The sequence below is a fragment of the Aphelocoma coerulescens genome, chromosome 1A, assembly GCF_041296385.1.
Source record: "Aphelocoma coerulescens isolate FSJ_1873_10779 chromosome 1A, UR_Acoe_1.0, whole genome shotgun sequence".
In the NCBI taxonomy this organism is placed as follows: domain Eukaryota; kingdom Metazoa; phylum Chordata; class Aves; order Passeriformes; family Corvidae; genus Aphelocoma; species Aphelocoma coerulescens.
This window is the reverse complement of record NC_091014.1, coordinates 36,355,946-36,428,034: the sequence shown is the minus strand read 5'-3', so window position 1 is coordinate 36,428,034 and position 72,089 is coordinate 36,355,946. Positions and strand designations below refer to the sequence as shown.

Below are 72,089 nucleotides of genomic sequence, written 5' to 3'. Positions count from 1 at the left end.
TGACATTCAAGAGGTTTTTCCTATGAAAATCAAAACATAAACTTTAATTTTGGATGTGTATTAGCTATTTGCGTAGGCAAGCCTGTTTCACTAGAAACTTAAACGACTTCATTTGCTAGCTTAGAACATTTTAAAATGGAAATAGCATAAATGTACCATAAATGAATGTTGCATAAATCCCCACTAATATATATAACAGGAATTTCTCACTGTTGCTATTCTTTTCTACCATGCTAATTCTCTTCCCCTTACTTAAGTAAAACTGTTCTTCCCTGCTGTATACAGGAAAATTAGAAGTTTCAACACATTTGGAAGGCAAAGTTCATTTGTAGTATTCATTACACAGTAAGTAGTCAAAGAAGTTTATTAACTTTATCAACATAAAGTTTTAAAAAGTAATTGCTTTTACTTGTGGAAAATCCTGCCATTTTGGACCTGCAATTGAGTGCAAGCAAAACATGTAGTCCAGTAGAGTGCCTAAGTTAAGTTTTGTGCACTCAGATTGTAACATAATCTTGGCCTGAAAAAGAAAGAAAAAATCCTGAAAACAACCCCTCAAAACAACCCCTAAAAACAACAAAGAGATTTTTATTTGAAAGCTGCTTCCCTTGTCAAATGAACAAAAATTGTAAACATTGACACTTTATTTTGTGCTTCCTGGCACAGCACATTTGATTTGCTGACAAGGCTGCTGAACAGTTCTGTAACATGCAAGAGATAATTTGGTCACCTCTACCAAAACAAATACAGATTGTCTCATGAGATGATCAAGTCTCAAAGCAAATGAGGTCAACCAAAGATATCACAGATCTGCCAAAATCCCAGTAATGAAGCTGCTGTAGAGACTGGAGAATATTTTGAACATAGCTGCCACCTGGTGTTTGGTAAACATCATGTCTGAAAACAACCTGAAATGCTCTTAAATCTGTATTCTCATTAAGAAGCAAACACACACTGATGTATTTTATATGGATAAAATGCATAATCAGAAGAGGTTATTACCAGCATCTGTCTAGAAGAAAAATGAACAGGGTGCTTTAATGTTGCTTCCAGTTCTATCTCTACTGACTACAAAAATTCTCAAGTAAATCTTTCACTTAACCATATCTACACATCTCCTGTCAGATAATGGCACTGTCGGTGAGAAACCTCCTGGGCAACAGCCTTATACAACTTCACAGTCTGACTGTAAACTACAGAGGGCCAAACCCAAAGGAAAGAACTAAGTTATATGAGATGGAGCTAGGTCAGAAAAGGACTAGTGATACGTAATACTGGGTACTGAGTAACAGGTCATTGTCTGAAATTACTGTGATGAGTAGTAATTTGTCCTAGCTAAAACATTTAAAACCCCCAAATCTTTACAGTGGAAGTGGCAATGACACTAACTACTAGTTCTGCATACTTGATATTGATGCTCACTGGTAAAACTCACAACAGTAAGCACATAAACTGAGATAAACCATGGTTTATCTTTACCTACCAAAAGGTAACTTCAAGTGGTGGCTAAAGCTTTAGTGTAGGCAACTGAACAAATTACTGTGCAATTCAGTGATATCAAACTGTATCTGTAACACAGCGAGGTTTTTATCTCCGCCTCTGCAAAGGAAGATTTAAATACAACTGTGTTTCCCAATGATAACTCAGGTTGAAGCCACAGTCTAAGGTCAGTCTCAGCAATAGAAATAGCATTTAAGTTTGCATCCTGGCAAGCACAAACCAGAACTATTTTTCTGCAATCGCATCTTCGTAGGGCTGCTAAAAATAAAGCAGAGTGTAGTGTTTGAGTTTTTCTTCAAGGCAATGGAGGTCAAATGCAACTGTCCTTAGGTGCCCCACTCCATTTCACTTCTAACATCTTTGAAAATGATACGCACTAGAACATCAGCACTTACTGTAAATTCTCTGTGTACACACATGCTCTCAGGAGCCTAATACTCTTCTAGGATCTTTGCAGAGAACACCAAAGGAGAAGAAAAAAAATACAAAAAGTTGAAAGAAAAACTGAGGAAAAAAGGCCACTAATGACAGAAATTACATCAATGGTCTAGCATGCTGAAGCTACTAACAGTGGAGCCAGGATCGTTGCTCCTGTATCCTAGGACATGAGAATACAGGATGTTTATTGGATGCAAACAAAAAAAGTACTTCAAGCTCCCACAAAAAAGTTGGATTCAAAAGGTAGATCTCCTTTTTTGGTCTGTTCAAGTCTGTTTCGGCAGACATATTCATGTTAGTCACAGCTCTTGCAGATTCTCTTTAATATTCCATTTGAGCTGGTCATCATTATTATTTTGACTGACAAATATGAAGATAATAATGTTGCATACACCAAAAATCATGCTTTCCATTCCTATTTTTGTTTCAGCATACACAATATACTGTGGCCCATGCAAGTCTTACTCTCAACGCACAGCTCTGAAAACAGCATTCTTCTTCAGCTGCTGATTTAAAGGAAATTGGCTACTGAATAAAGAAACCAAAGCACTTAGCTAAAAATTGACAGATTTCAATATTCTGCAGTGCTAGGAAGGATCTGTGTAAACAGCACAGTACAAGCTTTCCTCAGTCTATGTGCATACATAATACCATAAACTAAGTATGCTAAATTGCTGTTCTTAATGAAAACCCTAAATCTACATACTGAGTGATTCAGTTTACCAAGCCATATAAAAGCCAATCAACCATCAGTTTTTTTCAAATATGAAGAAAAGAGTGCTTTGTTCTCAAAGCATTGATAAAATCATGTAGATTTTTTAGGGGAGCACTTGCTAGTGACTTAAGAATTATGTGCAAGTTTTTGGTAGTTAGGGAGCTACAGAGGTGGCTTCTGTGAGAAGCTGCCAGAAGCTTTCCCCATGTGCAACAGAGCCAATGCCAGATGGCTCCAGGATGGACCTGCCACTGGCCAAGGCTGATCCCAACAGGTTGCTGATTTAAAAGGCGGGAAAAAAAACCTGCTTGGGCCAGGGGAACAGGAGCAGAGAGAGGAGTGAGAATATGTGAGGAACAGCCCTGCATACACCATGGTCAGTGAGGAAGAAGATGCGCCAGGCAGTGGAGCAGAGATCCTGCAGCCTGTGAAGGACCCCACACCAGAGCAGAGGGATGCCCAAAGAGGACTGCAATCCCATGGGAAGCCTGCACTGGACAGGCTTCTATGGCCCCATGGAAAGGAGTCCACGCCAGTGCAGGTTTGCTGGCAGGGCTTATGACCCCATGGGGGAACCACACTGGAGCATTTAGTGAAGAAATTTAGCCCATGAGAAGCTCTCACATTGAGAAGTTCATGCAAGACCATCTCTTGTGGGAGGGACACCAGGCTGGAGCTGGAGCAGGTGAAGTGACTGTAGTACAGTACAAATATTAAACAAAATCCTACAAAACAGTACTGGAATAATTTGCTGCTTCTGAACATAGTTTGTAGCATCGGTGCATTTATATGTGTTAAAACAGCTTTGGGGCTAGAAACTCTTACCTGTTTTAAAAACAAGTTATTTAAAATCCTGTTTTCATAAAGTGCTTTCACTGTGCTGATAACAGAGAGACATGCCAAAAGTCACTGTAACCTGACTTAAACAACTTGCATACCATTGTATTTCAACCTCTGCCTGAAATCAGGGTATGCTACTCACAGTTGTTCTTGAAGCCCACTGCTGGACAGAGACAAATAATAAAATAAAAAACTGCATATTTTATTTTTAGCTTTAAAGATGCATCTCTAAACAATCAGTAGAAAAAAAAAACAAACAGTAAAAAAAAGTAAACACCAGCATTTTGTAAAGTCACATTGAACTAATACAAGACTTAATACAAAGTTTTCATACACGACTCAAATGCAGTTTTTAAAAAAAAAAGTAGTCTGGTCTCCAAGACCACTTCCACTTGAAATAAATCATTAAGTATCCACAGATTTTAACTATAAAACAAGGATACATTCTTTCTTTTTTCCATTTATGGAATTGATTGCCACAAACTTCAATCATTTACCAGTGAAATTCTCATAGGCTCAGTTACAGAACTGAAGAGAACTCACGTAATTCCATGACTGAAGTCTTTCCATTTTCAGTACACACAAGTCAGCACTGGTCACATATCTTTAGACTGATCATCTTCTTCAAGTTTTCTGATTTCATTCTTTAAACAGTTGATGGTTTCACGACTTGCTTTCAGTCTTTCTTTAAGCTCAGCAATTTCAAAACTAGTCTTCTTTTTGGCAGCTTCGAGCTTCTCCCGTGTTTTCACTTCAAGATCTGCAACTGTGGTGGTGATAAAGAAAAATAAATGTTTCAAGTACCACAAAAAGTTGCAATGTTTTAAAAAATTGAAACAGTAATTTGGATAGCATGTGTCCTGAAAAAAAAAAAAATCTATTACTTTTAGCCTTAGAGATTCAATGGTTGTAATCAAAATGGTATCCTCATAAAATAATTTTAGACAGATTTTTTTAAAGATTAGGCAAGGAAAATAAAGCCTGACATGGTAACAGCAAATACATGGGAAATTACTATGAAAAAGAACTATGAATATGTGGTGCCCAGTGACAGCACATGAGGCCACAGGCACAAACTGAGATCTGGGTGGTTCCCTCTGAACATCAGGAAACTTTTACTGTGAAAGTGACCAGGTGGTGGCACAGGCTGCCCAGAGAGGTTGTGGAATCTCCATCCTTGGACACATTTAAAAGCCATCTGGACACAGTCCTGGGGAGTCAGCTCTAGGTGGCCCTGACAGGGCAGGGGGTGGACAAGATGCATCCACAGGTGCCTTCAAGCCTCCACCACTCTGTGGTTCTGCCTCGACATACTGTAACCATTTTCTATGTCTCACTGGAGTTTAATTCTACGTATTCAAAAGTTTTAGTGTTGCTGCTGTGCTTTTACAAACATCTGACATCAAGTATCCTCTTTTTTATTATTTTTTCATGCACAAGTTTTAGGATAAAGATGGTAAAATCAACAAATCTATGAAGACCACAGAGACCCCTCATATCCCATACATTATGTAATTGTGGCAGAGGCAAATATTATCAAAAAAAACACACTACAAGGTTCTACCTACTCTCTGGAGAAATATCCGAAAATTTTAAACTAAAAAAGTTTACATTTGGATGTTTTTATGAATCATATTATTAAACATTTTCTAAACAAAAACTGTAACATGCAACAGTAACAAAAATCCACCTCAAGACTGGCTGAACTGAGGCAGGAAATACAAGCAGCTCACACATCCACATAGCCAAGCAGATGTAAGGCAAATAGCAACCCCAACTTTGAAGAGCTTCAAACTCATAATCACTCTCCACTCTTAGCTATAGGTGTTTGCTGTCCAAAAAATACCTGACATTTGTTGTCAGGTGAACATAAGGTCAGGTGAGGTGGACTACGATGGAATAAAGTCTGTAATTATTAGGGCAGGAATTTGGCTCAATAAATACTAAATCTTCTACTCTCAGTAAGCAAGTAAGAGATGAAGTACAGAAGATCAGAACAGAAATAATCACTAAACACACTACAACTTAAGGATCTTAATTTAATTTCCTTAATTCCCTTAATATTTTTGCTTATATTTGGAGACAAACTGGATAAAAAGGACACAAAAAACATTACACTGTATTTAAGTATTAATATCTTTGCAAAAGTTCAAGTTAAATTTAATACAAAAATATCACTTTTTAGCAGCATCCAAATCCATTGTACTGCTACAGTCCAGGAAAAAAAACCCACTAAAAGCACATCCAACTATTGTTATTTCTAAAATTAAATATTTTAATTTTCTACTTACACTCTGTTTCATGTTTATAAGCACCTAGTGTTAGTTGACGAGATGTTGTTAACAGCTGCTGCATCATTGCAGTAGGATCTTGAAATATCTAATGAAGGAGAAAAATACATGGTATCACTAATACTCTTTAAAAATAAAGTGAGGATTACATTCAGAATGTTCATACCATTTCATCATAGAATTCAGAAACTACAGTTTTCTTCCCCAGGATGGCATTGGTATCCGACTGAAAAAGCTTCAGCAAGTGATATAAGGTTACCTATGCAAAGATAGAATTTTATTAGCTTGACAATTGTAGGGAAATAGAAATCTTGTTCCAGATATCAGAAAGTAGTACTTGTTCTACAAAGCAACTATATAGGATTTAAAAATGTTTTAGGAATGCAAATATAAGTGTCATATAGCTTCAGGAGAATTACTTAAATTTAATATTAACTGTTAAAACATACCAACTATCCAAAGGCCTCTTGAGACTTTAAAAATGCCTGGGAAAGTGGTTTAGTACTGGTATGTAAAAACTACTAATACCACCTTGTCTCAAACATTTCCAAACAGGTGATTTAATTAAAACTGACTTTCCCAATGAATCACTTAGAAAGTGCTTTCTGTGATGTTATCCTCCCTTCCTGAGAAAGAGAGGACCAGGGAGGCTGTGAATCGCTTTTCACTGGAATCTCTCTTTATGGAGTTACCCTTCCATCCCTGCACAGCACACGGCAGGGTGGGGAGAGGACTGGAAGCCCTCTATCCAGCCCTGAGGAGCCACTGATCACCTGGCCCAGGGCCTGGGAAGAGCACACACAGCCCACGTTTCTCCCCTTCTACGAACAGGCCCAGGAGTGGTGGTGGGACAGAGCAGCACCTTACTCCTCTTGGTACTTCCTAGAAAGGAAGAATGTGACAGGCTCCAAAACAGCCTTCCAAGAACAGCAGCAAAGAAAAAACACCCAACCAGTTTAGGACAGCTTGGTCAAGCTGTGAATGGAATTAATACAAGTCAGGATGCTACTGAGACCAAAAGCATAGGAAACCCTTTCTACAGATTGCCACGTATTCAAGAAAAACATAAAATTCAGTTTCCCTCTCATTTAGCAAAAAATGGATAAATAAAAGGATTGTTCATGTGGCAGAAGGAACACAATGCTTCCAGAAACATCCTTTTTCTCTATAATAATCAAGTTTCCTACCTAAACCTGGATAAACAAGCCTACAAGATATGTCTGAAACACAGGAATGGAAGAAAGAAATTAATTGAAGTGCTTTATGCAACTACAGAGTTGTCTTAAGTTGGTTTTCTTAGGCAGAGACTTTATGCTAGCATAGTACCTCTGCTGCTTTTTAACTGATTGTGATCTGACAGAAAAAAAAAAAAAAAAAGAAAATACTCAAATATCCTAGAACTTGGAAGCTACATGGAAGAGAAATCCTCAGGGTGTGCTCAACCTAGGTAAGGTGTAATATGTGGTCACATATTAGAAAATGTCAGAGAAGCGAAGCACAGGAAAAGCAGTCATGAATACCAGGAGTAAAGCACAGAAACAGGAAAATGTGACCAATCCTTAAATTAATTTTCTACAAAAACAGACTTTTATTACTTCCATGACCAATGAAACTTATTTTGACCAGCAATTTCCTAGAGCACAGGTGTAGGCCACCATAATTAATTATTTCAGTTTTGTTAAAAGTTCAGTGTACTTACAGGTCTTTCATTTGGATCAATGAAAAATATCTTAATGATTATTTCAAATTCACCCCAGCCTGTTTCGGTGATTTCATATGGTGGTTTGGTAACAACTGCAATAGGAAACACAGAAGAGTTAAACCCATGATAAAGGCAGAACAAAAGCCCAGTTCTAGGAACAAATGCCAAAATGCAAAACCCACCTCTTAAAGGATTACCGTAGCTTTCATGCAACTTGAATTGAATTTTTTTCACATATGCAGACATGTCCTACAACAGAAACATGGCTATTTCTGATTATTCAGCACACCAAGCTACTGTTCATTCATCTATCCTACATGCCTATCATTCCTTCTGACTTAAAAGAGTATTTCTTCTGACTTTAAACACAGAAGGAAAGCAAAACAGTAAATCCAAAAATTAGTTCTGGCACAGAGGTCTGTTAGTATTTTGTCCCCATGAATGCTCCCCAGTCTTCCCCTAACCTGGAAAGACCACTCCAAAAATACAGAAGTGAAAGCATGCCTTTCCCATGGTTTTCTTTTTAGGAAACCCACTAGCCTATGTGTTTCCTCTGCTTACAGCCAAAGACGCTCCTGCCTCTTCCTCGAATCCCGGATTTTCAAACCCCCACGTCCCGGTGCTGCTCGGCTGGAAAAGACCTCTAACATCCCGGAGTCCAACCCTTAACCCAAGGCCACCACTAAGCCATGTCCCCAGGTGCCACATCCACAGGCGTTCTGCACACTTGCAGGGATGGCGCTTCCCCAGTTTCCCGGGCCGCCTGTTCCAAAGCCCGCCCAGCCTTTCGGTGAAGCGGCTCTGCTGTACCTCGTTCCGGTACGGCTTCACGTACACCGTCCACTGGTGAGTGTGACCATCCTCCTCTCGCTTCTTCCCAAAGTACCGCGCGACGTTCCCGTACACGATCGGCTTCACGATGGTAACGCCCTTAAAGACAAGGAACACAAGCGGACACGGCGCGTTCAGAGAGGCGCTGCCGCGCCGCCCCCCGCGGCCCGAGCCCCGCCGGCGGCCGCCCTGGCCGCACCTTCACCCTGCCGCCGGAGTCAGGCCCGAACTCTGCCATTCTCTTGAACATATTGCCCGGGGGCGCCGCCCGCCGCCGCCGCCGCCCGCGCCCGCCCCGCCCGGCCCCGCCGCCGCTCCCGCCGCCGCCGCCGCCCCGCGCCCGCCATCCCCCGCGGCTTCCGGGGCGGGGCCGCGCCGCCGCCGCCGGCCGGAGCGGAACGGGCCCGGGGGAGGGGTCCCAGCCTGGGCCGCGGGAAAGGCAGGCCGCGGAACGGACCGCAAAGGGCGCCCAGTTCCAATCCCGCGCCCAGGACAGGGACACCTTCCACTAGACCACGGTGCTCAAAGCCTCATCTGGCCTGGCCTTGAACACTTCTAGGGATGGGGCATCCACAGCTTTTTTGGGCAGCCTGTTCCAATGCCTCACCACTCTCACAGTGAAGAATTTCTTCCCAATATCAGTTTTAAATCTATCCTCTTTCAGTTTTAAAGCCATTCCCCCTAGGCCTGTCACTACATGTCCCTCTCCAGCCCTCTTACAGGCCCCCTTAGGTAGTGGAAGTCTGCTCTGAGGTCTCCCCGGAGCCTTCTCTTCTCCAGGCTGACCCCAACTCTCTGAGGAGGAGAGGAATCTGAGCGGGTTGTTGATTTGTGGAGTTGCTCCCTGCCCCAGCTGCACCCTCTGGTCAGCCCAGCTCTGTCCCTCCCTGTGATGGACTGGAGAACTCGGTGGACTCCTCTGGGGAACTGCAGCCAGACCCTGCCTGCAAAACATTTTCCAGAGCATCCCCCTCCGGTGGCGCTCCTATGCCTGTGCTGGGACTCCTGGCTGACAAGAAGACAGTGAAGATCATGCCTAACCCACTCCCAGAAAGCAAAAATTGCCTGCCCTGTTCTTGCATGAACTAGATCTCATGTGAACAGCACTGCTCAGCTCCATAATGTTACAGCTCTTCTTAGTAAAACAAAGCAAGTTGGCAAGACTGGTAGCTGGGCCAGTCTTTTACAAGTGGTCAAGCTCTGTCTCCAAAGAAAAATTTCCTGAGGTTAACTTCTAATTAATAATTGGCTTCTATGGAAAACTCTTTATTCCAGTAACAAGATGAACAAGAAGAGGAATGGTGCAGTTCCTGCTCTAAAGAAACCTTTTCCCCCCACATGCTCATGACTCCTCTACAGATCCCTCTTTGGGAAGGGTGTGCTTGAACATTTCTGCTTTGGTTTTTAAAGACAGAGGTGCAACCAACCTTTGTTAATTTGTTAGAAAGAGAACAGTATTAAGAGCATCAAAAACTCCATCAGAAGCTATCCTACAAACCCTGTTAAGACCCCATCTGGAAAAGTGTGCACCTTTCTGTTAAAAGAATATATAATAAAATGGTTTGGGTTTGGAGGAACCTTAAAGACCATCTAGTTCTCGCCCTCCCCCCCTGCCATGGGCAGGGACACCTTCCATGAGATCAGGCTGCTCAGAGTCCCACGGAACCTGGCCTTAACCACTTCCAGGGGTGGGGCATCCAGAACTTCTCTGGGCAGCCCGTTCCAGTACCTTGCCACCCTCATAGTGACAAATTTCTTAATATCTAATAATAGTGCATTATCTCCTGTTATAGAAAAAATAACTGAAAGGCAAATATACAAGAAGAGGGCAAATTGGTGCAAACACCACGTGTCCTAAAGAAGGCCAGGGCCTCCTTAAACAAATTTGTCAAAATAAAGGCAGAGAAAGTATTAACTACCTGTTGCAAATGCCTTAAGGGGTTAAGTATGATGGGAAGGGAAATAACTAAAGAGTGAGCAGTATCAGCACAAAAATCAGATTAATATAATCTAGCCAAGAAGACACTCAGGCAGCAATTTCCTTTTGCAACTCCTGGAGCATGGGAGGAGCACGATAGAAGTCCTGTAAGAAGTGCAGGAGCAAACACCCCAGACAGACCCTATGAGGTTTTAAGATAAATCATGGAAGAAGTTAAAGAATGCAGTTGCCTGCCCCAGGACAAGATTGAGCTTCATATCCCAGGCAGCATTTTCCAGTCTTTCTTGCTATTTTCCTTCCTTTTGTGGCCTTGCAATGAAGTATGGAAGGCTAAAACACACCCACACCATTCCCAACCTGTTTTGCCTATAAGTATGGCCAATCAGAGAGAAGACAGACACAGGCTCATTGACAAAGAAATAAATTCCTTTTTAAAATCTCATACAAAGATTTGTTCACCAAAAGAATAGTTAATGGATTTATTATCTGAATATTCACAGGTTTGAATGTTGTTACCAAGATGGAAGCACATTTAGGAAAAGAAGTGGCAGAACTGGAAAAACTGGCACTGGACACGTGCTTTGTGCCAAGTGAAATAAAGAAAATAATCTCAAATGGAGAAGTCTTCAAGGCAGTCACTGAATTTCAGAGTCAGAGGCAGACTGTGGCTACAGAGGGAAAACCTTTGTTGGAACATGTGGAATGAGAAGAATCTGCATAACAAGATGACATGGGAGAGACTGGAAATGGATGGGATGGTTTGAACAAGACCATGTTAGGCAGGTTCCTGTCTGTAGTGAAGGGCTGGGAGCACCCCGAAGAACGCAAGTGCTGAAATCTGCTTCTACCAACCTATTTTGGGAGCTGCTGCACATGATCTGCCACCACGCTGTAACTGTTGAGCCCAGCCTCTGTCCAAGTGTGCAGTTTAGGTGAAGCTTTATCACATGCCACTGCTGTGAAAGGCAAGAGCCACGTACAGGGAGCTGCCTGCTCCTCAGGGCTGAGCCCTTCACCTGCCAGCTGTCCTCAGATGACACACAGATAGTGGCATACACAACAAATTAAGAACAATTTCCAGCTCCAGATTCTCAGCAAAATTACCATGTTCCTCAGCATCTTTACCCAGGTTAGGTCATTCCAAAATTTAATTCCAAAATTGTGAGGTTTTCTTTTTTTTTGTTGGTTTTTTTTTCTTAAGTTCAAAAGAGATGGTAACATTTTTATTCTTTGTAAGGGGACTACATACAATCTCACAGTAGCTGACCTTGTAGAACTGTCACATAAGACTTTCCTCATTCTTCCAGTCCTGGAAAGGACAAACTGAGTTGAAGAGGCCACCTGCTCCAAGGATCAAGTGCAGCTGGAGGTAGCACAAACCTGGCTCCAGCAAAGAATGGTACACCACCATCTCTCTTACTAACCCTGACTGTTTTAACAGACTACTAATTTAATTTGATGGTAATGTGGTTTTGGCAAGTTCCTCCTTTTTCCCTTAAATAAAGAGCTGCATTTTTAGAAACCTTCCCTTCTTCAGTAATGTACCCAAGCCCCTCACAGTTAAAAAACTGAGCTAGCTATTGCTGTAATTATAACTAAAAAAAAGGAATTTTAATGTAGAGGTTTAAGTTTTATTTCTAAATTCTTTTTGAGTAAAAGCTATAAAACTAGTTTTAAAATATGATAAATTACTAAACTAAATGGAACAGGCAAGGCATAACTTGGAATTAGGAGGGCACAGTAGGGATCCTGTAGGACAATGTAAGTTTTTTTTCTGAAGTATCATACTGTTACCACTGTGAAATTAACACCGGGAAAATTTTCCTGGACTCCTGCTGAGATAGAAGCCAGCCAGCAGATAGCTTTAATCTTATGGAGAATTTATACTTACATAGAGAAGCTCAGAATACAGCTTTTTAGAGCTGCTAATAAAACATTGGCTTTCTCAGACCCTTTTTATTCAAAGTAGTTTATGTACTAAAAAAAGAACCCACCAAACAATTTAGACATTATTTTCAAGTTTCTTCTGCAGGGTTCTGTTGGCCATTCTATACCATTCACCATTTTCATTACCCTTACACTACAGGTCTTTGAGAAAGTAGGGGCTATGAACCTACATCTTGCAAAGATTCCAGGCTAAATCACTTTCAGGAAAGAGAGAACTGCAGTTTTAATTACATATAGGCTCCAATTAACTTTTTGAGGTGGTAGCCCAAGTCCCTTACAACTTGAGCCATGAATAAGGATTCTGTTTGGCATGAATGGTCTCTGTTTCTGTCTCCTCCCACCAGTGAGGAGCTATAACACATCCAAGCAGAGCCATATATGTGTTAAGTGAAGCACAGGCTGCAGATTGTAAAAGGTGGCAAGAGTAGCTGCCTGTCAAAAGAAGTAAATGGCTGAAAGGGAAATGGGACACCAGTGAGCTTCAGAAATCAGTTTTAAGTATAAGAGTAACCATTCCGAAATGCAGTAACTCCATAGAGCTCACTGCTCCTTCACAGGCAAATGCAGCCTGTTCCACAGAGGAACCCCACCCATCTTCAGAGGGGTTTTAGAGATGCATTCCACTACAGGTAATATTTTATCTGCCTGCATGGACAGTATCTTTTTCCAGTGTTTCTAGCATTAAAGAAAGGTTTCTAAGCCCTTAAGTATTTCAGTACCAGTGTATCATACAGGGAAACACAGAGGAATTTAAGAGCAATGCATTCAAAAGGCATTCAGGCAATAAACAGGGACTTCTTCATGAGGTGTCAAGGCAAGGAAAAGAAAATACAGCTTGTTTATTTTGTGGAAAAGGGGGGGAAGAAGTGACTGCTATCTTCTTAAATTTAGGACAGTTGAGGATTATTACACCTAGTTTTTCTGATAATGCAGACATAATTAATGAGATTATTAATTAAGTGGAGTGGAGAGGTTTTTGGTGCCACTAGATGGCAGAAAGAACCCTTTTACACTCCTTGATCATATCTACACCATTTTGAACGTACTCTTCCTTGTGTGACAGGACACTAGAGGCCTATCTTCACCACCACAATGCAGGATAAAAGAAAAAAATCTACTCAATGACTGCCAGTGCTAAGTAGATTCAAGTAGTTTTGAAAAAACTGTTCACCAATATATAATTTTTTAAACCATCTGTTTACACTGTGTCCTTTCTGTAAAGCTGGGAAGCCTTGTTTGAGAAGAAATTAATTTTACTTCCCATTTACACCAAGGGCACAAGATTTACAAGACTTCCAGCAGTCTGATGGGAAGCAAAATGCTAAAAATTTTCTGCAAATTGTTCAGAAGAGATGCATAAACAGGTTCAGATAATTGAAAGGAATAGCAATCTTCTATCTGCAGCAAAGAGCCCAGTTTCTACAGGGCTGCAATTGTTTTTCACACTGTCTCTCCAGGAACAGAAAAAGAGTGGAGAAAAAAGCTGAAGAATTTTTGATCACTTCCTTGAACCCCACATACTTTATAGAACATGAATGAGCATCAACTCATAAATAAATTCCTCGCTGTGTCTGGAGTAATCCCTGCTGTTATTCAGAAAGTGGTGTCATGCTTTAAGTACTTTAGGATATGCTAAATCTATTGTCAGAGGTGTTGAGCGTGCAGACTACATTCCTTTAACAAATATGCTATGCTAACCAGGAGGTTATCTTCAGAAAAATGCTAACTTGGCAAAACTCCTTTCTCAGCTGACTACTTTATATCTGGGAGTGTGATACTGCAGGCCTTCCAGGGGACTAAATCCCAAGGCAAAACATAGGTACTGGCCGTAAGTGATTAAACCAGTTTTTCCTTGCCTGGTGTGTCATGATTTGTTACACTCCAGAATTTCAGGGTACAGAGACACTCAGGTGCCTGCACCTGAACTTCATGGAATATTTGTAAAAAAGGCATCTTCATGATCATAAACTACACACATATCTCTGTCTTCCTTTACTCAGTCTGCACTGGACAAAGTTACAGACTTTGTTCTGTTGATTTGGGTGTTTGATTTGCTTTCTGCTGCTCCTCTCTTTTGCAGCTTACCATTTTCCCTGGACAAGCTGCAGTATTATGGAACTGTCTGAATGATGAACCAGGGGAAAATGAAAAGGCAGAGAACAGCACTAATACTCCAAACCTGAGCATATCTTTCCAGCCCAAACAAGGGTTAAAGAAGACACTTTGACCTCCTTACTCAGTGTCTGCTTCCCTGAAGGTGCTAAAGATGTCTCACTTCCATAGAGACCAAATTTCCAAAACTAAAGCCTCTCTCTGATAAGTAACTCATGTATTGATAGAAAATAAAGGAAAATGCCAGCTTTGTGAGAGAAGAAACTTCAGTAGTGTTTTCAGTGAGGTTGGTGCAGAAAAGGTGCAGCAGCAAAGCGAAGACTTCCTCTTCCTGTAAAAACATCTGGAGAACTCATCTGTCACACTGCCTGGCATGCAAAACCCACAGCAGATGTGCACAAGAGCTCCACATCTTCCTCAAAGAAAAAGTTCCTACAGTCCAGTAATCTACCTTCAATTGCACTTAGCATAAGAACAGAAGGCTCACAAAACTGACTATTTTAGGCTCCTCTGCCAAACCTCAGAAATGCCTTCCACCTGCCTTTCCTCCCAAAAAACTGATAGTCAATAATAAGGGCCACTCAGTGAGGTTACTCAGCCACGTACAGCCATGTTCAGGTTTATCCTAGTGTGGGTGATTTTGGGTTTTTGGCATTTTTATCTTGTTTCCAACCCTCAGAGGACAAGACAGATGGGAAGAATTAGCTCTCTTTGCTGAGGTGGCAGAGAGGAAGCTCCTGCACCAGCTTCCACATTGCTAAGCAGTGGAGACTCTCCAGTCTTAAGAGAAACAAGCAAGGACAACAATCTGAAGCCTGGATTCCACCACGATCTCTCCCTCCAGCTCACCTAAGGCTTTGGGCCTTTCAATCTGCAACAGTTATGAAGAAAACTCAGAAAAAAAGTTAGAGGCAAGGTTCTTAACAAGCAGAATTGAGCAAGAAACTTTTCCTAATAAACATTATCAAATTATTTCCTTGTCTGCAACTCGAAGGGTATTTTACCTAGGGCACTCTCAAGGAAAGAAAACAAACCTCATACTTGTTATATTACCTTCCCCATTCTCCAGTACCATTTCAAAGCGTACCCAAAGCGTACCTCGATGGTCTTGCATCCTGGTTAGTTGACCTATGCTTGAACACCTCCACAACAAATTCATCCACATACTACTGAATCCTCACTGTGTTTACCTTAGAGTATACATCCTATGTTTTTGGGGACAAGATGTTTTACACTTGTCTCACATTTCAGCAATTGGAACTGTTGAACCCTAACCTGGAGGAAAATTGCAGGAAGATACTTTCAAAATCAAGAGTTCACAATGATTTTCCCCTCTGCTCTTAACCCAGAAGGAAGCCTGGAGTTCCCTGAACCCCACCAGCCATAGCCCAACCATTTCCATCTCTGACCCTTCATGTGGTCAATGAAACCGTGCTACAACAGTCATGTTGTTAAAAACTCAGGTTGTAAAAGTGAAATTCTGACACAGTACAGTAAACCCAGTGGCCAAGTTGGCTTTGCTATCCTGTTGCTTGCTATTTTGACAATTAATGTCTGAGCCCTTTAGAGTAAGTGAATGTTATTTCCATTATTGCAGGTTTAGAGCACAACCCAAAGAAATTCCGGTTAATTTTCTAATGAACATTTTGTTTCCTCTACAGAGACCTGTACAATTACCCACTGGGTTTAAATAAGTCATGAATGTTGTGTTCTTCCAAGCCAATTAGATTAAATTTTAGACTTATTTTTGAAACTGTAATTTTTTTCCCCAACGAAAACCAGCATTCTCACATAATCTTACACTGTCACATGGTAGAGGCTCATCACAGGCCAAATTTGGAGCCAACAGCACAGAAAATGATACCAGTAATCTAAGATGGTACAATGGATAGGATATAGCTTGTTTTGTGCCAGTGAATGAACTTTGACATGTATTATGAATTATGGAAGTTCACCACTAGAATGGCACAGTATAGCAATGCCAGTGGCTTTGTATGTAACACAGAGATGTGTTTTATGTAACACAATGTTCTGCTTTAGCAGCAAAAACATTTGCCCACGTAACTCCAGTATCAAAAGTAGTTTTAAATCAGGGGATGGATACTGTCATTGGTACCAAATCAATGTTCTGCATGAAATGAGCTGACAACAGCTCAATCTACCATACATCTGTCTTACAGCTGCTGCGTTTAACACTCACATGCTCTGCAACGATTAACATTTGCCAGATCTAGTCAAAGCAAGAAACCAGATTAAAAAGTTTTATCATCAGTGGTTTAATGCCTCCTATAGAGCCCACAGCTCCAAACATTACTACACTGATGTTTGAGTCTGAAAATGTAATTTTAAAAGACTGAAATTTATGCATATGCTAATTTTTTCCTTTAACACATTTCATGTGGGTCACTGTATTTTACAGAAGAATATGGTTATCTTAAAAAAAAAAAGTCTGCACTTCTCATTGGCTGTTAAACTTTGCAAAAAGTCTTTAAAGACCAGATAAGGACAAGAGCTAGTATAAACTATTTCTAGATTCAGAAATAATTACAGCACAGAATCTAGCTGTAGCTATCTTAGAATGTCCACCCTCCAAGTTTTAATATCTGAAAATTTGAAGAGTCTGGAAATAATGAGAATTGCAAAGAAATTAGACAAGCTAAAAATGAAGACAGACAAAAGTATTTTTTAATATAAAAATGGTCTTTATTTCTTCAATACAAGGTAAACTACTATTGCAGTAGACCAACACAAAAGTTGGACAGCAAATTGCTTAACAGTCTCCTAAAGGCTGAAAAAAAGAAACCTATGAAAGCTAAAAGTTGTGCAGTATTTCAAGTATAACATCTAAAAAATAAGAAATTATCCCTAAACTTACAGATTATTTAAGTACCTCTGCTGAAAATGTATTGAAATCCACATTTGCTAGGATACCATCTTACCTTGTGGAGAAATATAGGTCTCCAAAAACTCCAGTATTCAACAGACTCTTTGGCCTGCCAGCATCAGGAAACTGTTTACTATATATATAAAATCCTTTGGAGTCAGGCATTCTGACAGGCATCCATTTCCTTACATTTTGCATTGCAATTCTGCATTCCAACTTGGACAACCCCCCTCCTGTATTTCAAACCATTTCTTGAATATTTTACTCATATACCCTTGTGCAAAGCAGGAACCAGGAAATGGAACGGTACAGGAAGACAACACAACCTTTTGTTTAGAAAGTCAGCAGTGCTGGTAATCATCATAAAAATGTTACAGTTTACCAAACAGGAATGTATTTCACCTTTAAAATACTTGGCTTTTTTTTTTTTTTTTCCTTTATTATTTAAAAAAGGACAACTGTAAGGAATAAGTAAGGAATATGAATTTGCAATCACTTATATTTATAAAAGCACATACATTCCTCATTTTCTTACATCTGAAGATCAAGGGAATGTCTGTTTCATAATGTGATAATAATATGCACAGTTTAAAATATTTTCTATTACAAAATACTGTGTACAAGAGGGTGAGGCTGAAGTCAATTAGTTGAATATACTCCAAAGTGTTATTTCTGAAATAATGTAAAAATCACATTACATTGTATGAATAGATGGGAATTTTTACAACTTAAATGCTCCATTCCATTGAGATCAAAGGTATACTGCTTACTGTTTTCAAGAGACTTCTGTAAAACTAGTGTATTTAGAAGATTTAAGCACAGGCATAGGCATCAGCATCATCCCAGAACCCACTGCAATCACTGGAGCTATAGAAAGGGTTTGAGAATTAACAAAAGTATCGTATACAAATGGAATGAGGAGCTTTATTGTATTTTGTCCAACATGGGGGAAAATGAATCCCACAAGAACATCAAACTGATTAATTTCTATACCCCAAACTGCTCCTTAGTAAATTTATCCTCTAATGCTAAAAGGAATTCTAAAAATACATGGGATGTCAGACGTTAATGGGGTATGGGGAAGAAAGGGGAAGAAGGTGAAACAACTACAAAACCAAAAAACCCCCAACTCAAACACCCCCATCCACCCCAAGCCAGTCTGAAGTATTAATTGCAAGGCATCATAATTGCAAGAGACAGTATTTCTGCATAAACATCATGATTCATTAGCATGCTGCAATCATTATGTCCTAGACCTGTGCAGTCAATTACCAAAATAATTTGAATCTCAACTGAATCCACATTGCTTCTCTTCTATGTTAAAATTGCTATTTTGGAAAGAATTCAAGTTAATTTTTTTTTTATATGGACACTGAGCTGCACTTTCCTTCTCTAAAATCTTGAAGGGTTTCTATTTCAATGCAGAAGCAATTTAGTGTCTTAAATCTCTGAAGAATACCAGTCTTAAACGTGCATGTTTTATATTTAAATCTACATGACTGACAGTATCTTAACGAGCATTGTATTAGGAAATTTAAGGCTGTATCTCAGTTTACACAAGAATCAAAGACAACTTTAACAGGCTATGTATAAAATTCTATAAATAAAAATGGGAGCAAAGTCTGTTTAACCTGTACACAGAGAGCAAGTGGATAAGGAAAGAAAATCAGGAATTAAGTATTTCTATAAAGAATGCCATGTATTTTACTAGAAACACAGATGACAAGTATATACAACATTTAAATCTCCAATTATCCACATACAACTAGGAAAAAAAAACATTTACAAGGGTTGGGGTATGCAACTAAACAACCAGGTAAAAAAATACAGTTAGAAAAACTAAGCCTCACTGATTTCAAAGGAACAAAACCAAAAAGTACTCAGTCCATAAAGAAAAAAGCTAATGTCTACATTTAATAAAAATACCTTGTTTAACACAAAAAACAACATCTATCCAAGCTTATAAGCCACACTGTAAATAAAAGTTTGAAGTTCTGACAAACATTTTTCAAAATGTAATCAGAACAAAAATTATTGGCACAGAAAGCAAAAAGGGAATGAGGAAAAAAAAAGACTGTACAGTTTCCAAAATGCTATGTTCTTCTTCTTAAGTACTTTGACCTGCCAAAACATATAGTCCTGTAAAATTTTTACTTTAAAAAAACCACCCTCTACTTCTAAAAAATACATCACCAATAAAACAAATTCTCTTGGTAAAGCACCACCACCCCTAAGTCACTACTTGCTAGTTTTGTCTTTCAAGATAAAGGACACAGCCTTAAGATAATATTTTCAATATTACTTATAAACTCAATATTTGAAAGAAATTAAGTATTTCCTCACAGATTATTTCATCCTTTCATCAGCAAAAGGAAACGAAATGCAGCTGAATGAGTATTAAAGAGCAGTAGCCATCATGGCATTACCATCAATCACTATGTTTCCAACCTGCCATTTCCTGCATGTGCACAGGAAATTGCCAGGAACATTTAGTAAACCAAAACTCGGTAAAAATTCTCCTACAGATCCAGTTATACATGATGTACATTAGGCATATTCCTTTTTGGTGTCTATCAGGGTCTTTGGGTTTTTTTCTGTACATTTTTTTGTTTTATAAAAAAAATCTAACAAAGGAAACTCACAACAACAAGAGTATTATCTAAATTGCAACACAGTACATTTATCAGTTAAAACTAAGTATTTGGAGAACAGGCAGAAATAATGGGCTTCATACAGGGATCTCCTCTCTCAGGTCACAATGGTCATTCTGTTTAATTAACTTATGTTATTTACCTGCTGCTATTCCCTCCCTGCTATTTCCATTGCCAGCAATGGAAATAAGTGAGTGAAAAATTACACTCTATGTAAAAAGAGCAACAGTCTCCTTAAATCTATTTCAATGTGGACTAAAATATCAGTTCCTGCATAAAATGCTTGTAAAGTTACTTTTTTTATTTTAAAATTTAATATATCTATGCAATGGAACATTACTTACCTGCTGCTTTTTCAGTATTAGCTATTCCCCATTTAACTGCTACAGGCAGGTAATTTCTTCCTTAAACTTATTACACACAGTAGTAAACAATGTTTTTAAGTAAAGAAAAAGAAGTTACAACAGTACTGTTTGTAACCAATACCTATTCACAAAAAAAAGCAGGAAGTGACTCATGACTTGCTTGATACAACTTTCAGTTTTACAAAATTTTTAAAGGCAGTTTTCATCTTTAAACAGGATTAAACAAACACGTGAAATATCTTCTCAGTAGCAAATAGTTCAATAAACACCAGTGATCCCATGCATGAGGAACTGAGGTACACAATTTAAGAAAAAAATAAAAAGGGGCAAGTCCAACAGCATCAACCTGGCTGCAGGAAACCTGGTTGAATAGTAGGTGCCAAAAATATTAGAGCATTTCAGACTTATGCAAAACTTCTGCAGTTGCACAAGCTACTGGTCCCAACTCAGTAAAGCATAAAAATCACTCATGTATGCAAATACGATACTTAAAGCATACTTAATGTTTACATTCCTTGAAATTTATGAAATGTAAGCACATGGTTTTATATGCTGTGGAAAAACCAAACAGATATAAGTGCTCTCCTGAACAGGATAACATTTTAAGTCAGCTGTAAAATCTTCAAAATTGGTAAAAAAGAAATCAAGAGGCTTCTAAGAGTTGCCTCTTAAAGCCATCTGAGGTCTTGAAACTTAACTTAAAACATTAAGTGCAGCTATTTGAACGAGTGACAACTCCAAGAGCACGTCCATTACGTAATGCTTTACAAGAGACTAAAAGTGAGCCTTTGCGCAAGGCTGACAGAAGCTAAACTTTTGCAGCTTTTATGAAATTTCTATTTGCTTGCATTTCACACTTGATGAAATTTAAAACAAATTCTTTAATTTGATGCCTACTTTCACTGAGTGCTCCAATAATTTGTTTTTAGGTAAATTTACAAAACCTCATCTGACAAATTTAACCAGTGCCATTTTTTGCTAAGACATTTAAATATTGCCCATTGGTAAACAAGGACATACAAGTGTACCTTCTCTTTTATATGCATGTGTGAATAAACCCCGAAGTATTAGAAAATACCAAAAACATGAAGTAATAAAAATGGTAACATCTTGTTTCTTCTGGCACATTTCTAATATACAACTATGTACAGACTGCTACGGCCTTGGGGGTGGAAAGGGAACACACACAAGCACTTTTACTATAAAACTGTAAACAACTGCAGGATTTTGCGTGTTTTAAACCTAACCTTTCTACCCCTTATTATGGGCAGTTTAAGTTCATATGAACAGTGTAAGTTTATATTAACTGTAGTGTCAATAAGGATCAGGGCTGTACGAGAGAAAATTTTCAGTGTGCTAAAAATCACAGATCTGGGACTATCTCTCCTCAGAACAACTGACCACAGAGAACTGCAGTTTTTACAGTTTTATATATCAATTAGCAAATTCACAAGCCACCTAGGTAAACACCGCTAAAAAGCAAAATAGCATTAAAGGTTTTATGTAACCACCTGGTTTTGTATCAAAATTGAGTGGGAGAGCGCAACATTAGTATGTTTAACTCACTCGCTGAATGCAAGATTAGGTTGAGGCATATGCAAGAACTATTGCGATGTTTTTGAAGACAGCATCAATGTTTTCATTGTAACATTATCTTTAAATATTGCTGAACACATGACTTTCCCTGAGGTGTAAACATCAAATAACTTGAACAGCTTTACACATCAGCCCCATTAAACAGTTTATTACAACACTACATCTACTGTAATCAGTGGTGCTGTGTACAGACATTATATGAACAGTTTAACATGAACAAACTACTATAAAAACAAGCATTTACTTGACTTTTTTCAATTGCTTGCACATTATAATTGCCAAATGTATATAACCAGTAATAAAGTTGCAAAAGCTATAAGGTTTAAATCACACAGGTTTCCCTCAAATAAAACAGTTAAGCAACATAAAAAAGTAAAAGAGCTACTGGTTACCATGTATGCAGATTTGCTTTATTCAGATCTACTCCTGTTCATTTTATCCATGAATCCTTACAGGCTCAGTTCAATCACATGAAGCAAACTGCTGGACAAGCATCTTTCCTTGAAGAATGTATCTTGTCTTGCATGCTGTTCCTCTTCCTTCAGCTGTAATGTGTCAAAATTTGTGATGTAGATTTTGCTAGTCCCCATAACACATAGAAAATTGTTGGCTTATCTATACATACACAACTCGTGCATCTACTTCACCATGATGTAAACTAACACAAAATACCCAGAAGCAGTAGCTACTCATTTGAAGTTGTTTTCTAATACAGTAATTAAAAATAAGATTCATGTTGTTGTACAACAAAGTTGAAAGAATATAAACTTCACAGTTAAAAGTATTGATGATAAAGAAAGAACTACTGCTCCTGTGACTGATGGCAACATTTATATAGAACACTTCCTAAAGTACGCATTCTGCAAAAGTAACTGAACAAGAATTTAATTTTACCACAATACGATTTTTACATTTTTACCTGCCCACTTACAGCAGTTTTAAGCTGGTTTGACATTAAAGTAATTTATTGATTGTATAATGGAAGTGGATGGCTCACAGCTCAGTAACATTTAAAAGCACACAGAATCTGACACCAGTACTTCAAAATTTTCAGACTCGTGGCAAGGTGGATGGGGTTCACATCTAAAAATACACACTTGCAGTTTAAGCACAAGAACCCACATTTCAATTAATACAATGGAGATTTGCAGGTTTCCTCACCTACTTGCCCTAGAAAAGACCCCAAGCCCTACTTCCTACTCTCGTCTATTTTGGCAAACAAGGGAACCACACAATTCAGAGTTAATTACTGTAAGAGTTCACAAAATACTTGTGATGGTATAATTCCATACACTGGATTTCAGTTGAATTCTATTACAAAACAGTTAGCTATCTTAATTTCAATAATAATTCACAATTTCAACATTCAGTAATTTCAAAATAGTTTCAATCAAATTCTTAAAAAAGCCAACACATTAAATTATTCATTTGAAAACCAAGACATTTAGAGAAGCAATTTCGTGAACGGGCAACAGTACACAGCTGTCAAATATTCTTCTACTAGTACAATAATTTCAAAACTGGGAAAACTAAGTATTCAATTTTTCTTCTTCATTTCCTCAAAGTGACTGTTAATAATAACTTTAAAAAAAAATCCAAAGTATAACCAACTAGACTCTATACACTACAGTATGCACATAAACTAATCCAAATCAGTGAGTGAAATTTCTTCTCTTATACACAGACTTTGTTCTCAAGTCCTGAATGCATCAGCCAGTAACTACTTTTGGGGAATTTCCTTCCCCAGAGGCCCATATTTCCATAGGTGATATGTACTTTTGAAATTAATTAGTAGCAAAGTGACAAAGTGCTGCCTCCACCAGAAAAATATGTTTGGAGTTGTGAGCTAAGTTAGCACAAACAGACAGGAGAGAATCTCAGTTTTCCAGTGGAGAAAGTAAGTACCTGACAGCTGTGAGACTGCACGTCAGAATTTGCTGCTCTCATCATACAATTGCTGCAGCCAGAATTATGGATCTTTATTACGTCTACAGCAACAGTTAACAGATCCAAAGCACCCTATATGTGATTTATAATACTACTATAAGAAAGCTTCAGTTCCTGGGAATAATTTGTTGATTTATAAAGGTACTTATGGAACTACAGAAACTCCAAAGAACGCACAATAAAGTGAATTTAGGATTAATGTTTTTTGGTATAGGACTCTTAAGACAGTCAGCACCACACTGAGCCTTCATTTTTAAAAACGTGACCAACTAAAATCCAAAGTAGTGTACATTTCAGTTCAAAGTGTTCTGCCACTGTATCTTCGCAAAACTGGAAACCCTAGTGGTTCCAAAAAAAAAGATCTGTATGGATTATACCTGTGTGCTCAGCCCTTTTCAGTATTCTACAAGCAAGTAGAATATTGAAGAAACAAACAACTTAAAAAAAAAAATTAAAACTCTAGTCAGTATTTCTTGGCAATACTGCTTTCCATCTGCCTCAAGCTCATACATAAGCTATCTGTCCCAAGCATGTGTTAGATTTGTACAATTTAACACCAGACAGCAATCAGTTTCTCAGCATTTCTACCAAAGTTTACCAAGTCTACCCAAATTTCAGACTTAGGTGTTGAATAGACATTTTGTGGTTTAAAAGTTAGGGGTTTATGCCAGAATATTTCACAAATGAAATCCCAGAACTTTAGTAATCAAACATTTCTGTATTTATGCAAGATGCAACTTGAGCACTTTTTTACCCACAAAGACACACTCTTACAACAAAACCCAATAGATTTCTTATGTATGTATCAAAAGCATCTTGCAATAGCAGCTCTAATTTTTCCCCTGTAATTCCAATTATCTAAATAATCACATAAAAGCTTTAAACGGCCTTTAAAATTTTGAAAATTCTACAGCAGTTTCAAAGCTGTATATACATATACCCATCAAGTTTTATTATAGTAGTGTATTTTCAGAGATTGAATTTCAATCTCACATGTTTACACTCCAGTAAAATGCACAATATACATTTGTTATTGTATCCTACAAGCTCCTATGAATTACTTCATGTAATTCTCCTTTGTTTTATTCTATACATGAAGAAAAAGAAATACACAAACCAAAAACCCCACAGAAAGTATCAGCTTAAAAGCCAAAAAAATCTTTTTAACCTACATTCCAAAACATCACAAAATACCCCAAATATTCTGATGGTTTAGCTGTAACATAGGAGAAGGAAGGAATTTCAAGCTTGACTTTCTATTTGTCTTTCAGCATGAAAGCAGATACACATGTGGTTCTGTTCACCATACGCATACAGACTATTTTATCACCACTAGCATCTTCTCACATTTGCTGCCTGTTCCCATCTCCTATTAAGAGTGTACTTACCTGCTGTCTTTGTTCAGTCTTAGTATATAATTTAATATCAACACAACAACAATTTCATGACTGTATAAATAATTTTACATGGGGGAAAATCCTCCCGAACTAATTTCATTTGTCAAGTATCTTTCTTCCACTATCCCAGCCTGTCTATTCACCAAAAATAACTGATGAACAGAGAGGTGCAGTCAGAAAATTCAACCTTTAGTTTACAAATTAAAAAGATATGAATTATTGGCAAGTGTTTTTCACATTAATATATGAGGAAGAGACAAAAATGTAGATCGGGCTGCCACAGGAAAACATAAAAATGAAGATCTCTCACATCTCTTTTTTTGGTAAAAAGAAATCTTAGTTCTCAAACCACAATGAGCAAAAGTAAAAAAGTGAATTTTTTCCATTCTTTGAAGAATATTGCATCAAACCAACATTTTCATTTCTGTGTTTCATATGCCTAGAAGTTTCTTGGGGAACTTTTCACACAGAACAAATTTGTCAAAACTAATGAATTCACAAATAAAAAAGCCCAGGATATGAGGAACTAAAAAAAAAAAAAAGAGTGTCTAAAGACACTTTAGAAGTCAATAAAATTACAGCAACATATTAATGGGAAAAAAGTAATAAAAGTTATGCATTTGAAAGTAAGTAGCATAAGATATTCTGCTCATTTTTAAAATCATTGTTTCACTCTCAAGAAAATCAGATTCACCACTGAACATTAATAGACATACTATGTGTTTCTGCAAAGCACCAGAGTAATGATAGAACAGACTTTAAAAAGCACATAAAGCAGTAGCACTGCTTGCCTCTATCGTGCTATGCTGGATTTCAAATACTGAATCAGATGCACAAAGCATTATTTCTCTGGTGAATGCTAAATACAGAAGAATAGTGCCAGCCCCACATATGTGCTTCCTCAAAAACACACAATTAAAAAAAAAAAAAAAAAAGGAGATAAAAGAGATTCGGTAAATAATATTCGTAATAGCTTAAGACTAAGACCTGATATGATTCTGAACAGGTATGTATACCCAGGTCTTGAACAATGCTACCACATGATCCACTCAATATTAACTAGAAGCTTATTATTAAAATAGCCTATTAAAAATAGGCATTTTCCAATTCTTTACAAGGTTTTTTAAAAGGCTAATTTCATACTTCACTTGATGTTTAAGTGGTTATTAGCGCAGTCACAGGACAGCTCCAGCTTAGAGAAGCAAAAATATAATGAATGGTATGTAAGCCAGCAGTACCATTTCCCCTCCTACTGACGCAAAAAATTCCAACCATGTTACTTCTTGAATCGCTCAAAAGCTGAAACTAACTTCAGAGTGATCTGAGAACAGTTTTTGAAGAAGCATATGAGCCTCAGATCTTCAAATTATTTTGCTTACAGTGGTTTGAGAGCAGAAAAATCAGAGAATAAACATGAAATATGGAGTACAAATTCTACATACATATCAACTGTTACAATGTTGTGGTTTTGTCCTTGTAATTCAATCCAAATCCAGTTTAAATAGGAAATAATCAACCCAATAACAAAAACATAAAATGAAAAACTTAACATTCAGCAGTTATAGAAATTCAGACAGATTAAGATTGGGACAATGTATCAGCTAGAAATACATTACTGAGTATCAGTTAAATAAAAAAAAATTCTGCCTATAAGTCAGGACTCATGCTAATGAAGTTACATTACTATTCTGTTTGTACACATTAATTTTGCTGTTAATTCTTCTAAATGTCATTCTACTGGGTTCTTAGTTTTTTTGACTAATACTGGTTAGATATTTGTCTTAAATCCACTGTTCTCTTCTATATTTATAGGCTTTCTATGAGCAAAGGCAAGATGTTCCAAGGAAGCATTCAGCTTACAGTAATTTGGGATAATGGATTGAAGCCGTACTCAAGTCAAGGCACAAAAATCTTGCAAGAATTTAATTTTAAATCATGAAGTGTACAAACAGAAGTGTAAACACCTGGTATGGTACAACTAAACTTTTTATAGAGTTTTATTGTTATAAACATATTTTGTAAGTCATTCCAATTTAACCCATCTCTATAAATGTAATACAGTACAAACTGAATTTCACTGTTTACAAAAATGTTCACAATGGACCCTCAGAATCCTTCTGAACTAGACGTGTAACACTTTGGAAAAATGCCAGTACAGTATCACAGTTATGACTATAGGTACACAATAAGGAGAAATATAGGTGCCATTCATAGGGTGCAGGCACAGAGGCAACTTCATGTTTTCTGGCAAAACACATTAATATGGGGAATAACTCATTTCAGCACTGTTGATATTTATTAAATGACTGAGTGTTAAATCCATTTATGAATATTATTCAATGTAAAAAATGAAACAAAAAATGTATGGCAACATACATCTTAGTGAAAATGAAACATACAAACCAGGAGATAACTGTATTTCTTTTATATGTGTGTGGGTGGGTGGGTGGGTAAATATATAAAAACAAAACTACAATAAAGCTTTTCTTCATTAAGACAGCAACAAGACAAAATGTTTACAACTTAACTTAAAAAAAATACCAAATGCTTTCAATTACATGTAGTATACTAAATTTGCCCTTTAAAGCAAGTTCTTAGGACCTATTTTCTTTGCACAAGGGAATCTTACCAAGACACCCTTTTGAAAGAAAAGAGAAATCCCAACACACACCAAAGCTGAAGGATCTTCCAAATATAAGTCCCACCTGAACTGAGACTGAAATCACAGCCTCAGTGTAAATTGTGCTTTGGAAATTATGAAATGCAACCTAATGCTGTTTGATATATTTTCTTTGGGTAACAGGGTAGGAAATCTGTACTTGGCACAGTAAATCTTTATCTACGTGCACAACAGTAAATACACAAAAATTAAAGCTAGATTAGTAAACTATGCCAAGGGTTAAAAAAACTATCTTTCATTCCAGGCTATTAACAATTTTTAGTATGGCTTGCTCATCTCCACCAGAAGGAAAACACTCTGGAAACACATCCATTACTCAGCTCAATGGTTACCCCTATTTGTAACAACTATTTGCAAATATCAAAAATATACAGTTATTATAAAAGGTAAAAACCCAGTTCAACAAAATAAACTACATTTACTTTAGTTATATGTGTACTTTTACGTTATTTTACAATTAAGAACCAGAGTTGATATTTTTACTAAATTCCAGAAATATTTCTACCAATCAATTTTTAATGGCAAAAATTGGCACTAACAGAAATATACTGCCAACTTTTAGATGCCATGTTTCACCTTCCTATTTAAGCCTTTGACTCCCCTTCTCTAGGTCAGTTACTTCTTTTCATGTCCCCTGTTAGCATATGAACCCGAGACAACATCCCACTTAATTCTCAACACACTAAGAGCATTTAGTATCATAATTTGTTCTCTCCCAGAAAAACGTGACACAAAAAGCCTGACTGAAAAACTGACACTTAACACATACAAAACTGTATTTTCACTTAGGACTATACTACGTTTTACTTGACTTTTAGAAGTTTTGCTCTGTAACGTCGACAAATGAACTTCCATGAATAAATAACACATGCAAATCTGGAAACTAAATCTGAGGTTAAATCTAAGAAATGGAAGCTGGGCAGACAGGCACATCTACAAGCTCCAATTTCAGTGTAGATGTAATGGGAAGTTATTTTTAAAAGGGAAAAGACCACTAGAGAGTCGCTATTAGGCAGGGTTGGGGTTTTTTTTTCAAATTGTCAAATATAAGGAATCATGGGTAGCTTTAATTCCCAACCCTCAAAACAGTACATTATATAATGTAAACATTTCTATGCATTTCAAAGCAGTACACTGAAAAAACCCGTTTAGCATGGTACGCTAGCTGTCTAGACATCTGATGCATACAAGACTTCAGATACATGAAATAAAAGAGCATGTTAGTTTGTGAACAACCAGAAAAAAATCAATTCTTTTGTCATGTATTTGTTTACTAGTCTTCAGAAAATGACTTTACTACCAGAACGGGGAGGGACTGAAAAATCAGGGTGGTGGGCAACAACTGATAATAAATTTTACTGAAGATTAACACCTGATTTTAGCTAGAAGGCAGAAGATACTGACAGGTCACATTTCATAAAATAAACACCAAAATCTGGTTATATTTCCTGAATTTGACTAAAACTCACCAGGAAAAAGAAAAAAAAACAAAAAAACCAACACAAAACAAAACAACAAAACCCACAAATACTAAAACCCAAAAAATCACCACTGTACTTGTGCAAGGACAATAACTGTATGGACACTGAAATAATCCACACACAATCTATGAAGGGCTAAATGCTGCAGTCCTTACACAAGTATATTTTAAAATACAAAATTAGTATTTTTAAATACAATTAAGAAATAAAACTGTAAAATTCATATAATCTTCTAAGATTACAAACAGAACAGTCTGACTTACTGCCTTTTTAAGAAGTGGTTCAATCACATTTCATAAAAACTGGGAAGACTATTATCAGCCAAAATAAAAGAAGTGGCATGCAAAATGTAGAAGATAAATTGCACGAATTCTTGCTCCCTCCCAAGACTAGTTAATTACCTGTTATTACTTACCTGTGTTCATGTCAGGTGCTGCAAGAAGAAAGTGGTTCAGTACATACTGCAGGATCATTTAAATACAGATATGAATGGTATAAATCATCTCAAACCTAGAGTGGTTACTTTCAGTAAGCCAGTAAAGTTCAAGAACATGAAAGAAAAGCTCACCTTCTTTAACGGTGACGATATTCTCTCTCTCTGTCTCGCTCTCTGTCACGATCTCTGTCACGATCACGATGCCTCTCTCTCTCACGGCTTCTTTCCCGGTAATAGTCATCGTGACGATCTCTACTACGTGATTTGTGGCGCCTACTTTTTTCTCGTGACCTACTGTGGTCCCTCTCTCTGGATCGCTCACGTCTTCTAAAAGAAATTACTTCATTAACTTTTTCTTCAAAACACTTGTCATCCCCACACCAGTTTTGTACTCTGCTTAGGACTATGATTTTGACCAAAAACAGATATGAGAGAAAGATCTGTTCATCGCAATGCAGGTGTATTTTTGTACATACAATTAAAGATACCTGGTACAAAGAGTGGTGGCTAAGAACTCAGTAACAGGTAGTAAGGGGCACCCACTTTCTAATCTAGCAAAGAAAAGTCAAAGTACATACTCAGAATGGAGGATGACCGAAATCAGCTGGGGGAAATGCACCACATCTCAAATGATCACTACAACATGGCTGCTAATCTACATATGGAAAATCTGTGCCAAAACCACTAAACTAAACTAAGACCTCAACTGAAGCTAGTCAGATCAATTTTGAAAAGAGGGTTAATTAAAAGGCAGCTTTCCTAAGTTCAGGAAACACTTACTTGGTTCCTTCACACATTTCTTGTGCAACTCAGCAAATCACTAAACTTCTTACATGCCTTACTTTCTTCTCTGTAAACTAGTCCTGCACTACACCTTCTCTTTCCTAAGTAAGAGCAGATGGAAAAGGAAAGTTTTACCTGGATCCAGAACCATAGGACTTGGACTCAATTCCATGAAGGCAGTCCTGAAGAGAGCTAATAAGTACTTTGCAGCGATCATCTGCAGATACTTTGGACTGTTTGATTAAGGAAATTGCAGTTACCAAGGTCTCTATAGCACTTCCATAGTCCCCTGAAAATGATATAAGATGAGGATCAGAAAATTATGCAAATTAAAACATAGATATTTATCTCTAACAGTATTACCATTTTGAGTATCTTCTCTTAAGCAGCCATCTAGATAACTTACGGTAGCACTAAATACTAAAATACTGTCCAGATCAGTGCTCAGAAGGTTTTCTTAGAAACTAACTGAAGCACAATTCAAAGTCAGTCATAAATTGTACCTAAATTCAGTGTCCTATTAGGAAAATGTGGGTTCAGACCTTCCAGATTCCTGATTTTAAAAAAACCCCTATAAATTCTTTTCAGTTGGGTACAATAGCAAACACATTAATTGAGTTTTACTAACCAGCACTGGCATCTGATACAGCTCTCGAAATGGCACTGCTTGAAATCGCCCTATTTCTATTCATGATTTCTTCAAATTCTGCTTCACTTAGAGGTGTCCTTGCAGCATCCATTTCTCTGCAAGCAATAAAACTAGTATTTAAAAGGTTAAGGAGAACTTCAGAAGCTATCATTGCAATTTCAACAATCCAAGTTTGCAACTTTAAGCAGTGACAAACAGAAAAGAAAGCAGGATCTGGGTTTGGTTTTGGTTTTTGTTAAGGACCATCGTTATAGTATAAAATCCTGAAAGCTTAAAAAAAAACCCCAAAAAACCCCAACAAACCAACCAACCAACCAACAAAAAACAAACCCAAAAAACAATTAAGACACTGCTGTATAAATAGACTTATTTTTTGTTCATCCCATCTATTTCAAACATTCAGCAGCACTTAATATTGTGCTTTACAAATATTTACAATTTTCATAAAATCCTTGAAGGTACGTAAATAGATATTCCCAACTGAATGGATGTGGAAATACATGTACATAGGCAATGCAACTTTGAGCAAAATTAGAGATAATTTTCATAACAGTACTGGAATCAGAACTATATGATCCTGTTTCCCAGATCTTAACTAAGACCAGAATGCTGTAACTTTTGAAAAACAAATATAGTTATCATCTTTAAAACACTCAATTTTCTGAATGATATGTCAGCATTTTACAGCAATTTTTTTTTTTTTTAAATTTCTGGTCAAGTTCAAGGTACTCCAATTTAATCTCCATACTAGTCACAGTAAGGAGGAAGCAATAAAGCAGAATCCTCATACTCATTACACTTCAATTATCAGCTGCCTATAGAGGGTTTGCAAAGTAACAGAAGTAAACCTAAATTTTCCCAAAAGTTTTGCAGTGTCCTATTAGCCAGTCTCTGTGTCGCACAGAAAATTTGGAGAAATGTGTTAAGAGATAAATGCTGAGACTGTCAAACTGGCCCACTGCTTGATATTTCTAGAACAGTGTTAGTTCTTCTGGTAGAAAGAAAATGCAGAATAATAAGCAATGCTATCCTCTTAATTGCAAGAAGTGGAACAAGATCCTATAGCCAGTTTAGCATAAGAGGAAATGTCTAAAAATTCATACCTCCCTGAGTTTTGAGTATTATTTTTCGTGTGCCTCCCATAGAATGGAATATGTAATTTTTCTCTTATGGACATGTTATTTCCAGTGAAACGCCTATGATATATAATTAATGACAATTTAAATAGTTATGGATGATAGCTTTAACATTATTAATGAAAATACTGGACAGTAAGTTATACTGTCCTATTCCCACTCCTTCCCTCCCCAGACATTCTATAAACTGCAGACAACCTTGATTTTGTCCATCAAAAAACACCCAACACCTTATAGTCTTATATTTCAGGCAATTAAGCCAAATGCTTGAATTTCTATAGGGTTTTTTTTGTATGAACATCACATGTACAAATGCTTGGGCAGGATTTAAACTTTGTGGTAAAAAAAGAATCACAGCAAAGCATCTTTGCAGAAAACATTTTAAGCCAGAAAAGTGTGTCTCATGCTAGCAATAAAATTACTACTGAAAAATTCAAATCTAACTATGTAAAATTGTCTCTCTTACAATTTATGCCAAAATTTTTGACAAATACAAATATGGTGAAAATCAAGAAACAGCAGCGAGACAGAGATGCTTGAAATCACAGATGAAAAAGATGTTTCAAACAAGAAGTGAAAAACTTGACAAGTCAAGTCAGGGACTTAAGAATTCTGTCACAGATAGGATTAACCATAGAAGAAGCCACTGCTACAAACACAGCAAGACTGCACCAAACGAGCAGAAACATCTTGGTAGGAAAGGAAGGTAAAAGTCTTGCAGTAAATTCACACCTGGCTTTTAAGACAAACACTAAGTTTTAATTAAATCCTGAAGAAAAAAGGGACGAGCAATGCTGCTGAAAGATGAAAATGGTATGAGCTTGGTAAGACCTCAACATATGCACATATTTGAAAAAGAAAACTCCAGAGCATTCTTAAAAGGCAGCCTGCAAAGCATGATGATACAGGTAAGTCAGAATTTCAAGTTAAGACAAGCACAACCAGAAGCTACTGCATAAGAAGTGATACGTAAGTTTACATGTAGAACACATGGAATGATAACATTGCCAAATAAAGCAAAGACAAACAGTTCAGAGCTGAAAAGGGAAAGTAAGATTACTGGTGTTGAATTTCAGGATTTTCTTCCTGCTGCAAACATGTTTCTCAGATTTATTCCCCTGGAGAAGTTAGAAGGGGCAAACTACAGGACTGGTGGGATCCCTTTTGGCCCTACTTCTAATTGTTCCTAACATCTGCATTAGAAGGGAAAAATCAAATGCTTCCAACAAGAGGAGTAAAATATGCGACCCAAACACATTAGACCAAAAGAACTCACCTTCCAGGTGGCCCATAGTCACCTCTGTCATATGGTGGAGGTCGGCCATATGGATCTGTTGGAGGTGGGCCACGGCTGTCTGAAGTGGGTATGCCACTATTGGCAGGTGGGGGGAAGAAAGCTGGATTCACATGTGGTGCCGGTGGTGGAGCACCTGGAGGTGGCCCAGGGAGATGTGGAGGAGGTGCAAGAGTCAGGGGTGGGCCAAGAGGGCCAGGCGGACGAGGGGGAAATGGACCCGGAGGTGGAGGTGGACCCTGCTGAGGTGGTGGTGGACCTGGTGGTGGCCCATAGCCTGGAACTGGTGGAGGAGGGCCTGGAGGAAGTGGCCCAAGTGGAGGCTGACCAAAAGGCTGTCCTGGAAACAGAACTGGTGGTGGTGGACGATCACCACGATTAGGAGGTCCAGCTAATGGAGGTGGGAGGACCTGACCAGGAGGTGGAGGGCCTGGTGGGCCTGGTGGGCCAGGAGGACCTAAGGGTGGACGTGGGGGAGTTTGTCCAGCTAAAATTAAAAAAAAACAACAAAAACAAACAAAACAAAAAACAACAAATAAAATTGAGTGAATAAATACAAAGAAATAAAATTCTTTAAAATGCTTCCTTTTTTTTATTCTTAAAAACAATGACAAAAGAAAAAGAAAGCAACCCTCCCTCCCTGAACATTGTGCAACATGTACAAGACATGCATGTTCCCGCTTTGGGTCCAGTAGATTAGAAAATTTTTAACTTATCTGTATCTATTGATACTAGATATCTACAGATATCTAAAGTGAACAGCATTATCTTGAAAACGGACAACTCCCCTCCTCAAATCACTTAATCATCTGCTGTTGTTTCCAAAACCCACAAGAAGATTACAAAAGCTAGAAACCATTGCATCTTACTGCAGCTAGTCTTTCATATGGGGCTTAGGATATTAAAAATATGGGAGAAGCTGTATCGGAGAAAGTAATGTAAATGCAGTATCCAAACCTACTCTTAGATTCTCATTACTGGTTTTTCAATTTGACTATGTCTCTTGGACTGTTGGTAGACAATTCATTACTGAATGACATTTACTAAAAAATATGTCAGCTGAAAAAAGAACTTCACTGCAGTGCAAAGCTAATTGTTTAACAGATTTCTTCCATATCAGATACCTAACTAAGCATGAAGACCTCATCTTCAAATTTCTGGTGCCAACTAACAGACCTATCAGTGGGCATGAATCAAAGCTGAATTTCTGATCACGTGCAAACTTGTACTACAGTAAGGAAATTAGTTACTTTACATGCTGCCACACAGGCATTCTCAGCACATATAGCAAATAAGAAAATCTGAACTATACTACATTAAAGCCAAATCTACTTGCTAACATGATCTATTTTAATTTTTTTCATACTTAAAATACATATATTAACATAGTATAAAGAATGTATCTAAAAAAGCTCTTATCTTGCTATCAAATTTAGTAAGTACAACTTTCTGGTGAATAGCAACAAAGGAACAGTCAAATCCTACAATCTAGCTGTGAACACTGATTATGGTTCATGAATTGCCTTGATCTTTATCATTTCCCAAATAAGTATGCCACACTGAAACAAGAAAACACAAGTAAGACTGAAACTCTATATATGAATAATTTTACCTGGGAAAGGTGGTGGTGGCCCTCCTGGCCCTGCCGGTCCAGGGAATCTGTCTCCACCTGGAATGGCACCTGGAAAACGGCCCCGACCTCTATTACTAGGTGGAAATGCTGCTCGTGAGCTTCCTCCTGGGGGACCAGCTTTACCTTCCCCAGACATCTGGCCAGACTGTGTGGCTGCAACGGAAAAGCAGAAGCGTCATCACATACATTGAAATAGGTTAAAGCATTTCAACACTCGATCTGAAGTGCTAAAGTATGACCTTATGAGCACCAACTTGCTCCCCATACCCAAACCCAATGCATTTGGGGAGGAAAACATTCTTTGCTAAAATACTATGCTCCACACTAAAGGACACACTAAAGGAAGAGGATCTGGAGAGACTGCCAGTCTCTTCCTTCCATGAAGCCCAACACTACAAATGATTAGGACTGGGAAACACAAGACATGGTGCTGAAGTACAACACAGAACCGCTCTTCCCCATTCTGTCATAAACACAGACAGTCCACACATTAGAATTTAGTCCAGTTTGTCTACAAATGTTAAATTTCTAAATGCTCTTGTGCCTTTTTTTTTTCAGATTATGTCCACAAGAAATTGAGAAAGCATCTCCAGATGTTAAGAGCTGCACAAAGCTGCAACCTTCTTTCAGAATGCAGCAGCTCTTCCGTGTATGAAGTGATTTCTTTAAACAAAGATATTACTTCATTCACCTGGACTCTGAGTATTTTATAGCTATTTTAAAACGTGTAGGAATTGTAAGATGCTGAGCTAAAAACCTGCCATTCTACTTTTTCTGCTTTTCCAAGACAGCACCTAAGAAAAGCTTACTTTTCCTTGACTGCATTTCAAATTGACTCAGAAACTGTTTATTACACGGAGTTACAACAGGATTCTGCCCATGCAATTCTCTTTTAGGCAGCAAATCCATCAACTTTTTGGAGGATGCTTCCGATCCCACACCCACAAGGGCAAACCTGAAAGGAAACGAAGAAAGTTACAACACAATTTTTCCATTTTCTGATATCCTGACACCTCATGAAAAAGATTGCACACAGTAAGCGAAAGAATACTTGAAAACTAGACACCAAAATTGTCTCCCAGGTCTTAGTCCAGTTTTCGGAGCAGATAAAATAACTTATTCTAGGACATAAAAGAAGAAAACAAAAGAGAAGTACAAGATGCATCAATATTTATCACAACAAAGGCAGCTTTTTGGTGGAGTATCAACAGACTACATAATGAATTCATACGACCAAGTTATTAAGCATACACTGCGTGCTCATTACTGTTAAAGGGACAGAAAGGCACATTTATGCAGTGAAATTTAGGTTATCAGTGAAAAATGGGCTCAAGCACTTCAAAAAGCTAATGGAAAATAAAGATGTAAAGAAAGATTTCATAATGAAGGTTGGGAGAATAGCATTTACAGTGAAGAAAAACAAGAATCACCACCACACCAACTAAAATCTAGGAACAGTCTTAAATGAAGATGATGAACAAGCTTTAACTCACAAAATAATGAGACACGCAATACCATCACAAGAATTTATACCTGAAATTTAATTCATTAGTATGAAATGATATGCCCAATCATTTCTGGATCAATAAGCTAAGATTAGCAGTTCAAAGACTGACAATTATGAAAACTGAGAACTCCTTCCCCTCCCAAACTTCAATCCACATACAGAAAAAACAAATGACAAGTTCTTACCCTTTAGATTGGCCATTAGCACGATTTTCAAAAAATTTTATCTCCAAAATATCATTTACCCCCAGTGAATGAACTGCTTCAGTTAAGTCTTCATCTGTTGTCCACTGAAAAATATTTTTAATATTCAACTATGAGAGCTTATCTAAAACATCAGGCAAAGGGCAATTAAAATTTCCATGGATTTTTGAGTGTGTGTGTGTGAAACTGATCCACAGGAATACTTTATTCAGGATGTCAATGTATTCTGACTTTTGGAGTAGTCATTTTTATTTTACAATTCAACTATTAGTTCACCTAATTCATGTACATTTTACTGATTCCATTCATATATTTCACAATGGGACAACCCAACAGTCAGGTCCTTTACTTACCTATTAGCTCCCGGAATAATGTAATAACTAATGAAAAAAACACCCATAAAGTATTCTTTTTCAAGTTTAATCCTAGTAAGAAAATATCAGAAAGGAAAAAAACTCATGTTTTTATTTATCTTTTAAAACAGAATTTTGCATATGTGAGCCCTGAAGAACTTGGTTTCCTGTAAACAGATAAAATTTCCACTTAATTCAGCTACTGACCAGCTCTTGCACTGTTTGCTTAACTGTAATTGATTTTAAAATGCTTTCATTCTAACAAAGGTAATTGTCTTAAGGGTGACTGCAGTTCAGTGAGTTATCATAAACCTGTTCTTGTTGGATGGAGAAATAAGCCTCAAGACAAATACCTGAAAACAGTTAGGCTGAAAGAGTCACTGCCGACGGAAAAGGCCCTGGAAAAATGTGAAAAGTAATTTCAAGAAAATCCTAGAGAACCTTCAACCTCCTTTTAAACTAAAACCTTCAGCAAGAGTTTACTAAAAATTGGATTTGTTTAATAACCTTGACGTATTCACAGGCATGAAGTATTTAATAGTTTAAACTTGTTCTCTTCTTTCATTCGGTTCTCTGAAAACCTTAAGAACATATTATCACAAATATCCCTTCATAACACTTAAAACATGACAGAAACTCTGAAGTTTATATTTACTGAAGATTTTCTTGATTTGACATCACAACAGCTCCAGATAGGCTCACCAAATTTCAAGTAAAAGGAAAAAAAAAACCCGCAACCACAAATAAAAATTAAAGAAAACCAAACCAACAACAAAAACAAAACCACCTGATTTTTTATACTCATAATATTTCATATAAAACATTTTAAAGCAAAAAAAAACTTAAAAATAGTTACATCCATAATTAAAATTCCTGTCTACAACTAACCAGCAGTAAGATACTTACCCAAGTGAGATTTCCAATGTACAAGGCAATTCTCTTTCCAGTATACGTATAGACAACATTTGGTGCAGCTCCTTTACCTACATCATCCCCAACAGATGGTGGAAGAGAATCCATGTAATCGCGATCCTCTGGAGCATCTCCATTATTTGCAGATGGAGAAATTACATCATCATATAAATCAATCTGATCATGCCCACCATATTCAGCCTCCTAAAATAAAAAAGACATCTTGATTACAATTAATATTACTCTTAGAACTCATTGAAGCAAAAAGTTGTGATAATTGCCATGTTCCACAGACAGTCTGATCCACCACCTACACAACATCCCTGCTGAAAAGCTAAGCTCCAGTTTCATCCACATCAAAACATGTAAAATTCTTATGACTCCTATTATATTCTAAACTTATGTGGAAAAAAATACTTCTGGCCACTGTTTGCCACTGCAATACTTTTGCCCTTGTAATACAAGCAGAAATCAAAAAATCCACAAGCCCTACTCCCAAAATTGCATACATTAGAAAGCGTAAGTGTCATGGTTCAACCCCACATTGCAACTAAGTACCACACAGTTGCTCATTGACTTCTCTCTCCCCAACCACTCCGTGGGATGGGTGAGAAAAAACAGAAAAAGGTAAAACCTGTGGGGTAAGAACAGTTTAAAAACCGACATGAAATAAAATAAACTGCCAGTCCCTGAGCACTCATCAGCCCCTTCCACCCAATCCCACCAGTTTAGGTACTGGGCATGATGTTCTTCCATCTGATGCTTTCCTACAGTACAGGAGGACCCATCAGTAAATGAGGTGTATTGCATCTCATTTTCTGGTAGTTTATTATACAGTGGGGCCCCTTCAGCACGTTATCTCTTCCTCTAGTGACATTCCGAAATCTTTGTCTTCTTGATAGTCCATGATCACTTCCAAGATTCTTGGTCAACTGGGATTTCCTATTTGAGCTCATTATGTGGTCACTGCAACCTACTTATTTCATGTAGCCCCAGCTGCATGACATGTAGAGAAGACCCTTCCTTTGAACACCCAGTCCAGCACTGGCAGTCGCTGGGGAGCTGGAGGAGCTGTGCTGGAGTCTCAGGAGTAGCTGTGCTTCAGCACCAATCCCTTCCAAAGCAGCTCAAGCCCCTTGATTACATTCCAATATCTCTTTCAGCTGGAGTGTAGGAGGCCTCAGATACTATGTACCCCCAATTCCAAAGAGAGAGGACTGGAGATGGACCGTAGTTTCCCCTGGTGCTTTCTGCCAGACACTCCAGGTAGGGCAATTCACCCCGGCTGCAGCATAGAGCACATTTTTACATCTTGCCCTGCCCAGACTGGCCAGGGGGCTGTTGCACGAACTATGTCCCATTTAATTTGTTCAAAAGCTTGTTGCTGCTCAGGGCCTCATTTAAAATCATTCTTCTTGTAGGTCATTTCATAGAGAGGGCTTACAATTAGACTTTAATCTGGAATATGTGCATTCTCCAAAAACCCACAACACCTAAAAAACCTTGTGTTTGTTTCTTACTAGTCGGTGGAGACATTGCTGCTATTTTCTTGATCACATCCACTGCAATCTGACAACATCCATCTTGCCATTTTACTCCTAAAAACTCAATCTCTCATGCAGGTCCCTTGACCTTACATTGTTTTATGGTAAAATCAGCTTTTGGAATAATTTGGACTATTTTCTTCCCTTTCTCAAAAATTTTTGCTGCTGTAGGGCCCCACATGATGATATTATCAGTGCACTGCAGGTGTTCCAGAACTTCACCCTGTTCCAATCCAGTATGGATCAGTCCACAGAACTGGTAGGGCTATGTTCCCACCGCTGGGGCTCTGGATTCCAGGTCTACTGGACATTCCTTGAAGGGAAAGCAAATTGTGGCCTGTCAAAGGTATAGAAACGCATTAGCAATATCGATTGTGGCAGCTTTTGACTCCGGCACGTCCAGTACGCAGCACTCAGCCACAGCATGACTTCATTCAAGCCACCATAGCTCACTATTAGTCTCCACTCTCCGTTATACCTTCCCACTGGCCGTATGGCCTGGTCCTGCTCATCACCACTTGACTCTCCAGTTGATAAATCAGCTTGTGGATGGGAATAATGGTGTCTCGGTGCAATGCTGCTGCTGGAGTAACACCGTGGTAGTGTCCAGCACATTTCTCTGACCTTCAGCAAGCCCACAAGAGAAGGGTCGTCTGAGAGACCAGGCAAGGCAGGCAGCTGCTTAACTTCCTCCGCCTCCAAGGCAGTGGTACTGAACACCCACCAGTACCCTTCCGGGTCCTTGAAATACCCTCTCCTGAGACAGTCTATGCCAGGAATGCACAGAACCTCCAGGCCAGACACAGTGGAGTGCTTTTGCCACACATTCCCAGACAGGCTCACTTCAACCTCCCATATGGTCAGCTGTTGGGATCCCCCTCTCTCCCTCCAGAAACAGAAATAGGTTCTGCCCCTGCAGAGCTGGATGGCATTGGGGTACCCTGTGCACTAGAGCCTTACACTCCTGTGGGCCTGACGTGCCAGACCACAGGATCCATACATTCCTGCAAACTCAGCATACGACAATGGCGTGATCTGGACAAGTTTCTGCTGCACAGGCCACATGTGCTGGAATTCTTCTGGGTCTGTGGGTGACTGTGCATTGTCTGGGTCATAACAAAGGTACTGGATACCACTGTGGTGGCCCACTTGCCTGGGTGACACAGAACATCTTCCTTGAAGGGATGTGTTTCCTTCACACTCCACAGGAGTTGCCTCCCAAAGGCTGAGGACTTGTGGCCCTTTGCCAAGTGCCTTGTCAATGCCCCCTTCCCTAGAAGGTGATCCCAGCTGCTTGGTTTCCCTACCCTCCAATTCTGAGCTACCAGCCCTGGTACCCAGCATCTGAGCAGTCAGGTGATCACATGCTCACCTGCTTGATGGCTGAAATCTTTCTGCATATCCCACAGCTCTCTCAGGAATAGGGACTGAGTGGTTCCCCCTTGTTCTGCCTCTTCCTCCTGTTCTTGTGATGGCCCTGCTTTGTTCTCCTTCACTAAACAAGCTGTCTCGTGTCCATTTCTTCTGGTGGAAAGGGGTGACTGATATCAGCAGGGGTTGGTGCTCTGGTTCAGCTGCATCACCCATTACAAGGATCTGAGCAGCTGCAGCACCTGCCACCAAGGTTTGAGTAGCCACAGTGCCTGTCATGGGGTTTGAGTAGCTGCAAATAGTTGCTTAATCCTAAACAAGACCTGGCACACAATTGTGGATCCTGGCCATAGGGCCATGCTTGTTTCAACATCCCAAGGATATTCAAAATTTTCAAGAGCTATTGTCATTAGCCTGGCAGAGAAGAGAAGATGTGGGATCATATCTCCTCCGCAGGTTAACTCTCAGAGGATGAAAGGTAAAAGGTGTAATCATTAATAGTTTCCAACAGATCACTCACAAAGTACAAAGATGACAGCAGGGCTGAGTACAAGTAATAGATTACTTTCACAACCAGCAATTCTGTCATATCATACGTCAGTGTTCATAGGATCACTGAATGGCTTAGTTCCAAGCCCCCAGCTGCGGGCAGGAATATCTTCCACTAGACCAGATTGCTTACGTTAAAATACAACACAATAACCTTTTACCACTAGACCAGTATCCCACAGGAAAAACAGCACAACAGGGAGCACACAGTGGAAATACGGAGTTAAATGATGGAGCTCTGAGAACCAGCAGAACAGTTGAGAGCATAAAATCAACATTGTGTCCAGTGACTATTAAACTAATATAATGAATGCTTATAACAAATTTGTTCTAACATGTTCTAACCAGATTTGTTGTTTTCTCAACCTGTCAAGTCCCACGATGGGTGACAAAAAAAGGGCTATCGTGGTTTAACTCCAGCCAGCAACTAAGTACCACACAGGCACTTCCTCACTCCACCCCCCAAACCCTGTGGAACAGGGGAAGAGAACTGGTGAAGAGGTAAAACCTGTGGGTTGAGACTAGAACAATTTAATAACTGAAATAAAGTAAAATATATAAATAATAATGGTGATGATGAAAAAGAAGACAACAAAAAGAGATGAAATAATGGACAAGACAGACAATTGATACATAACACAATTGCTCACCATGTGCTGACCAATGCCCAAGTCCATCCGCAAGCAGCAATTGCCCCTCTAAGCCAACTCCTCCCAGTTTACTGGACTCTCATACCCTACTCCAGAACAGAAACTGCGCCTCACCAGATTTTGGTATCACAGATATTTCAGCACACACTATGAATTTGTATCTAGAAACTCACAGAAGCATTCTATATAGAATAGTTCAAGGTACCAGATATGGCAGCTAGAGAGAACCAAACTGGACTCCACAAGACACAGGCTGCAAAGTTAACGATGTTTGCTGCAAACCCAATATATCCACAGTCGTGACCACAAGATCCACTCTCTGTATGAAAATATTATCAACTACTGCTCATATAGGGGAAATGTAACTAAAACAAATAATGCTAATTTAAAAAACCTCAACAAACAGGTAAACTGAGTTTTGGCATTGTCAATCAAGTAGATTTAATCCTCAGTAAGCTGCACTGTCCCAATAAACTTCAGTAGAAAAATCTCCTTCTTAAGGTAAGCTTATCACTATTAAATTAAGGGTTTCATATTTCACCTAGTCTGTCCAGTTCTCAGTTTAGATTCCTCCTATCACCATAGCTAATGAAATCAGGTTCATGGAACTGCCTGAGACAGGCCTAAACATGGCATCTTACAGCTAGATTAGGGTTGATGTCACGAGGCAGTTAAGGAAGTCCTCTGCTAAATGTGCAGTAATTCTCGTTATCTGTGTATATGAACGATGACTTTAGGAAAGTAGAATTTCGTCTTGGTAGACAGATGCAAACAATCACCAATCTTACAGCAGATGTATGTACACTAACCTATCTCTCTGAAGTCAGCATTGCCAAAATACCAGAGCAGGCAGAAGTCCGCTGCAGCTCTGCTGCACTCCCCTAGTGACAAGAAACTCCTTGAAACAGATCATTTGTATCACACAGGCTTTCAGGTGACTATCAGTGAAGGGAGAGAATTATTAAGGCAGCAGAGTCTGCATGTAATTGAGAGAGGGGCAGGGTAGGCAAAGTGCCTAATAGCACCAGCGTCTTAATTTAAATAAAGACACAAGAGAAAACCTGATGTTGTTCACTATAATTTCTTACATTGTGCTGGTTTTGCAGCCAGCATGGAATTCATTCAGTTACCAATCTGTCAGCAAGGTGTGTGCTTAGATGATTAAGAATGACCTGAACCAGCAACTCCCAAGTGTAGACAGGAGAGAGATGTCCTGGTGGATGTTGCACAAGATCCAACAACCCTTTCTCCTTCATACGTGATCTGTGGAAACTTACCTAACCACACCCTTCCTTCCTAGATGCAGAAAAGGAAAAAAAGAGTACAGGAAGTGTTACTTCTCAGCTATTTAAACAAATGCTCTGCCTCTATCAGGAACCAATTTTGACCTCTTCCAACTTCCTTAGTTACAAGAAGGACATCAAGCATGAATAGAAATTATTTCTGCTCAATTACTGTAATTCACAATCCTGCAGATAAACATGCTAAGAAATAAAGTGCGCACCACTGTTCTGGCCCCCTCTAAAACCACAACAGACAATAATGCATTTCCAAAGTCTATGTTTTAACTAGACCGCAGTCTGAAATACTTAGTCTTAAAATCAGAACTGAAATTCCACATTCGGTGCGAATAAGTGGAATGGGCAAAACATTCCAATATGAAAGCCATAAACATATGGAACTTCATGTCCAGAAGGGACAAACTAAACATGTTATTTCTTTTTTGCAACTTAGCAGTCATACTCCCCAGAGCTGCAGAGAACCACTCAGTTTTCAAGCGCTGTTTTGGAAATGGCTTTTGTTGTTGTTAAGCAAAATTTCTTTAAGCTGTCCATAGGTCTGTGAGACTTGCTTTTTCTGCAGAACTTTGTCCAATTTAAGAGTAAAACACTAACTTACACCTTCAAAAACACATTTTAAAAAATTAGTGAGGTAAATAAAAGTTTCATGAAAAATATTTGCTGTTGCTTCTGAGAAAAAAAAAAAAGAGAGAAAAACAAACTATCCAGCTTCCCCCTTGCCTTTTTTGTTCACTCGAGTTACAATATTTGTGGTCAAAAACTCTAAACACATGCTACCATCCTCGCTTATAAAAAAAAAAGTTTGTAGGTCCCAAAGAATAACAAGTTATAGACAAAAACCTTTCTGGTTTTGATTAACTGTCTGAACATACGAACTGGAACATTAACAAAAAAGACAGCCTTTGATACTTCTAAAACAGCAAACTGCCTATGGCAGAAACATCCAGCACAGTGGACAAGTTTGTTAGACCACAGAATTCATGTTTACTCTATAGGCCCAAATGCTCTTGGCTCTGCAACTGGCACAGCACCAAAATTCAAGCGACCTGATCCCTTGTAACTAAAAATTACAGAGTAATTACAGAGTTACAAAGAATAACTAAAAATTCACAAGCAGTCAAAAATACAAACTAAACATACGTAGTATCACTCTTCATATTAAAACAAAATGAAGAGGTGCCAGATAAGAAGGTATCAAGTTTTTCTGGAGTTTGGTATTTACCAATATACAGAAATGGTGTCTTCCCAGGGCCCCTTTCAGCAGAATTGGCAAAATGCATATGCCATAATGTATTGTGTACATATTTTATAACACATGCAGGTCTGCCAGCTTATGTTTTTTATGACCAGGACAGCCCTTCTGAGTAGAAATTTATTATACCACAATGTATCCATCCCCTCCCATGATAAGACACCTGTCTTTATGATATAAAGGCTGTTTTTAATAACTGGCTTTAGCTGGCCACTAAATGCTAGCTTTTATTATTTATCACACACAAAAAAATTTTCTGTGTTACAGAGCTGAAGTCAAGAGAGTAACTAACACATTCCTTAGATAATGTAGTTTTCAGATAATTAGCCTCTTAACTGCTTATTCCATCTTATTCCAGTTACAAAATACAAAGTCAAAACTCTTTCATTCCTAATTTGTTAGCATTTAAATATCAAAATAGAACACTACAGGTATGTTTACACATATCCACAATGCAACTATTCAAGTTTACTCATTAAGAGTATAAACAAAGCAAGCACCTTTTTCACAGCATTAAAATAAGATATCCTTAAGTTCTTTAGCATCCTCTTCCTGATCAGAAAGATTTATATTTGTATACTACATGTGCATAATAAACAGTTTTCACTATTTAACTACATGCATGAGCGCATGTGGAAAAAAGCCCCTGAGCGAGGGAAATGCAAAGCTGCTCAGAGCATCAGGGAACTTGACAATGCATGGTCAAATCTTCATGACCATCAGAAAGCAACCCAGTTGGCTGGCTGAAGCGGCAGGCAGCCTCAAGTCAGACCCAAACTGGTGTCCTGCACAAGCTCCTTATTATCTCTGTATCATGCAGCAACAGTCTAGGGTTTTGTGTATAAAACCACAGCCTAATATTTGCTAAAGCACTCCAGGCTTACTGAGGGTCTTCCGCCCTGGAGAGAATGCCATCCTCAGCTATTTGTACGCAGGTAACAGTTTTCACAAGCAGCACAGATCTCCCTCTCTTAAAGAGCAAGATGTGTAACATGTAGGGAGATGCTCAAGGTAAAATAGTCCATGCAACACCTATTTTTAAGAGGGCACAAGCAATGCATGCAGGAAGTACTACATTTATGAGACTGTCATCTCAAAATGAGACTAAATAAATAGAAAAGACTGCTGGATAGGGAAGCCAGCTTAGAAGAAAATAATGAAAAATTACTCAACCAAGGTCTCCGAGAAAAAAAAAAAAAAAAGGCACAATTAAAAAAAAAAGGAATTGGTCAGAGCCAAATTGACTAAAGCTGTTAGCCCAAGGACAAAAAATATGATTATGATGAACAATAAGTTAATAAAAGAGTAAGAGGCAACACTGACAGACGATGAGCTTCAGATGGAATAGGCAAGATGCATTTTTACTAAAAAGATCTGATATCAAGTTAGTCAGCTCACTGCAACCAACACTAAATACGACCCAAAACAGTTTACAGTTGTCATCCATCTTAGCCAGCTTGTAAACCCATGGCTCTGTGGTCTTTATTTCACCTTTATAATCTATGGTTCATTTAGTGCTAATCAAGCAGAACATCCCTCCCCACCTTCTCTTGGAAAAAAGGCATTAAAAAAATCCCAGAATAGCCTCAAGGATGAGCACCTTGAGGCCCAGAACAAGATAAAACAACCAAGGGAAGTTCACCCAGTCACAAATCCTAAATGAAAGGTTAACTCCAGATGCAAACAAAAGTTTAGTCCCAAAAGCTTGGGCATAAATACAGTTATATACTGCATATCCACAAGAAGAGCAAAGCACAACAGTATATTTTTCAGTCCCTGTTACTGCCAAAACCCGTGGAAAGGGTTTCTATAGTCCAATTCAAAAAAATATTAGTAACTCAAATTAACATAGAGCAACAAAATCAAAAAACAATAGTTCACTCAATAAAGACAACTTTTTTATAAATATGGTGTTCCGTAAAATGCCCTCTAAACAAACAAATTAATAATGCAATTTGCTTTCTCCCTAAGCATTTTCTTAACTGTCATCTTCACACATCCACAGAACTATGTTCCACCTTATCCATTTAAGCTGTCAGCTTCAAATCAGGAACAATAATTCATGAATAAAAGTTTCTAGACAACCTTTCTCAATGATGTCAGAATTAAGAGGTAGTAACTAATACAACAACTCGCCTTCTTGCATATATGACAGAAGGAAATGGGAATGTGCAGAAGCGTCAATCTCTCACAGTAAAACTTTTACATTGTCTCAAGACCTGCTCAGTTCAACAATATTACTTTAAATACAAAGTCACAAAAATGAAATCTGGACAGGAAAAAACAGCAATTTTTTAGGGGTGTGTGTGAAACAGACAAAAACACAGAAGAAAACCCCCTAAAACAAACAAACAAAACCCTTAAAGTCAAGCCAATGGAAAAAAGGGCACTAGCCTCTTCTCACCTTTCTGCCCTATATTTTGCAAGATTTATGAACTGAAGAAACAGACTGCAGAAATGCAAACCCAGCAGGGATGCAACTGGGGTGAATACAGTGAAAAAAGCAAAAAGGTTCCCTGCCTGGTGGAATAAGCTAAACTAAATCATCACAAGACTCTCTTCATTTGCACCACCATGGTCACAGAGAATATCAACAGTAATGACAATCTGAGTAGACCAGGACCGTGTGAGTGAAACAGATCATCCCCATTAGTTTTGTTCTGGCACTACCTCTCTTCACTATACTTACAGCACACAACTATTCTACTCTGAGGGCTTCTGCACACATGAATTTACACAAACACTACCAGATTCAAGTGAGGGTTTTTTCCCTGAAAAACTTCATTTGTTAGCAGTTTTGTCTAGAATTTATTAAACCAAACTCAAGTTACCACAGAATCTCAAAAAATGTACTCTTCCGCTGAATGGTGTTTGTCCACCTGTTTAAATTCATATGATGGGTCTTCAACTGTAAGGGAGAAACCTTCACATGCAGGCAAAATAAGAGCAAATCACTCCTCTTCATCATCTCCCCTTAGTATGGCCTTCTTTCATAGTATACCTTTATGAGATTACTAACACTTAGAATTACTGTATTAATCGAGATCAGAAGAAATTAAGTCTTCTGAGAAAGTTACAAGTTGCTGAGAAAGTTACAGACTACCTGTGAATTCCAAAACCATTGCCTACTTCCCAGCTCTCTGTAGGGCAAGCTGGCATACAGATGGGCCCTGTAAGTTCGTGAAAGTGCAGTTGTTCCCAGTTATTTATGCTCTAGGGCAGGAACAAAGCAATCTGGGGCAACTCAACCTGGAGAAGTGCAGGACTCGCTAACAGGACAGATGGCATGCAAAACAGATACAAACATCGTGTTTCGCTAGGAAAGTTGGCACACGGCTATTTGGTAAAAATGAGAGGCAAAAAAAAAAAAAAAGTACTAGAAAACTGGACTACTTATAATCCAGAAAAGTTGTTTATTTCATCCACATTTCCTCAACAAAATAGGAACTCGTCCTCTAAAAAAGGCTTGCGCAACATTTTAAAATGGAAGATAATAACGAATAAGGAAAACAACAAAAAAAGAAAATATAAAAAGCAGGCTACTTTCTCCAGTGCTGCAAAATAAAGCCGCACTAGTTCCACCTCCCCCGCAAAGCGCGGCCGAGAAACAGCCACCGCTCGGCGGCTTTTTGATTCATCTGCGAACAATGGCAGCGCTTCCCCTCCGCAGCCGGCGGGAAGGGGCCGCTCTCCCCGCCGCATCCGGGAGGGTCCCGTCCGTCGAGCCGGCGCGGGAGAGCCCTCTGGAGCGGCCCCTGAGCAGGAAAGTCAGAAAGGGAGGAAGGTTGGGAAGAAGCGAAAAAGCGAGGGAGGGAAGGAAGGCGCTCGCCCGCGGCGCGTCCAGTGCCCCGCCAGCAGCCCCCTCTCAGCGCCAGGCGCGCTCTCCGCCCAGCCGTGCCCGCCGCCGGCACCCGCGGCCCGGGCGTGAGGCCGCGCCCGCCCCGGGCCCGCGCAGCCCCGCGCTCGGCGGCGGCGGCGGGAGCGCCCGAACAATGGCGGCGGCGCGGCCGCCGCGCTGAGGGCCCTGCAGGCGGCGCGGCTGCGAAGGCGGGCGAGGAAAGGGAGCGGAGCGGAGCGGAGCGGAAAGGCCGCGCCCGCGGGCCGCGCATACCTGGTTGAACTCCTCGCCCACATCGGCGTAGATGTCGATGTGGTCCACACCGTCCGCCATGGTCCCGCCCGGGGCCGCCGCCAGCCGCGCCCGGCTCCCGAGCCGCCGCCGGGAGGGGGAGGGGGAAGGAGCGGGGAGGCGGAGCGCGGCGTCACTTCCGCGGCGGCGCGGCGGGGCTTCCGCCGGCGGCGCGGGCGGTGGGGGCCGGGCCGCTCCTCCTGCCCCGCCCCGGGCGCTCCCCGCCCGCGGGGACCGCCTCACGCCTGGGCCCGGCCCGGCCCGGCGCGGCCCTGTTCGGCCGGGCTGTTGTGCGCGGGGCAGTGAGGTCCATGTCGGCTGTGCGGGGTGCAAGCTCGTGTTCCGCACTGCCTCACTCCGAGGAAGGGAGCTTCCAGCAGTCAAAGCGCGTTGGGTGCTCAGTAGCCAAGGACCGTAATTATCGGCTGAGAAATGAGCGCCGTGCTACGTGTTAAAGCACGGGTGCGCGCTTGGCTCAGGAGCGCAGTAAGACGTGCCGAAAGGACACAAAACAGGCACACGCCGAACTGCATTTAGCCAGGGCTCTCTACTGTGCTGCTGCTGAGCTCTCTTTTTAACATCACAAAGTGAAGATAATTAGTGTCAAATCAAGCGTTGTTCTTTTTTTTTCGGTGTTAGGTTTTTTGTTTGGTTGGTTTTTTGTGCATTCAGAACTGTTAGGATTGCGCAACAGCTTCAAATTAACTTTGAATCAATGTTCTGTCACCCCGATCAATGTTTAAGCTCCAGGTGATTTTAGAAAACAACATCTCCTGGTACATAAAGCGCAGTGCACATAATGCTCTAAGTAATAGATTATGTTCTGCTTTGTGCATTATGTTCCACATCCAAAAATAAACCTGCTTTTTTTACTTTATCACAAGCTGACAATAAGAAGCTTGTGCTGCTTAGACTGAATTAAAATAATGTAAAAACATCACTGCAATGAATAAAAATGTTGTTATTATTAGCTTGACTCAAATTTCTTGTTTCGTGACTGGGAGTACTTCACAGTGTGTGGATCAGCATCCAAAGTGTCCTGACTTCATATTGGGTCCTGGACTTGTGTGCAGATCATCCCTGTCTGTCTTGCAATCCCACACTGAAGTGCCCATGGAAAAGAAATATGAATAGACCAGAAAATAGCTAAAAAATCAGAGATCCAAAACGAGGGATATGTTGTGGAGCGCACCTGCTGACAGTCTCGATATATTTCAGGTATGGAGGTGCTTGGGTTGTTCCTGGGGTTCTTACCAAACTTGTGACATGATCAATTTATCAGCTGCAGATATTGTGTCATTCCTGCTGTTAATTCTGGAAGATAGAAATACTGTATTTAAGGGGTTTTTATTGGAGTTTCCTGGTTAGAGAAACTAGCAGGTTGTGAACTCTTTGGTAAAGTTCAGAGCATCACCTGAAAAAAACATTTTAGAGGTGGTAGTTAGGAATAAACAAAAAAGACATCTTAATTGAACTTTTAGTGTTGGTTGCAATTATGATTTGCAGTACTATGTTTGATCAAAGGTTAAAAGTACATGTTCACATCTATGAATGCACAAGTTGCTGGTGAATTAAATGACTGATTGGTTTGGAAGGAGGATTCACTCTTCTGGATTTCTCACAGTCCATACAGGTACTGTTAAAGTATTAAGATCTAATTGGGTTCACATACTTGCTTAAAGGTGAAGTGATTTAGTAACTAGTCTTCTAGAGAATAAAATGAAGCACCGTGACAGTTACCACTTCTGGCCATGCTAAATAAAGTTGCTGAAATCAAGAAAATCTAAGCCTTGCTATCCTAATGATCAGATAAAAAATCACAGCAGACAGTAGGTCGTGTGCTGTTGAATGTTTTATATGCATCTGAGTATTATCCATAGATAGTTTAAAAGGGCAAGGAAATGAAATATGAATGAAAAAGTCAGCATCATCACCTCAGAAACCACCGCAGGGATTCCCACTAGCCTTTGAAGGACGCCATCCAGGGCCTTTGAAGAGGCAGGAAAAGACATCAGTCTCGCTTTGCTCTTTACGATAGTGAAGGATGATCAGTGAAGACCCTGGATTCCCCTATGCTGTGTTTCATGCTCAGGGGGCTTTTCCACTTTGGAACCTTTCTAAACAGTTTGACTTGCTAGATTTATTGTCCACAGTCATTTACAGAATAGGTTATGATAATTTTTATTCTTGTATGAATATTACTAAGCAAATTCTGTGGGCAGGATTTAGGAGACTAAATATTAAGCAAGCTGTTCTGTTTATTTTCTGTTGTATTTTCGTTCTTTTCATGGGTAGACTTACAAAATATATCTTCCTCTTCCTTGTGGTCATCAATAGCTTCTTTGTGAATTACTTTGTCTCAGTGAAGCAACTTCAGAGTTGATCCACTCCAGTGAAACTGTTAATGCTTTATTTATTGTAGACATTAAAATTATTTAGACAAAATGTTGCCTTCCTTCACCCAATAAAATTCAGAAGACTAAGGTGAAGCAGGGGTTGAAACAGCAATGTGATCATGAGAGAAAGAATTCTTGGCAGTACAACATCGTCTTGGAGAAGTGTCCTCATAAGTTTTGTTGGAGACAGCAAGAGCCACTGCTCATAAAATGCACACCTTCGAAACCTATAGCTCACCACGGGAACAAATGGCAGCAGATGAACTGGTGCCTTCCCTCAGTTCTTATTTCACACCATGGGATGTTCTGTTATTTGACGACAACAGCTGGAGCTCCCTTGATACCAAAATAAGGGGGGAAAAGGGACTGTAGCAGTTCTGCATAAGAAGGTAGCCTACAAGTCCCTGTTTCTCATGGATACACAAAAACCTCTTTATTTGTATATTGTTCCTTTGGTCTCTTGTGCTGTTAATGATGCAAATTCAGGTATAATCCTCATTTTGAACACAAAAGCAGCAGCTGGTTCTCTGAGAACCTTGTTAGCCAACACATACATTGTTAGCCAACAGAACTCTCCATATCTTCGTCTTCAAAGCATTTCAGACCATTTTCTACTAGGGTATTCCTGCTGCAAGACAAACGGGAGGAGAGCTCTTTTTCCTCCCCTTTGTATTGTATGTGATTACCTCAAAATACATTTAAATATGTTACTTTAGTTAAGAGTGGCAGAACCAGTCTCAATATAATAGTGTTTTCAAACATTAACCTATTTTTGCTAATATCAACATGGCAAACATATATATTTATATTTAAAAAAATAAATGTATGTAGAATTTGCCTGAGGGATCAAGACTGAGAATGGTGCAGGAACTTTCAAACTGACTTTTATTTCAATATCAGTATAAACTGTTCAGGCAGGAATGTTATAGACAACAAAGTGAAAAGATATGAAAAAGTGCTGTGTTAATCAGGATAATACTCAAAATCAGAAGAGGCCTCAGCTTAGTTGAGAACTGCAGTGTGTGTTTTGTTATATAAACTTATGACCTAGCTACGTCAGTCCAAGTGCATTGAATATGTTTTGTTTCTTTACTTGTAGTCCTGAAGGCTTTGATCTCTCCAAATCCTCTTCCAGCCACTCTGCAGGCCCTTTTACTGTTTTTCACACACAAATGGTCAAGTCTGTACATCCTAATCTGTAAGAAATTGTCTTTTCCACTGAAATGCCTTAGTTTATAAAATTCCACAGACAAGAAGTGAGAAAAAATGTTATATTCAAAATGAGATGGCAAATAGGCACAAATCTGCATAATTGCTTTCAGAGGCCAAAATTTCAGGTTTTGTTAACTCTTGTGTAACTGCAGACTGACATGAAAAGAGACATTTGTGTTCCCAACAAAGGTAGCAACAGCCTGTGCTGGGAAAGAGGGAATATTACCTCATCTTTTGGTTGTGGCTCAGAGTTAGATTGGATTAAGTGTAATATAAAACTGCATCCAGAGGGCATCTACAAGAACTCCTATTGTCATACCTATTGTAGGAAAATAGCTGGCACTATTCATTGCTTGCTCAGAGCTGTCTTTTTATAGGTATTCAATTGTTTTGAGCTTGTACATGTGAGCATTGTGTTCCATCTTTCCCCCCCCCATATAACTGCCTGTCAGTCTGCTGATTCTCTTGGTTCAACTGTTCACTCTCTGGTTCAGAGCCAGGTTGAAAATTATGGTTAATCAGGATTTGATTTGCAAATGGCATGCATATTCTAACCCCCAAGGCAGAAAAGTGTATTAGAGAAGGTAACTATAGTACAAAAGGTGGTACTAAATTCCATCACCCCATTTGAATCCGCTTTCATATAAACTGCTAGTCAGAGGGCTCAGTTACCTTCAGAAAAAGTATGAAACTGAATTTCCAGCTTTATATCATAACCTATTTTTTGATAGCTTCCCTTTCCCTTGTTTAAAAACCTGTCTCCAAAATTTCTTTTCCTGAAGATCGTCACTAATCTATTTTTTGCAATACCTTTGTGGCATTCAACTCCTCTTCTAAATTGACTGAAACCTCCCAAACTTGTTAACTGCATTAAAAAGGTCTTTCTTTCTCTGAATGGGCTATATACATATACAAATTAAGGAACAGCACTATGAAGATCACTTTAAGATGTTCTTTAATATTTCAAAGAATTTCAGCTCAGGGATAACTTTGTTACATAGTTTCTGTTTACTTCTGATACCAGGAGTCACTCTGAACTTGGATAAAATCTTCACTGCTCACTCATGCATTGTGCATGCCTTAGCACATTGAGCACAGGCTGGCACAACTCTGTTCTCCAGGCTTCCTCTTTTCCAAGCTCAGCTATTTAGAGACACAGTTTCAGAGAAGAGAAGCCTCCTCTGTAGTATTCAGGTTTGTTTTTTTTTTTAAACTTGAACACTTCCAGATTTCAGGAGGGGCAGTATCTATCTCATTACTGTGCTATAAATAAGCAGAGTTAGTCTGGCACTGGAAAGCAATGTATCTTATTCAAAGAGCAGGCCAACCTTCTCACTCTGGCCCTCATCCACGTCTCTGCAGCTCTGCTGAGCGATGTTCACGTGAGCACTTAGCAAGGGTCAGAGGGGACATGCCCCTGCCTGTGCCCTCTGTGAGCTCATCACTCCTGCTATAGGGATGGTATAGCAACTCCCAACCCCTGTCCCACTGCTGGAGTTGCACCAGAAAAGCTGTGTGTCTCATTTGTATCACCAAGATTTTGAAGAGAGGCTGTCCCATTTGTACCACTGACAGTTTCAGGAGTGGCTGTGCTGGGGTACAGCAGGCAGGTGCAGCGGGATGGGCTGTGCCAGGCACCTTTGCAGAAGTGCTACAGGGAATGGGGATCACTCTCATCTGCAGTTTCACAGGGGCCATCCTGGCTGCAGAGACAGCAGAGAGGAATGAAGGTTCAGGTTTTGCTTCCAACAGTCCCTAAGAGTACCAGAGACATGAGGCTGCACAGATAGCCAGGGGGTTTGGTCTTGAGGATACTGCAGAATAAATAACCATTGTAAGCCCCATGGCAGCTTCTTGCTGCCCTCCAATTCAGGGACTCACCCCAGAGGAGGAGTCATCAACTGCTGCCCACACCATAAAACAATTATGTGTGCACTGCTTACACTTGTTACAGGACAGAGGTTTAGATTTAAGCACCACAAAGGGAAGCAAATAACCCGAATATGAATTGATGAAACCCATGTGCACGGTTGAGCTGATACCACCAGGCTTACTGTCAGAATACTTGTATGTCATACAGCCAAGTTATGGGTTTCAAGGCCACTCTCAAGGACTGCTTCAGCATTGTTTTCATGGATCTAAATAGAACACCCTTTTGCTGTTAACAGCTTAGTGGTAGAAAAATATTCCTTATTCTCAACAAGATTATTTCTTTAGGAATTTAAAGGGTATCTTAGGAAAAAAAATTACATATGCAATAATTAACTTCTGGCATAGAAGGCCTCATTCTGAATTAGCCCAAATTCATTTTGAATTACAGAAAATGCACAAAACACTCATATTTAGCATTTTTCCAGCACTTTAAATCTGAATTTATTATATCATTTACAAATGCTATGATATATTCATTAACTCTCTGTCTGTAAGTTAGGTAAGAGTACCATGATATTTATTTTAGTCAAAAGGAGACATTTGAGCTCAAATTTCCAAAAGCACCTCTTGAATTTGTCAGAATTGGACGTCTAGAATGTCAGTCATTGCAGTATCAGCAGTAGTCAGTAAACACTGGTGAAATTTAGCATCTTTATGTACTTGAGTTGCTCAAAGTGAATAGACATTTAAAAAAAACATTGATTTTCTCTTCCTGCAGGTGTGAGGTCACAAGATATCATTACTAAAGAAAAAGTACAAACTAGGAAATTTCAGAAACAGTATAGTAACACCTCAATCAATGAAAACAATAATAAAAAAATGTATTTTGACTAATTTAAAATGCAAGTAACTAAATATAAACTCCTGATTTGTGCTTGGAATCCATTTGGGATAACTGAAGAGAAGCAAACTAGGAGAATAGTTGTGAATGTATTAGAAGAAAGATTTCATCCTGGTATTAATCTGATACTTTCATGCAAGAGGAAAAAAAACAGTACCTATAACTGTAATTTTGTTTTATATATTTGTCTTTATTTTCAATTATATAGTGAACTGAGCACGTGTATATTAGGAGCAATGGAGAATTTCACAGACAAAAATAAAAGAAATTGTATCTATGTTTCAGGTAGGAGTTATATCTCTGTCAGACATTTTGCATTGAATTAAAAATCAGACATGAAAGAATAAAAAAAAAGGAGAAAGAAAAGCAAGAGAGATCAGAAAATGTGGGGTTTGTCAGCCAGATATAAAATGGTTCTAATGATTGTTTCTATGGCAACTAAGAATGAATAGCTCTGAAGATAAACTCAGTATTTTTTTTTAGCAGAAACAGTAAGGTTGCTGTCTACTGCCACATACTCCAAATAATATTCTCTGCCCCAAGGTTGAACATGTGAAGATTCAGTATCACCACCATATAATTTTACACAGATGAAGTGCAAAAACTTTTAGTTGACAGGATTGAGTCCATGATAGAGGTTCTGTTGCTCTGCCCTGAGCAGTAAACCAGAGTCCTGGTTTACTAAGTGATTCTTTTCTGAACTGATGCCCACCAGTGCTCACACATCTTTTTTTTTCACCCAAAGCCAACTCAGCAGTTTTTAACTCCTTTGAATTACATACCCTTTCTTTAAGATAAGTTTATTACACATCTTTGTTACAAGATTCACAGCATCCTTCCAAGAGCAGCTGAAGTCCTCCAAGCGCTCAAGTGGAGACTGCCCCTGGAGGAAGGGGAACTGGCCTTCTGCAGCCCTCCTTCTGCCTGCACCTTCCCTGTGTGCATTGACTGGCTCACGATACAATTTAACTCTGAATACACCTGACTGGGTAGGACAGATAAGACTTTGTTAATTCTGGGTCCCTCTACCCTATCATCAGTGCTCTCCCTGCCCATGTTATCACAGAGTGTGCAACACATGCTCACTGTTTCATGCAATAAAAGAACCTCTTCTGGTAAGCTGCAACATGGCCATCCCATTCTTTCAGAATCTTTGAACTGAGGAAAAGCAGACAAAAGAGCATTTATGACTTGGGGCCACAATGGTACTTTGTGTGAACAGTATAAGACCAAGGGCCGGGGGTTTGTGGAGAAGGAGACATTCCCTGGAGGTGACCAGCTGTAAAGAAAGTAGCTGCAAATCCCTCTGCAGTGCTTGGCATTCCCTTAATTAGCAGTAAAGTCCTAACTTGTGTAGACCACGGTGAACTGGGTCACAGCAGTGATTGAATTCAAAATGGTAAAAAGAATAAAACTGACACGAGGCTTTAGGATCCTTTGTGTGAGTAGGTGGAAGTGGTGGGGGCTGCACACACAAGGGTCTGGGAAGGGCAGGGTGACTTCTTTCAGTGGTGATTCTGGTTTATGCCAGTTCCAAACAACTGTGAAAATGAAGCTATGCTTAGCACCTTAGCTTGTCTTTTTTGTTGAAGTTTTGTTGGGTTTTTTTCCTCTCACAAGTTCTGGTGCTATAGCCATTGAAAAATTGTTCTTCTTTTTTCTTCAGGTATATGTGCTATAAGTTGAACAGAGGACTTTCAAATAGGAGTGCCTTCAAGCAGTAACATATTTCACACCAGCTTACTAAAATGCCCAGTGTCAAACTCAACCAGCTGATACGGAATGAAATTCTTCGGAGGCCCCATCTGAGACACAACCAGCTTGAATCCGTCTTTATATGAGATGACCTCTCAGTGAACTACAGTATCATATGTTTTTTAAGGTCTGTTTTCCATTGTTCAATAAAACTTCCAACAGGGGAATCATTCACAATACAAGCGAAAAGGAGCAGGGCGTACAATGCAGTTCACTGGAAAGAGGGAATTAACCAGGTGTAAATCTCTGCAGCCTTTGCACTGCAACTGTCAGCTGCCAAAAGGTCTGAGGAATCAGCAGGAAGGGCAGGCTGGTCTGAAAAAGTAGAGAGCAAAGAGAAGGGAGCCCCATCTGCCTAAGACACAAAGCAGTATAGTCTTGTATTAAATTTGATGTTTGGTAATGCAACCAGGTGCATTTTGGATGTGAATTCTCCTGACTTTACTTGGAAACAAAGGTGTTGAGAAAAATAAGAAATACTGTTTGGCTGCAGGTTCAGTAAGTTAGTGGATGTGGTCTGGAATATAAACAGAAATCATACACTACAGAAGCTTACTCACTTTTCAGGGTCATGGTTTCTTTCTTTGCATCTAGAAAACTAAAGCCTGATACAGAAATAGTAGATCCTTTTACTTCATTCTGGTACATGATATATGTACACATTTGCATAAGAGAGTCTCTGGAACATAATTACCTCTGGTGTAACAAACATGTAGAAAAATGAGATGATTGCATATCATTGATTACTCTGCAGGGCTGTCCAGACTTACAGCAACATGGGCAGCAAAATTGTGAGCTGTGTTGTCAACTGCACCTGTCCCAAGAGCTGGTTATGTCCCAGTCATTATACCAACATACCTGAAAAATCTCTGAAGACTACTCCATCCGTCTTTACCTTGCTTGAATCAGGGGAGCTATCTCTGACTACCATCTGTCCTTTCAGGGTGTTCCAGTTCTCTACATTTAAATGACAAGGTTTCCATGCCCAGTTCTGCCTTTCAGATTGCAATGTTAATGTACTGTGATATTTAATGTGTGCTCATTGTACTGGTACATTGGGATTTCTGTATATGGGAATCTACAACTTTGCATCCATGCTCTGGCAGATGGGCACAAAATTCAATTCTGTGGCATCTCTTTTGGGAGGGAGGTATTTAAGATTAGCAGAAAATACATTCAATAGAGCAGAGTACGGAAAAAAGCCTTCTGTTTGGCCATCCTGAACTCTGAAGCAAGATTTACACACCCTCAAAAAGTCTTCATTGTAGTTTATATGTCTGTCTGATTTCCTAAAATGGTATTCTGACTTTGCTGTTTTAACTCTGAATGTCCTTCCATTTTTATTAATATATGATGTGATTTTGAGTGCTTGTAAACTCATAGATTGATTTGACTACAGTTACAGTGGAATTGAAAAATAAGCTCAGGAGAGGGAAATTTTAGAATAGATCTGGACTCTCTGTGCCTATTACTACAGTAGATGGCACTGTAACTTAAGTCAAATGACTAAGTCAGCTGGACTGGGGATCTCACAAACATCTAAATAGTATTCTTTGAGCAATTTTAAAGAACACTCCAATAAGGAGTAAGCATCAGGCTTTTGGCATGCATCTGTGCTGTGGCTGAATTCTGGTTTTAGATTTTTCAGGTCAAATTAGGAAAACTCTGAATCATGTATTTACATAATAGTTTTTCCATCCGCTTGCATTTCTCAACTCAGAGAGTTTTTTTGTTACTTTTAAGATTTCACCTAAAAACACATGCATCTTGTTTTCTTTATTAATTTCTGTTACAATTTTGGGCTGTTATCAGCAACTTACAACATAATGATCTAAACTTGCTATCTTCTTATTACTAACTGAAACAATCATGTCTTGCTGTAAATTGGGAGGATCACATCCTGGAAAGATACTGCAAGCACTTGGTATTTACATATTAATATGACTTATCAGAGCTAGAATTGTATCTGACTCTATATCCTTAATACTGGAGCACCCCAAAAGTATTTACTGATTGTGCTCTCATAATATCCCAGGAGGTAGGATAGCAATGTTGTTCACGTTTCTAAATAGGAAATCAAAGAGGAGAGAGACCAAATAACTTCACCTTGTTCACAAAGGGACTGTGTTAGAATGGAGGCTTGCATTATATGTGAAATATATCTTTATCTCAGATCTACTTGCATATCCCATTTGAAGAAAACAGTTCACATTCTTCTACACTATTATTTAGGTTGTTCTGGTGTTTTACAGAATGAAGACTCAGTCTAAAGTGATTCTTGTTGTTAAGCCATCTATACTTTGGAAAAGGCCCAATATTGTATATCCAAATTAAAGATGGTTAGACAAACCTCAGGCATTTGCAACTGTTACTAAACCTCTTTCTTGTTACTGATCTTCTTTCTGGTGTATTGAGAAAAATCATAGAGCTGTAAATAAATCAATTCTCTGACTTGATACTATATTTAAAAGACAAGCGAAATCTCTCCAAGGGGCAGAGGAAGAATTCCACAAGAAAGCATAAGAGATGTAAATCTTCCCATGATGTATCATTTTATTGTCCAGTGTATACTGAAATACAGCTGTGGCAGCTACTGCATTCCATCAGGGTCATCACTTTCTTCAAGATAATTTTAGATATGTATGGACCTTTATTTCTTCAGTAACACACAGCCAAGATAAAACCAGATCTTGAGGTGTAAGTTTTTTTCTTAGTGTTCAAAAAGAAGTGCAGAAAGGACTGTAGTATTTTTTACTATATCTTATTGGCATCTGTATGTCTGTGTTCATCAAACCAATTATGCTGCTGGTAGTACTTCCTATAATGCAAGGACATGTTTTTTTCTAGTATAACAAAACAAATTTTAAGACAACAATAGTGAAATCTGAAAGTCAGGGAGAGCAAGATATTTCTGCCTTAGGAATACTATTAATTTGGCAAAGGCTTCACAAAGCCTTTCCAAAAGCTAAATCATCTGTGATTCATTTGCACTAGGGTACACTAGATTGCCAGAGTGAAAGCAGAGAGCACAGTTCCATGCAAACAAGGAAAATCCTCAGAACTGTTTTTCATAATGTATTTTTTTTATAAGACTGCATTATTTTTTCTTACCTTGACACATAAACAATCATGTAGGAAACCTCAAATGAGCAACGATTCAAGGTGTAATTTGACACAGTAAACAACTGGGCCTGGGTAAGATAAATAGTTGAAACAGTAAAAGAGTGAATCTAGGTAAGTGCAAACTGCAGGCATGATTTTTATTCCGAAAAGAGCAGTCACCAGGGACTATTTTCAAATAAAAAATTGCAATGAAAATTTTGAAGGAAAATATGTCCACCATAGCTTCACAGCTGTCATATACTTCATATTTAAACTGTTTGCATAATTATTAGTAATAGGCTTCTAAGCAAGATTCCCTGAGTTAACCTTCAGAGGAGCCTTACTCACTCCATTAACAGGGGGCTCCTGAACTAGGTGCCTTAATTCCAACAGTGTGAATGTTCTTCTTGGGCTGCTACAATTTTTAAAATATATTTCACTGAAACATTACATATGTAACTTGCTTATCAGAGGATACAGTTACATCATTAAACTAAGAATATGAAATATAAGTATAAAAATCCTTAGATCCAGGGTACTGCTTTAAGGAATATGACTCTGAACATTTATAGTTTACTATAAGCCATTTCTATATATAATTGAAAAAATAATCTTGAAAATATATTTTATAATAGTAGTTATACTAAAACAAGCTTGCTATGTATATACTCAATCTCTGTTTGATTCTACTGTGCCAGAATTTATATAAAGCTCTTTATTTCTTCCACAAGTCCTGCAAGGTTATGAAAAGACTTGAAAAAAATTCTTCAGTACCGCCTCCACATGGGTAGGCAGTGTAACTCTCTGCTTTTGACCCCCTGAAGATTCTGGGATGACTCAGACTAACAATTCTGCTTATGGGAAAGTTCATTTAAAATTGCTTATATAATTTTTTAAAACACATTCTTTGCACATAGCCTTTCTAGCCCCTCAAAACTTGCATTACATTGCAGTTTTGAATCGCCCCAAAGCGGGCCAAGAGGCACTTCTGAGACAAAGTCCAAGAAGCGGGTATTTGCTTCATTCAGCGCACCGGTGCGCGGGGATCGCTCCTCCTGCCACGCGCACGCCAGGCACACAGCACATTACAATATCTGGTTACATCTTATGCATATTCATTGTTTTCCTTAGGAAAGGTGTTGTTATGCAAACCATTTCTTAGAACCCGTTATTATTAGCAGCCGCGGAGCGCGGGCGCAGGGCTCCCTGGTGGTCGCGCTGAGGAAGGCTCGGTGCTCGTTCCGATGAAGGCTGCATCTTCTTCCTCGCTTTGCGCTTTCCACCTTTCTCCTCTAGGCATGCGCAGTCTCTTATTAGCTGTTTCAGCAGTTTGTTCACTGGTTTTAGTAAGTTTTGTCCCTCATTTTTGCGAGCTTTGTTCCCTATCTCTTGCCAAGTTATTTGCTAAATTCTACATTGCTTACAATGCGTCTTATTCTTGCCCAAGTATGCCCAAGTACAATGATTTTAACCCTTTCAGTTTACTTCTTAAAAAAGAAACTCATGAAGAGAGTGCCTATCCCTGATCTTTACTTGTTTCTTCAGTTTTCTCTTCATCTGAGGCTGGAAAAATTTTGTCCTTAATACTTCTTTTGTGGGAATAGAACACCTATGCAAAACTGGTATAAAATGGAAGCCTTATGTTTTAAAATGTTTTCTAAGAGCTGAATTTGTGTACTGAGCTGCTGTACCCTCTGACTCAGTTTTAATCTGACAATAAATGAAATTTTTTGTCTACATAATCAGGGCAACGTGGCCCATAGATCAAAATGAAAATTGTTCTATTTCCTCTTATGGGGAACAAACACATTTTCATACACAGTCAAAGATGTTAATCTATTTTTTTTTTTTTTAAGTAGAAGAAAGTCTAAATGTTTTGTATTGTGTTTAGTGCACTTACCATAAATAGTAATTTTATAATAATTCTTTAATTTCACATATTACCTGATATGAGACCATATTGACCATGACTGACATGGGAGTTACCGGCATTTTTTGTCAATTTTTCTTTAATTTTATGGGAAATTCATCATTTAAGTACTCAGTAGCTTACTGTTTTCTTGTAGGCATGCTAATATTACACCTGAATTTAACAGCCATAAGCCAAATGAAGCACATTCACTTAACAGAAAAGCTTAAGAAATGAGGAAGATTTCAATCTGACACTTTCACTTGGAGATGGCAGTAATGGGCAATCACATGGGGTTTTTGTATTTGTAATGCTTGGTGCTGTGCCAAAGCTATCAGAGTTTTCAACTGGTTTTTTACCCAACTTCAAAAGCATCTCCCAAATCCTCAGCAAACTCTTTAGCCTTAATTGAAAACAACTTATTGCCTATATTTGCTGAAAGGAGAGAAAATGTCAAAATATTTACCTTAGAAACAAAATATTGGATCAACTGTGTGCTGTAGATAATTTGTTGGGACAACAGGAAACTTGGCTGGAAAAGGGGGATGATTATGTAAAAAAGACTTATGACTTACACAGTTCTCTGCACTGGAGTCAAATCTCCAAATAAATGAACATTTCTTCAGGTTCTATCTTATACTGTGTCATTTTAGTGCTATGTGGATGAAGGTGGGAGGAACATCAGGGAGAAATATCCTCAAGAAACAGCAGACCTTTCTGTTTGCTTTCAGATATTTTAGGTAATGCTTTACCAACATAAAAAATAGGTGTGAGCTTTTAATTATTAGTTTGATCTCAGAATAGGCTAAGCATGAGGTAAGGAGATAGGGAATCTAAAAAACCCCTAGAAACTAATATAAGCGTTCTGGTGATTTAGCAGCAGCTTTTGGAACTCATGCAAACCTCAGGAAGCAAAAGAGCTTCTTGATGAGATGATAGACACAAATGGTTGACTAAATCTAACAAGGGAATAAAAAGGCCACTTCTGCAGGAGACAGGCGATACCTCTCCCAGTTACAGCACAGTGCTTGAGCTTCTTAAATGAGCTTTTGTTGTGTTCATGCTCACAAGGGGAATGCTTAATGTGGATAATCTTTCTAATCACTGTGCAATCTGAAAGTTTATTTTTTCTGGAAAGGGCACTGCAAAAGCTCTTGAGAGAAAGGATGAAAAGGGTGTGAACTCTGAGTAGCTGTAAACTGAGGGGATAGAAAAATCCTGTCCTTGTAGGGCAGTGGAAAGGAACAGAAGAAGGAAGGAATATTAACCTGAGAACAATGGTTAATACAGCAAACATGTTACAAGAGGCATGGAATGCTTTGTAAGGGAATCAGTGAGAGTTATATGCTGTGTCTACGGCCGGCAGCAGAGACTCTGAGGACAGCAACGAAGGGTATTGAACTGAGGGAAGATATCACCAGATGTTTTTTATCTTCTCTTGCATTCATCATTCTTTTGTCTGTTCTGATTTACTTTTGGTTTATAGCCTGTACTTCTACCCTTCTGTGTGTGAACAGGTACACCTCTACTCTAAAAGCATTCTTAGTCCTATATAGTGGTAGCTTGCAATTATGGTAACTGGAGAGACTGAAATGTTTTCCCTATGCATTCCAGGGTGGTCGGGGAGGAAAGATAACTTTAATGTGTATTTTAAAAAATCTTTTGTAAAAATATTTAAACTCTCTGCATTGTTAGTTAGAATAGTTAAAATTAATACTGTAACTTCAAGGAAAACAAGGATATTGTAAGGATTTCATTGATTTACACAACCAAGACTTAAAATGTAGTAGTGTGTAGATTATTTAATATTTATCCCCAAAGCCACTGAAAAAAATATTTTATACCTCTCTAACTATCCACTACATAGTCCTAGAATCCCAGGATTACCCAATAACTGAAACTGGAAGAGATGGCAGGAAATCTGCAGCCCAGGGGCTGCTCTGAGCAGCATCAGCTGTGAGTTCATAAAAGGTTACTCAGGGGCTATTCCATTGGGTCTTGAAAACTTCCAAATATGGATGCTGCCCAGCATCTCTGGAAAATCTGTTCTGTTGTTTGACTTCCCTCAATGTGAAAAATATGTCTGCATATATTGGTGTGTATGGAGTTTGTGAGGCAGTGTTTTGGTAGCAAAGGGGATACAGGGGTGACTTCTTTAAGGAACTGCCAGAAGCTTCCCCTATGTCCAACAGAGCCAATGCCAGACCACTCCAAGATGGATCCACTGCTGGCCAAGGCTGAGCCCATCAGTGAGAGCACCTTTGACATAATGTGTTTATGGAGGGGAAAGAAGTAACTGCACAGGAGCAATTGCAGTCAGAGCAGAGGAGTCAGAATACATGAGAGAAACAGATCTGCACACACCAAGGTCAGAGAAGAAGGGGCAGGAGGTGCTCCAGGCAATGGAGCAGAGATTCCCCTGCAGCCCATGGTGCAGCCCACAGTGAGGCAGCTGTGTCCCTGCAGCCCATCGAGGGCCATGGTGGAGCAGAGATCCACCTGCAGCCTGTGGAAGACCCCACACTGGAGCAGGTAGATGCCCAAAGGAGGCTTTTAGCCAGTGGGAATCCCATGCTAGCGCAGGGTCCTGGCAGGACCTGTGGCCCTGTGTGGGACCCATGCTGGAGCAGTTTGTTCCTGAAGGAGCCACCCTGGTGCAATTCACAAAGAACTGCAGCCTGTGGGAAGGGCCAATGGTAGAGAATTTCATGGAGGAATGTCTCCTGTGTGAGGGACCCTATGCTGGAGCAGGGGAAGCGTGTGAGGAATTGTCCTTCTGAGGAGGAAGGATAAGTAAAACCAGCATGTGATGAACTAACCACACCCCCATTCGCCATCTCCCTGCACTGCTGGTATGGAGGAGGCAAAAAATTGGGGGTGAATTCGAGCCCTGGAGGAAGGGAGGATTTGGGGAAAGGTGTTTTAAGATTTAGTTTTTGTTTCTTATTATCCTGCTCTGATTTGATTGGTAATAAATTTAATTAATTTCCCAAAGTTAAGTCTGTTTTGCCTGTGACAGTAATGGGCCAGTCATCTCTCCCTTATCTCTACTCACGAGCCTGAGGAGGGAAGTGATGGAGCAGCTTCAGTGGGCACCTGGTATCTAGCCAGGGTCAACCCACCACACGGTGTATGCCAGTGAGCCAGTATTGTTTTCAGGAAGATGTACAGGTCTGAAGCATACAAGGCTTCATGTTGATAATTCAAAATATTCATACCAGAATTCCTGTTACATCTTTTAGCTGTTCTGTATGTGTATAAGTATACATACGTGCAGAAGGATGCCGAGAAGGCAGAGGACTGCTGATTAAACAGGGTGCCTCAAAAATGCCCAGCTGGCTAACACTCAAACCAGATTAATGTCTAAAAAAGGCTATAATCTGTAGATTCAGGTGAGTATTTTATGATATGTAATACAAGAAACATCTGTGGCTCTAGCCAGCTTCTCATGAAAGGAAGTTCTGATTACAAAGCTGTCATAGCAGTCTAATGCTAATCTTTATACTTAATGGAAATTTCAAGGAGAGGAGAACACTGAATGGTTCTCACCCTCTGGAGCTGGGAAGTGATGTGAATCACAACCCTTCAAAACCCTAGAGACCCCAGAACGTGATGATTCATGAGAGTAGTTTAAAAATAGGGGGATTAAAAATAGTAAAAGTTCTTTTTGTTGGTATGCTAGTTTAAATCCGTATAGTTTGCATTTTCTGGCTACATAGGCCTGAAATCTATTGAGAAATGCAACTACTTAAAAAGCATATAAATAGCAACGGCGGCCATTGTATAATCCCATACAACTACGAACTTGGCTTTATACTGATGAACAGAGTTTTGGCACTGTAAAAGGGCCCTGGTAAGAGTCAGACTCAGGAGTTCTAGTCCTCCCAGATCAATACCTTCTACGGAAGGATGATAACTAAACCCACGAAAGCTAAGGCATAAGTAAGTTCCTGCTTTTTATTAACAGGAATCTCAAGTGAGAATAAAGCTGATGATTTCTTCTGAAACACTGAATTCCTGATCCTGCTCTACAGATCATCCCTCTTCCATAAATCATGTAAAGGGGCCAGCATGAGAAGATGGGTGGGTCTGACATGGACAGTCTTCTGCATGCTGCCCTGCACACGGTGAGAGCTTGCTTGACATCAGTGCTGTGTGCTGCAACTCTAGTCTGTCCTTGAAATGCCCTTTGCACTGTGATTTGGTGGGGTTACTGGAAAACAGTCCTACAGCTGTTTTCCTGAGTGCCTGTCTGTGCTCCAGAAACCATCTCAGTTGCAGAGTGTTTAGGTCTCTTCCAAAATACTTTTCTTTTTTTTACAGGGTATAAAGGTTTTAGGGTGCCAGTGAAGATCTTGGGACAAAGCAAATCCTAATATCCTTCTTCAGATATCATTTAGATTTGAGTCAGTCAAAACTCCCACTGACTTCACTGAGCCATTTGAGATTTGGCCCTAGGACATTAGCACATTGCAATCAGCTATGAAAGCAGCAACAGAACTGAATCCCATAGAGTAACATCACAGTAACATACATTATTTCCATCCAAGTAAAAAGGTCTTCCATGACTTTCTTTTCTGGCCAAATCTAAATCTAAACACATTATTCATCTGTGCACAAGTCTGTTTGCTTTCCAAGCCAAAACTCACTAGAAAAACAGGAAGTAAGATATAAAACTAGGTTGCTCAGCTCTGTTGTCAAAGCCACAAAATGTGTTTTGCATTAGCTTTCAAGTATAGAGTGAAATGTTTAGTGCATCTGTCTACCCATCCATTCATTCATCCTTCCATCCATGCATCTTACTCTTCCTGAGCAGGGCAAAAGTTCAGCACAATTTTCAGCTATATTTCTTAGTCTTTTGTTTAGAGAAAACAACTGACACTAAAATTTTGACTGTGTTTTGATCTTACAGATTAGATTGTCCTTGTGAAAGGGGAGCAAGACAGAGTCAAGAAACTCATGCTTAAATGTGTGGATCTGCTGGTGCCGGTCTCAGTGGTTCAGGAGGCACAGTCCTTCCTAAACACCTTCCTAAGGGCAGCTGAGAGCAAAGGAAAGTCATCAGAAAAATCCCATCAATTTCCAAGTGCACTGCATTACTGCCTAGAAAACACTGTTCACAATTTCCACACCCCGTAACTTGCAATCCCTCACCAAATCTCCATTCAGTAAGACACCCCTATATCTCTTCATCTACTGGCTGTGTTTTCAGAACTGAATGAAATGATTTGGTAACTGATGATTTTTGGTAGACTCTTAGGAAGATTGTAGAGGTATGTGTACTGCATTTAAACCTTGGAAACTATGGCAACTTTGGCACAGTCTGTGCTGAAAATGGAACTCCATAAATTCAACATTGCTGTTTGATTTTGTAGACTCCAAAATTGTATAGATGTGGGAAATGCTCATCACTGAGTCTCAATAGACTCAATCACTCCAATTTTTAACAATTGATTTTACTAGAAATACATGGGGGTGTTTCACTTACACATCTATATTGACTGTGTTTGTAAGGTCTATATGTGAGAAATATCAGAAATGTCAGAAAGTCCCATTTACTTGTCAGTATATTAATCCTAAATATAGACCTAGGCAACTCTAATTGAAGTTTTCCTCTTAATTTACTCATCTGTATGTTGCTAAGTACCATACACTCCAAAGAGTGTCCAAAAGTCTTAAGCAATTCCACTATTCTTCACAGAAGCAGAGTTGCAAGATAGAACCCAGGAGCAAAGCCAAAATATGTCCCAAATTGTACCAAATTTCTGTGTCAGGAACATACTCTTTCAATGGTAATTGAGATGGGTTCAAATGTGTTGTTGTACTTTGCCCTGGATTTTTCAAATCTGAAACATCATCAATTGAAGATCACATCTGTTCCTAAGGCTGGAAGGCCAGATCACATGAAGGACTTTGATATTCACAGTGGACCATGAACACCCACACCCAAAATTGTTACCCTTCAGATGAGGGCTCAGATATGACTTCAGCTGGGAGGCCTCTAAAATCCTTGGCTTTTCAAAGGTTCTGAAGGTTCAGCCTCTGGACATTTGCAGAAGCACTTCAGTTTTGACAGGGCTCAGCAATTTGTTTTCTGTCTCATGTATGAACTGCTTGTACCTCACCAGAATTCAGAAACAAGAGTTTCTGTGCTGAGCTGTGTCTGGTGGTCTGCTCTAGGAGGTCTCAAAGCCTCCTCTCTCATGCACCAGTAGGCACAGTCTTGGCTATTGTTTCCACTTAAATCACAGTGAAGCTGGTGTGACACCATCACTCCTTTTTCACAGGACTGCCCCAGAGTTGCAGTTCTCTCCTTTGCCTGGGAGCATTAACAAACTCCTATTTCACATCTCCAAAAGAGACTGGCCTAACCACTAATCTGTGATTTACTCCACCTTCCAGTTGAATCTGTTCCCCTGTGAATATAAGAATTAATCATTTCTGATGCCTGAGAGAATACCCAGACGGAGCCTGGCTTTGTGGGGAGGATGCAACTTGTCTGTCTGTTGGCTATACATGAGCAATCCAGGAGCCATAATAAGGCCAGTATGGGAAGGGAACCTGCCCTAGAGGCAACTCCTATGATACTGGAGAGACACCAGTTCTCACCAGCTGCTGTTTCTCCAGACAGTGGCTGAGACTTGCCACCAGCAGCTGTGGGACAGCTGGAGGAAGCTGGGAAGAAGGATCCTGAGGGAGTGTGGGAGGGTGGGGCGTGGGCACCAGCACTGATTAGAGGCAACTGGAAGGGGCTATAAGGAGACAGAAGGCATATCAGAGGTATGAGTGTGCCCACCTTCCTCCCCATCCTCTGCTCCTTGCTATCTCTGTGACAAACACAACAGTGTGGCTGGACGTGCTGGCTATGGAGGAAGGACATCAGAGTCTTGCATGTCAAAGAAGGCAGCATCGGCAAAAGCCACTTAGTCTGGCACTGATTAAACCACAAACAACTTTCTGGGAGCAGTTACTGGAGCTGAGGTGGGTGCCCACCTGGGCAGCACTTCCCCTTCCCACTGGCATTTTTGCTGCCCTTGGACGTTTCCTGCACCACTGGGTGCTGAGCATTTGGGTGATGATCACTTTGTGCAAACACATCCACACTTGCCAGGTGTGCTCCCTAACTGAGGATGTGTCTGCCTATTATGCTGTCTCTGTGATTCATAATTTTCCAGACTGAATACCCTCATCAACATCCTTGTGTTCTTAGTGAGATGTTATGTGCTGGGGGAGTGGGAGGGTTCATCAGATTCTGCCTTCCACATTCTTCACAAGCAGGCAGCCTCTTTCCTTCTGCCATGCAAAGGAAAGGTTCAGCTATCAGGGGAAAAATCCAACTTCTGGGACAAACTGTAAATGTTTGCAGCAAAACGCACAGACGATTAAGTCCAGTGACTCATTCTTTATTACAGACTTTGCACTCCAGGTTCATGCATGGGAGGTCTGGATTTGTGTGGTGCATGAAACTGAGCAAAGTAGCATAGAGAATAAGGGATTAAATCAAAGGGAGGGAGGGGTGGTGGAAACTGTGGGAAGGAAGAGCATGTGGGAAGAAAGAAGGGAGGAAGAAAGGGGAGATAGGAAGGGTACAGGCAGTTGAAGAATGGAAACAGGTTTGTGGGTGATCATACAGATGGTGTGAATCATCATGTGCTTATCTCTTCTTCCACTCTTAACTCCTAGAGCTATCATTTAATGATTTTCATGATGTCTTACTGAAAATAGAAGTGAGTCTCCTGTTCCCAGAAGGTGAGCTGTTGAAAGCTGAAGACTACAAACCAGTAGCTTTTGCGAGATGCAGCTCCTCACTGATCTGAAAGTAGAGCTGAACCAGAAACTTCAATAAGAAGTTTATGTCCCTACCACCTGGCAGATTTCCTGCTTTTTAAAGGGGTGATTACAGTCCCATAATGTGTTTTGCTAAATTGCTAGAAATTATTATTTTAATGTCACATCCCCAAAAGAATTCTTTTGACTGAGTTGTATTTTTTCCCTCTCATAATTTGAGATGTGTAAATATCAGTACATGGTATTTTCAATTGGAGCCAGGTGCAGAGCTTTTCCTGATTTAAATTCACCATCTACCAGGCATCTGAGCACTTTTGTAAGGAACAGGAAGACAAGCTTTAAGGGTTTGACTTTCCTTGTGGGCTGTGGGATTTGTCTAGTCCAGAGAATATATCTGTCTGAAGACTCTTCTGGATCTGGGCAGGGATCTCTTGTACTTCCACCACAAATATCCCCCCTGAGGTTCATTTGTCTGTCCCTGTAGTGTTGCCAAGAACTAACTGAAGCAACATCTAACAGCACTGTTGGACACTGTGATTTTAATTTCCAAAGTGACTACAGTAATTTTTTTCAGCTGGGCCTCGCTGCTCTTGTTGGCAGCCATCTTGTTTGAAATGATGACTCCCCGTTCTTCTTGCTGATGGTATTTTTAAGTCTTGAGGCACCAGCTGTTCTAGTTTGGAGGATTTACATGAAATCTCTGGAGGTAAATGGGTATCCAGGGACATCTGACCCTGGCAGAATAGGTCTCTCAAGGCCACACAGCCCACCTTGAGTCCCTCCAGCTGTGCATCAAACAGAAGGTGGCTTTATTTTGCTTTGGCTGCCAAGTGTAGCAGCAGCCTAAAGGCAGGTTTTACTATGTGGTCATATAATTTCCTATATATTATCATTTAGAGGAACTTCTCTTGACTGCAGTTTTGCTGATGAACCACCAGAGTCACATCAGGCATCACAGAGAAAAAACCCCATCAACTAGATCACTGTGACTGTATCCATAACACAACCATGTGTTAGAAGGAGCTATGTATGTACACCACAGGGAGGTCACCAGGCAAAGCTCCTGTACAAACCAAACCAAGTCAAGCCCACCTAGGTACTGCTGGTAAGGCAGAGCAGAAACAGCCTCCACAGTCTTTGTGTGTCAGATTTACCTCCATGACTTTGGAATGAAGAGTTCTGGAGACCAAAGAGATGTGTGATCACAGAAGCACAGTTTGTGGCATATTTCCAAATAAAACCAGAAGAATCATCACATTAGAGCATTTAAATTATTTATATCTTCTTCATCAAGTTGGTTTCTCTGCAAATGCATTTCTCTGTATCTCATTAAAAAGGATAAATAACCTATATGACTGGATAATGTTGCATGGGCAACATCCTTGTAACTCCAACATCAACATGTAAAACTGCTGTAATCCAGACCTGTAACTGTTCACTAAATAAAAACAAGCCCTGACTTTGTTCTTTGTTTTTAAACCTGATCTAAACTAAATCCCCCTTTTTTTTTCCTGAATGCTGCTCAGCATTCCAGTAAGACTGGAAATCTTAATTAATTTATCAATTATAATTTATTGCCAGGGAACAGTTTTACAGTTATGCCTGCTGTCAGAACTTTTCAAACTGGAGATGTAGCAACTAAAATGATATCATATGTTCCTCATAACTGTGTGTGTTATGACAAAAAGATAGAAGAGAAAGATTTATCGGAAGAAGATTGCCAGATGCTGTCCAGAGAATAGAGAAAGCCATTAACTCTGAACTGGATGAGACCCTGTTCTTTACCAAGCCACTAAAGTCCAGGCATTGTAACAAATGCTGCGTGTGTATTTGAAGGTTTGAGAGGGAGACAATGAACAATAAAATATCCTAATTGGATGGGGATAGGATTAGCTTCAAAAGTCAAAACATAAGGGTTTTTGGGGGGTTTGTCAAATTAAAGCACATCTCATTACATATACATATATATATATACACACACACATAAAAAGATCTTTAGCATTCCAATTATGTATTAAAAATGTGTCTTTTATAATTTATGGAGACTGTGAGTTTTAGAAAGCTGTTTCCCATTTGTCATCCTTGGTGCTGCTGGAATAAACTAGAAACTTTGACTTCCCAGGTAACAGCTAAGTA

The 72,089-nt window shown here is 39.3% G+C and overlaps 2 protein-coding genes across 5 annotated transcripts; both read right to left on the bottom strand.

Annotated features, from left to right (window-relative positions):
• Positions 1–3,674: 3,674 nt before the first annotated feature.
• Positions 3,675–8,610, bottom strand: YEATS4 (YEATS domain containing 4). The gene is made up of 7 exons (XM_068998856.1): positions 8,517–8,610; positions 8,297–8,416; positions 7,669–7,735; positions 7,484–7,578; positions 5,951–6,043; positions 5,785–5,872; positions 3,675–4,259 (listed from the first exon to the last, which is right to left on the bottom strand). The coding sequence occupies exons 1-7, from the start codon at positions 8,565–8,567 to the stop codon at positions 4,090–4,092; spliced, it is 684 nt and encodes a 227-aa protein (XP_068854957.1). The 5' UTR covers positions 8,568–8,610; the 3' UTR covers positions 3,675–4,089.
• Positions 8,611–17,617: 9,007 nt separating this feature from the next.
• Positions 17,618–49,133, bottom strand: CPSF6 (cleavage and polyadenylation specific factor 6). 4 transcript variants are annotated; one of them, XM_068998833.1, is made up of 11 exons: positions 49,001–49,133; positions 38,217–38,426; positions 36,940–37,043; positions 36,057–36,202; positions 35,227–35,400; positions 33,597–34,101; positions 32,288–32,380; positions 31,164–31,279; positions 30,671–30,824; positions 29,885–30,079; positions 17,618–22,356 (listed from the first exon to the last, which is right to left on the bottom strand). In XM_068998833.1, the coding sequence occupies exons 1-10, from the start codon at positions 49,058–49,060 to the stop codon at positions 29,890–29,892; spliced, it is 1,752 nt and encodes a 583-aa protein (XP_068854934.1). In that variant the 5' UTR covers positions 49,061–49,133; the 3' UTR covers positions 17,618–22,356; positions 29,885–29,889. The 4 variants fall into 4 exon arrangements, with proteins under 4 accessions (XP_068854934.1, XP_068854941.1, XP_068854948.1 ...); XM_068998840.1 differs by having other exon boundaries at positions 29,885–30,076; XM_068998847.1 differs by lacking the exon at positions 32,288–32,380.
• Positions 49,134–72,089: the final 22,956 nt, after the last annotated feature.

Excerpts from the sequence above, each read along its gene's own strand:
- YEATS4 (XM_068998856.1), bottom strand. The coding sequence starts at position 8,567 with ATGTTCAAGAGAATGGCAGAGTTCGGGCCTGACTCCGGCGGCAGGGTG. Across the intron at positions 8,417-8,516 it reads ACTCCGGCGGCAGGGTGAAG|GGCGTTACCATCGTGAAGCC; the intron begins GTGCGGCCAGGG and ends CTTGTCTTTAAG. Across the intron at positions 6,044-7,483 it reads TTGATCCAAATGAAAGACCT|GTAACCTTATATCACTTGCT; the intron begins GTAAGTACACTG and ends ATCTTTGCATAG.
- CPSF6 (XM_068998833.1), bottom strand. The coding sequence starts at position 49,060 with ATGGCGGACGGTGTGGACCACATCGACATCTACGCCGATGTGGGCGAG. Across the intron at positions 30,825-31,163 it reads TGTATCAGATGCCAGTGCTG|GGGACTATGGAAGTGCTATA; the intron begins GTTAGTAAAACT and ends TATCATTTTCAG. Across the intron at positions 30,080-30,670 it reads TCCTATGGTTCTGGATCCAG|AAGACGTGAGCGATCCAGAG; the intron begins GTAAAACTTTCC and ends AATTTCTTTTAG.